This window comes from Camellia sinensis, chromosome 11 (genome assembly GCF_055761805.1).
Source record: "Camellia sinensis isolate YWXY chromosome 11, ASM5576180v1, whole genome shotgun sequence".
Classification (NCBI taxonomy): Eukaryota; Viridiplantae; Streptophyta; class Magnoliopsida; order Ericales; family Theaceae; genus Camellia; species Camellia sinensis.
In genome coordinates this window covers 148137073-148209161 of record NC_138971.1, presented here as the reverse complement: position 1 = coordinate 148209161, position 72089 = coordinate 148137073, and the positions used below count along the sequence as shown (strand labels likewise).

Below are 72089 nucleotides of genomic sequence, written 5' to 3'. Positions count from 1 at the left end.
CTTGGCATGTTTGTTAGGGTTGCTTTGTATTTTGGTTTGAAAGCCTTAAGCATGTTGACCTCTAGCATGCACGGTTGTGATTACCCTCATGATTTAACACCATCTAGGACCACATTTTAGTCCAAGTATCATGTTTGTATGTGTGCATGCATGACCTCTTTGATGCCTTGAGAGTGTACCCTCTTATGCCTAGGAATGAGCCTTAGTGCATGTACCTCTTGGGAGTCACCTTAGCTGCCATTTTAGGAGAGTTTGGAGTCCCATTTTGCATGTAAAAAATTCTGTTTTTACTTGCTTTAATCATGCCATGAGAAGTCATGTTGGTGGGGGTAAGTTGTCCCCTTTTGTGCCTTAATCTTGGGACCATAAGTTTGCTTGTTAACATGAGTTGTTTGTCCATCATTTTGAGCAATTTTGGTGCTGTTTTGAGGTGAATAAAGGTCTGCACCTTTATCACCTTGAGGCCCCTTTGCATGCTTATCTCATGTTGGTTGCATGATTGTCCCATTAATGTGCTATTCCATGCTAACTTTATGACAAATTGCTTCATGTTTGTATCTCAATTACATCTTGCATGATAACATTACATACTTGTCATGTTTTGTTGCATGATATTTGGCATATCTTGCATAATTAGCATCATGTTGTATTTTGAGTCTTGCGAGCATAACATACATTGCATCATTTGGCTTGGGGTGTCAAGCCAAATATGAGGGTCAAGGGACATTCATACTCCAAGTGATGTAATGTACCTTGATTCTCGGTCACCGGGGCCTTTGATTTCGACATGAAAAGGCTTCGGGTTTCATTTTGTTTGTTGCATGCATCCTTACATTGAGTGGCGAATTTGATCCCTTGGGTCGTCATGCTCCATTGATGGCTCAAAGATCGAGGGCTGTGCTTCATTGAGTTCAAAACATGATAAGAAGCACAACCATGCCCACATGTGCCTGAGAACCCCATGCCATGCACTGTCTGTTCTCTGTTTGCTGTCAAATTGTCTTCTGCAGGAAGTTTCTGCCGACCGGCAGAATTTAGTGCCGACCGACAATATCTAGAGTGCCGAGGAATCCAACAAACGCCGATGGGAATTGTGAAGTGCCGGTGGGAATTCTGTCCGGCTGGTGGTGCTCTGCAGGATGCAAGGAACTTGCTCCAGTACTTTGGCAATTTTCAGAAAGACAAGGCAGTACAAACAGAGGCGGCAGGAGTACAGTACGGGTTTTTCGGGCGAGACGGATTCGAGCATGCATCATTCGCGCATCCCGAGGCAGAGGCTGCGGCTACCCTCTCTTTTCCTTTGCCATCTTTTCTTTTAAATTAAATTAGAAATTTTGTAATAATCTTATTTGTTTATTATTTGGGACTGTAATATTTATTTGGGCCCACCGAGTGGGGCCAAATCTGTAATAAGTGTGTGTGGGTGGTGTGTATGTCTTCCAATCCCCATTTCTTTCTTCCCTTTTATTTACCTGCTTATGATGGTAGATTAGGGCATTTTTTGAAGTTAGCATACCTTATGCTATGCATGCGTGCATCCATGCATTTGTATTGCATACATTAGGTTCGGTACATCACGCTAACCGCATTTATATTTCAAATTCTAAACCGAATATGTGATAATTGTGCATTTTCACATACCATGTTTAGGGCTAGCCGAGCCTGCTTAGATCGCATTTTGCATGTGATGCATTAGCCACTTTTAACATGAACTAGGACATGCATGTTTGCTAACTAGTTTACTGTTTTGGCACGGAGTACGATGTAAGTATTTTTGCTTTAGCATCCAGCATGCGTGTGAGTGTTGCCATGATAGTATGCTTGCCATGCGGCTAAGTGCTTACATGAGATAAACTGCTTGAATGCCTGTGGGTGGAGGTCAAATTGCTTAAATTGGGATAATGCGTTAAAACTGTGAATTTTAAGCCCACTGGATAGTGGCAAAACCATCTTTTTCAAAACGAACATAAAATGTTTTGTTCCAATTTGGGCGATTTGGTCTATACTTATTTGCTGTGCGCATCACATAGTAACCTAGGCTAACAATTGGTTTAAGAATACATAAAGTTTTCAAAAACGGATATCACGGTTAATAGAGGTCGGTCTTCGGACCGGGCGAAAGGGGGTGCTCATAGCTGACCTTCCCCGATCGTACCCAAGCTCCCGAGCCGAGACAACTCCGGTGATGACGGACATGTGGCCTTCGGCACCGAGTCAGGGTTTCCTAAATTCTCCCATAAAAAATATTTAGGTGGCGACTCTGTATCTGGCAAAGTAGTCCATGTTTGGCACTACTTTTTCAAAAATCTGTTTCTCAAAACGATTTGCCAGATTTGGACTCTTTGGTTCAGATTAAGAACCGTGACACAAATCGAGTCCGAACTGTAGTAGCGAGGTCCCCCTCCGCGGGCGCATCTACACTAATGTTTTAGTTATTTCTCATATTTGGTTTGGCATATCTTTACTGGGCTTTGGCTCACCCTACTTGGGACACCATTTTTCAGGTACAGGCGATATACAACCTCCAAGGGTATTGCTTGGGAGGTTTTGGAGCTGAAGGCTTCATTTTGTTGTTTTGCCAATATTTGTACTTAACTGAATATCTAAACCGAGGGTTTTACTTGTAAAAGAGTTAGAACTCTTCTTTTGTGTAACCAAGTAATACTTGGAAAGATGTAAACCTTAGGGCGTTCTATTATTTTTATAAACATTTGGGAATATATATGAAATACCCTTTTGTAATATTAACTCTGATGTACGTATGGAAATGTGATTATCTATCATGAATATAAAACTGTTAAATGATGGGATTATGTAGTATTTTGAGGGCATTACAACTTGGTATCAGAGCTAGTCCGCATGTGCGGAGAATGAGGCCGCACGTGCAGAAAACAGTGCAGAGGGGGCTGATGCACACTGCTAAAAAGGCAGGTGCAGCTGGAGGTGCGGGAAGTTAAGTAGATCCGGAATTTTTTCCTTTTCTTCTTTCTTTGGGCTTATTGAATGTCACTTTTTGGTATATCTCTCTCTCTCTAAAAATGTTTCCTCTCTCTTCTCTCTATGTTTCCTACCAAAAACCTCACAAGATCTTTGATTTCTCCAAATCCATTGGGATTTAGATCCAAGCCCTTCATCAAAGTTGGTTATCTAGGCGAGGGCTACTGTGACAACCCTCACCACTGATTAGTGCTAATCTATGATTAAGCATGTTAAATGACTGATTGACTGAATCCTGAACTGATTGATTGAGTGTATAGCTTAAGTGCATTTCTATCTGTTGACTGTTAAATGGTCTGTTCATGTATTACGTTTTAAACTGCAAATTGAAGGCCTTATCGGCGGCCGAACCCAAAATTGATTGGTGATATGTGCTAATTAGAATTTATGTGATTTTATAGCATGTTTAATTGAAATGTGATTTGGTATGATTAAATTAGATTAATAAAGCTAAATTAGTTAAGTTAGACTTATCTACCATTTTGCCACTTAGTGGACAATTCTAAGACTTGTTTAATCACACAGCATACACTTTTGTCACAACACTTCTTCAGCCATTTTGAGAGCTTGAACCGACTAAGAGATAGAGAGAGAGAGAGAGAGAGAGAAATTGAGTTCAACTTGAAGGTTTTGCTTGGAAATTAAAGGAATTGAATGAGTCTTGCATAATTGAGCTTCTACACTTGTAATTGGAGACCTAAGGTAGGACATTTACCTTCTTGTTCATATTTTGGGTTGATTCTTGCATGTTTTAGAGGATTGTTGGAGTTTAGAGCCAAGTTATGGCTTAAATTGTTGAATTGAAGCTTGTATCGTGCATGCATGTCCATATTGTTGAGTTTTGAAGTTGTTTCATGAGGATTTCTTCATGCATGTTCATATTTTTGGTCTTGACCCATGAACTCACCATGTTTTGAAGCTAAACATTGCATTTGATCTTGCTTTGTAGCATTGGAGTTCCTAGGAACCCATGCATGTGTTGAATTTGCATTGTTCTTCATGTTCATGAAAACTTCTTTGAAATTGTGTTTAATTGAACTACCTTTAGGCTTTGATTTCTCAAATTGATGTTTGAAACATGTCATATTATGAGTTTTAAAATGTTTTCTAGAAAATTAGCCCAAAAGGATCGGATTTGATGCTTTAAAAGTCAATTTTGAGCTTGAGGTTCAAATCTGGAATTTTCAGAATTTGGACTCACGCTTGATCGAGGAACTCCACGCTAGAGCGTACACTCTGAGATCATGCAGTCCGCTTGAGCGAGAAAAGTGACGCTTGAGCGTGAAATGCATGTATCCAGTACTTTGCATGTGTTTACAGTCCGCTCGAGCGAGGACTTGTGTCTCACGCTCGAGCGTAGGTCGAGCGCCCATCGAGCGTGAATTTCATGCATCCAGCACTTTTGTCATGTTTTACAGTCCGCTCAAGCGTAGGAAGTCATGCTCGAGCGGAGCCTCTTTGTCTGCATGTCCGCTCGAGTGTAGAAATCCACGCTCGAGCCTGGATCCCTATTTCAGCAAAATTTGAAAAGTGTTTTTAAGTACATCTTTGCTTCCTCTTTCCATCCTAGGCATTCCTAAGGCATGTTTAAGGCATCTTAATGAGGATATTGATGTAGAACCACACCGAGGCAAATTAGGGATTAAGTTATTATTTCCCAACTGTGTAGCTTAGTGTGTGTTTGTTTTGTAACTGTGTAGGGTTGGCATCCGAGGACGCTCTAGCCGCTTAGAGCCCAGTGCTTTGTGAGTAACAATGTTGTAAAGATGTGTTCAATCATGAATATTTTCTGAATGAACAACTGTACTGCTTTTTGAAATGATATTTCTTACTGAATGAATGTTTGTCCTATTTGTGAATTGTATTCGTGGCATCCATAGCAATTTACTGTTACTGTACTGTACTGCTACTGTCACAAAGATTTTTGTCGGTTCCCATGCTGAAACCACTACTGTTTACTGATATGATGGCCATCAACTGACTGCTTGGTCTGTTAAGACCTACTATACTGTTTTGCTATTGGATGTACCACATACGACTACTATAGTTTCTGAATGATTGTTATGGCATGAGATATGAGCCACAAACTGAATTACTGATATACTGATAAATGATTGTTTTTCATACTGAAAGGACATTCATTCTTAACCTCTTTACGCATATGTCATTCACTGGGCTTTAACTCATTGCTCATATATATATGTAGGTGTACAGGCATCGGACCGCTGCTAGGAGCATTAGGCTAAGCTCTTGTTTTGTCAAGCCAACCTTTGTGCCTCACTACGAGGTTCCAGATCTGTTCAAGCCTGTTTTGGGGTGTTTTAGATTTCCCCCTTTTTGTCTCTGTTTTGTATTACTGTATAGACTGACTGTACCTGTACTGTACTCTGAATAGGGATTAGGTCCCTGCCCTGGATGATTGTATATGTGATGTATGTACATACTATTTTTGTTTCCAATGTGAATATGTTATGAAAAGTCTTTTTGCATACAGACTGTCACAGCTCATTGGACATCTTTTAATTACTATTTTGGCTTCCGTCAGCCCCTGTACTCTGTCTTACTGTTTTACTGTTAAGTAGGCCTTCGGTAATCTCGGATTACTGGCCGGTTACGGTGCTAAACCCATAGGGGCGGGTTTGGGTCGTGACAACTACGTTGTGTGCGGTGGAGATCGAGTTTAGGCATCGTTGATTTTTGGGTTTCAACTCGTTTCTTCTTCAAACTTGAGGTAGGGATTTTCTACACTCTAATATGGTTTTTAAGCTTAGTTATTTGCTATTGTCTATAGATAATGAGATTTGGTTGTGGTTTGGACCAATCTAGGATTTGGGCGTGAAATGAAAAAGGGGTTTTGATGAATTTGAGGTAAACAAGTATGAGGCTTGAATATAAGATCATGTTATGCCAAAATAGTTGATTTTGGTGTTTGGGTTGATATTTGGTGAAATGAGGGATTTTTCCCTAATTTTGATTAAATTATTATTTTGCATAAATAATTGGGATTAACATTGAAAACGTGAGATTGGAGTTGTAATTATAAATGGGGATGCTGGATATGTATTATCTCACCTATGGAAGTTTTGAATAAACTATTTATCTTGAGATTGAATATCTGTTTAGCAATAATTGCATTGGGCTATCGGTGGAGGATAGCTATGATTGTTGTAGAAATTACATGAGGATTAGGCGATTTAATACAAATCCATTGTTGGTGTCATTGAATATGACCATGTTATAGATACATTGTATATATATGTTTATTGGGAGGAGAAAGGGGATGTACTCCATATGTGATTATATTTATAAATACATTGTATATGTATATTTGTTTGGGACGAGAAAGGGGATGGACTCCATTTAAAGCAAGTTGGCCGGAGTGTCCTGGGTGAAAGACCTGAAATTTTATATATAAATGGGTGCCAATTCCTTTGGACGAAATATCCGTAAAATGGCAGGTTTGAAGTGTTTATGTGAGTTTTGCATAATTGGAAAATCATTGAGTTGTAGTCTCATTTTGATTGTTGAAAGATAACGAATTTAACTCATGAATTGAGTAGCATACATGAACTGGAAATGAAATTAAAGGAAAATGGAATAAGGTTAGTCTTAGTGGCATATGGATATGCAGGTCTTGTGGATGTTTCAGGATCGGTATTGTTTATGTACGTGGTATTTATACCTTTGTTAAATCTCATAAATTGTGTTAGATTATTTTTACTGGGCTGTTGGCTCACCATATATGGGAATACCATTTTTCAGATACAGGTGAGATGCTTCCTCCAAGGCAATAGCGTAGATGGAGTTTTAGGAAGCAAGAGCTTCTTAACTATGCCTTATGTGTGTCTGTTTATTATTTGTAAAGCCAAGGGCTTAAGATGTAATAAGCGAGACTCAATTTGTGTAACCAAGCAATGACTTGGAAACATATAAGCCTACATGGCATTTAACTGGTTGTGAAAGAGTGAACTCTGATATATGAAAGTATGTTGTTTCTCATATTTATTCCGCATATGAGTTATCTTTATTGTATTATTTTGGGGGGGGGGGCTACATACTCCACTATTTGGGATGAGATAGGGGATAGACTCCATTGATAATTACGTTAGTCAGAGTGTCCATGGTAAAAGTCCCGAAACCTTATATACATCTGAATGATGTTGATAAGTTGAAGTGTTGATATTATGAGTTGTAGTCTCCTTTTGAATTGTTGATGAATTGAAGTGTTCTCTTTATGAGTTATAGTCTCATTTGAATTACTTGGATAAATGAACCATGTCAATAAAGTGAATTGGAAATAGAAATGAAACTGGGTTGAAAAATGAATATCAATGTTGATGGGTTATAGAAACGGTGTAAAGCGATGTACATGTGGTGAACATTTATTAGATGCTAATGTTTTAATTATTTCTCATATTTGGTTTAGCATATCTCTACTGGGCTTTGGCTCACCCTACTTGGGACACCATTTTTCAGGTACAGGCGATATACCACTCCAAGGGTATAACTTGGAAGGTTTTGGAGCGGAAGGCTTCATTTTGTTGTTTTGCTATATTTGTACCTAAATGTATATCTAAGCCGAGGGCTTTACTTGTAAAAGAGTTAGAACTCTTTTTTTGTGTAACCAGGTAATACTTGTAAGCCTCAGGGCATTCTATTATTTTTATAAACATTTGGGAATATATATGAAATACCCTTTTGTAATATTAACTCTGATGTACGTATGGAAATGTGATTATCTATCATGAATATAGAACTGTTAAATGATGGGATTATGTAGTATTTTGAGGGTGTTACACACTCGATGCATCAGGAACATATGATAGTTAATAAATAATGTGTTAATCATATTCGAATTTTATTATACATATGTACATATATGTTGTGTGAAAATTTAACTATTAAACAATTTAATTTATATTAAACCTGTCTGTTGGGATCCACACTTGCCCCCTGTGACACAAAGGCCATCATCTCAGCTCTCATCTACTGTAAATGTGTAGAGAACTCTTCTCGCATCTCCTTCCTCAGCTCCTCCCTCAATTCATCTCTTAGCTCCGCACGAACCTGCTGGGTGATCTGAACAATAGTCGATGGCTGGGGTGTTGACTGTGATGGCCCAGCACCATCTTTATAGACCGCTCTCCGAGGCACAGTTCTCCTGTATGTGCGACAATATCCATGTCCGTCATGACCTATCAACTCATGGAAAATGGCATTCCTAGCCTCCAAAGTCTGACAATCCTCAGGTAGCATGGAGATTTGATGATTAAACTCATCCTGTATTGAATAAGACGCACAAGTATATGTCAAATTAAGATGGTTGACACACAAAAAATAAAAAATAAACTTTAATTACAATGTTAGGTGTTTGGAAACTACCAAGGTCTGGATAACCTCAAGGTCATCTGCTCTACGTGTCATAAGCCAAACATTCATCTTATCAGTAGACTCCCCTTTATTGGTGATCTAGATTTTTTTAGAAATATGAAAATTAGAATCCAAATAATTTGAAAATATACAATGTTTATTTATATACAAAAATAAAACAATAAAATATAAACCTCATGCCGTATCTGAGTGAAAGTAATACGCCCTGTGGTATGAGCTATGCCGTGAGCTCGCTGATTTTTAGCGTTCCTAGTTGCAATTTTCTATAATAGGTTCAACAAATGTAAGTATATAAATATGATTTGTATGTTTAAATATCATACATATAACTTATTTGTATACCTCAGCTTTAGAAGTACGCCAATGCTCCTCAAGTTCTTCCCACTGGCTTGGCACAATGTGCAAAGGAACATCATCCTTCAGATTAGGATCAGAAGTTCTAGGCTTGAAATACTTGGTCTTAATCTTATTTTTGTGATCCTTCCATATGCTGTTGCAGGTTTTCATGCAGATTGGCTTATACTTGTCTGGATATATATTCAAATTGTCCTATAAAACACAATTTCAAAGTTTAAATAATAATAACACAATTTTGGAATTTGAATTTTTGGACAAAAATATACTTTTACCTTCACATCCTTCCAGATAGCATCAAGAATATCATCAGGCACAGTGTTCCAATCAAGAAAAGTAAGAGGAATAATGTTACCATTCCGCACAATAATGCCAAGTTGAGTAGTTAACTTAAATACGTTATCCCCTATTGGGCAATAATTTTCATCAAATTGTATGTCCAATTTTGTACTAGTACCCCACTCCCTAATGCCCTTTGCACATCCTCTACCACGCCTAGTCGAGGTTGATGAAGAACTAACATGACCTGCAAGATACAATAACAATAAACAATATGCAATGATACTAAACAAAAGCAAATTTAAATAATGTCAATACAAATCGAATTCTTAAACTTGAGGTGGGCTGTGAAGAAGTCGAAGGGTCTGGAAAATACAATGAGAATAAACAAGTTATATATAATGAGAATAAATAAATATATATTTAAATAGTTTTCATACAAATCAAAACAAATTTATATACCTGCGGATGGCTCATAAGATGATGACTCTAGTCGGGATGATAGCTGCTGTGGTGCCACTGATGGTGGACGCACCGATGGTAGGCATGGAGGCTTAGTACATAATAGCTGCTGTGGTGCCACTGATGGTGGTCGATGCGGTGGCACTAATGGCCCCTCTGATGGTGGTCACTGGGATGCCTCCTCTAATGGTGGTACCAGTAATAGTGGTCGCTACGATGGCTGGTCAAATGGTGGTGGCACTAATAGCCCCTCCGATGGTGGTCGATGTGATGCCTCCTCTGATGGTGGTGCTACTGATGTCCTGTTATGTACCACATCGGACATCATGCGCAGGGGATGATTAGGCTTCCTCTTCCTTCCCATAATAATCTACAAGCAATATAACATTAATTGACATTAGAAACATAGAAAATGGTTTTGAATCAACTATAATATGACATTAATTGAACTAATACAATTACAAAGACAAAGCAAATTAAGAAATTGATGATTAACTACAACCTTGGCCTTAATTCAATTACTGATGTTGATTAAATATTAGTCTATTTGAACATCAACTGTTTTCTCTTCTGCGACTTCCCTTGCCCAACCAACTTCTTCATCACGAAGCATTATATTTTCTTCAAATTGTTGGCTCATATATGGCTCGATTTGTGGATCAGTTGAACTCATATCAAATAAACCTCTTTGAGACATCTTCACCACCACTTGCTAGTCTGGTTCTAACAGGTCTGCAACATACCAAACTTGCTCTTCTTGGGACGCCAAGATGAAAGGTTCATTGGTAATTCGATCATCTCAGTACAACAAATGATTGAAGTTGACCAACGTGAAATTGAAGACATCTTCTTTCTTTCTGTGAATGTTGTCAATCCAATCACACTTAAACAACACATGTTTCTTCTCATTGGAATATCAAATCTCAACAATATCTGTCAATTGTCCATAATAGTACACAGACCCCACACGAGGATTCTTGTCTTTCCGACTAGCATAACTTATGGTATCTACCTTCAAAGCTACAACACAATTTTGTGTGGCTCGACGGTCATCCATGGCCTTTACTCGATACCGAAACCCATTCATTATATACCCATTGAACCTCCTTGCCAGGTTATGAGGACCATTTGCCAATAGAATAATCTCCTTAGAAAATGTGACATTCGTAGTCCTTCGCAAAGTTTGAACCTATTTAAAACAAAAATGTAAAATTTAAAATGTAGTTCAACTTAGGTAACTAGAATCTGTAGACTTAAATACATACATGTTCCTTGAACCAAATGTGAATAGTTTCAAAATGTTCATGCCGAAACTGATGATCGTCGACACGAGGCATTTTGAGCTTAAGTACTTCAAGGTGTTTGCTATGTAGATTGAAAATTTGTCATTACAAAAAATTTGGTTCAAAATTCAATAAAACATAATAAAATATTGAGTGAATGACATAACCTACTTTATGAATGGTTGAACCGCGCTTGTATTGAATAAGATATACCGACGAGCTTGTACCCAAGAAGTATTATCAAGATAAAAGCTTGTGTTTTCACCAACAGCATGACCCAGATTATCATCACCACTATAGTTCCTCACAGATCGACTAGATTTGGTTTCCACATCATAGAGATATTGTGCACAAAAATTCATGCATTCTTCCATAAGATATCCTTTAGCAATTGAACCTTCAGGATGAGCTTTATTACGCACATATTGCTTCAAAGTAAGAAGATACCTCTCAATTGGATACATCGAAACTGAATCACTCTAGCCAATAATGCTTCGTCAGCTAGATGTATAGACAAGTGCTCCATTATATCAAAAAAAGTCGGAGGAAATATTTTCTCTAGATGACAAAGTGTTACGGCGATACGATCTTGAATATATTGCAAATCCGTCGCACAATTCACTTTGGAACACAATTGCCTAAAGAAATTGCTTAATTCAATCAAGGGTTCAATTACATCTTCGGTAACGATCTTTGAATAACCAATGGAATAAGTTGCTGCATCAGAATATGATGATCTTGGCCCTTAAGACCCCCAATACTTTTATCATGTGAGCGCACACGACGTGATATATTGGATGAATACCCGTCAGGAACTCTTACTTCCTTCAACACTTTCAAGAACAAATGTTTCTCATCCTTGGCCATCGTGAATTGTGCTGGTGGTAAATAAGCTTTATTCGACCCTCTTAACTGCAAATGTAGGGGTTTTCTAATATTCATATCTTGTAAATCACGCCGAGCATCAACAACATCCTTCGATTTTCCTGCAACCCCTAATATTGTCCACAACACATTGTCACAAACATTGTTCTCTATACGCATCACATCGAGGTTGTCTTTTTAGATTGTGCTCCCAATATGGCAATTCATAAAAGATACTCTTTTTCTTCCAGCTATGGGTGAGATGTCTAGCTTTCTCCTTATCTACTTGTCTCCTATGCCTCTCTTTAAGGTCATCCCTCTTGTATTGGGTTAAATACCCTCATATTCTAATTATAGCAGCATCTCAGTTCCAGACAACAATTTTGGTTTGAGTCTAACTTCCCGACTACCATCAAATGATACTTTATCCTTCTGGAATTTATGGCCACTGGGTAAAAATTTGCGATGACCCAAGTATGATTGTTTCCTACTATGCTTCAACCAACACGATGTAGTTTCCTTATTGCAACAAGGACATGCATATTCACCTTTAGTGCTCCATCCTAACAAGTTTACATATGCAGGAAAATCACTAATTGTCCACAGTAAAGCTGCATGCATTTGAAACATTTGATTTGTTGATGCATCAAATGTGGAGACACCGTCATTCCATAGTTCTTTCAATTCCTCAATCAACGGTTGCATATACACATCCATCTTGTCACCAGGTCCTTTCGGGCCGTCAATAAGCACGGATAAAATTAGAAATGGTTGCTTCAGGTACATCCATGGCGGCAAGTTGTATGGAATGAGCACAACAGGCCAAGTGCTATGAACTATGTTCATCGTCCTGAATGGGTTAAAACCATCAGATGCTAAGCCAAGCCTTACACTTTGGCAATCATTACTAACGTTAATATTCCGACGGTCAAAATCTTTCCATGCAAGGGAGTCGGCAGGATGCCTAAAGACACCGTCATCAGTTCGTTCCTCTGCATGCCATCTCATTAACTTGGCCGTCTTGGATGACATAAACAACCTCTGCAACCTTGGCTTTAAAGGAAAATACCTCATTTGTTTTGCAGCTATTCATTTGCCACCTTTGTTAGGACCATTTGAACCACAATCACCATTTGGTTTCCATCTAGAACTATCGCATATGACACTTTATCAAGATTGGCGTCCTTGTTTCGAAACAACATGCAACTGTTGGGACATGCATCCCACGTCTCGTACGTGAAGCCCAAATCTATTGTGACCTTTTGAGCTTTATAATATGAGTCCGGGAGTTTCACACCCAACGGGAATGCCTCATTCAATAACTCAAGCAACATGTCAACGGACTTGTCTGTCCACTGATTAAGCACCTTCAAATGTAGAAGTAGAACAATGAATGACAAAAATGTGAACTTCTGACAACCCGGATACAATTCACTTTGTGCATTTTAAAGAAGTTTGAAATACTTTGCAGTCTCTGCATTTGGACCGAGCTGGGTTCAGATGCATGGGGATCAGGCCCCTGTGGTTCATTACCCTCAACACTTGTACCGGTATGTGGATTTCCCATAGCTCCTTGTATCATTTCAACCATATCATCCCCAATGTCTAAATTAGCCAATGTTTCATTCTCTCGATTACCATGCAGAGATATGTAAGATTCTCCATGATTAATCCAATGTTTGTACTTTTTAAAAAAACCATTCAAAATTAGATGCTCCCGTACACCCTCTCATACAAGATGGTATCGATTCTCACACTTCCTACATGGACAACTGATCATCGAACCTTCAACCCTATTGGTGTAGGCAAACACAAGGAATTCATCAATCCCATTAATGTATTCCCTCGACATCCTATTTGGCAAATCAATCCAACTCTTATCCATCATCTATTTCCCTCAAATATCGCTTCTGCACACATCCACAAAAATATCTCATCAAAGTAACTTTAAATATAATATCTACGGGTATTCATGCACCATGATACCTATCAGTCCTATTTCTCTCAAATAGGTAGGTGGTCTTATCCCAATTAGTTATTTACCAATTTGATGGGAGAACATAAAAAATGAAATACTTATACAACAACACGTGGGACATAAAAATGCTGCAAAACACCTAGTATTCCATCACTAATTCAACATGTCTAGAACATCAAGAGGTGCACAGAACATCATAGGCTTTAAGAGCCAGGAAAAAAAAAATGCAGACGAAAATAATTACACCCTCATCTCTCAAAACAAGTAGTACACTTCCATTCCATAGCAATGAATTTAGCTATCCATTAAATTTTAAGGATCTAAAATGAATTGATTTGAGACGGAATATGAAGATCATATTCGTTCAGACTCCTTAAGTTTAAAAAATTTTGAGTAAGACACTTAGTTCTAAAAAATACGACAAGTTTTGACATGAATAAGACACCTAGTTCTAAATGTTTGTGCTTGTTAATGCATTAATGGTATCCATTAGTCAATGACCTTCACAATTGTCTTTTCTCTAATTTTCCTATTAATGTCAACTTCTTTGTCACACCATCGTTTTTTTTTTTATTTTCGGTTGCTTTAATAAGAGATCTAGCACCAAATCTTACATATTAAGTAAGATGATTACATGTTAAGTCATAAATCTTGCACTAAGAAAGTATGTATCACCAGTTAATGTCAGAGTTTGGATGTGATTGATACCTTTCAATACTCCAATCAATTAGTGGTTTCATGATCTTTAAAAAAGATCATAATACATTGGAACACCAATCTCATCAAAAGTAGGTGAAATACTGAAAATTTGTCTCTCTCCTTTTGATTAGAAAGAAACCCTAACCCAGTGATCAGAAGGCCATCATACTGAAAATCTTGCACTAAGAAAGTATATATACACTACATATTCTTAGGCATTGTTTGGTATTAATTTTTTAAAAAGTCAAGCAATTTAAAAAGTGATCAAAAGGCCATCACACAATAATTCAAAGCGTTGATCTCACTATCTCACACCATTGATCTCACTTTCACATAATTCACTAGAAGGCCATCACACAATATATCCTTAAAAAAAATATCACTATATCCCAACATCAAGCCTCCTCTCTTTCCGTCACAACTTTTATCTCAGATGATCCCCATCCCCTCACACCCATCCCCCTCTCTTCCACTCTTTCAGCTCTTCACGTGTGACATCTAACAGCTTCTCTAGTGACTCTGCTGCTCTCTTGAAAGCCTTGAGCAGATCACATAATAGCCACATTAATTGCATAAAACTGCGAAACAAATATATTTAAACAAAAGAAACAGCATATTGCCAAAGGAATGGCCAATTTGAATAGCCTCAGCTTCAATTTCTCCCAAATTTCAAATACAATTGATTAGTGATATGGTTAAAGAAAACTAGGATATAGTAGAGGCAGAAATTAAAGGTTACAAACCAGTAAAGTTGATATTGCACAGAAATTGCTACCTGTAAAACTAAGCAAACTCATTGAGTCTTCCAGTATTCATTTTCTTAAATTAAACACACACACAGAGGCGGAGAGAGAGAGAGAGAGAGAGAGAGAGAGAGAGAGAGTACTGTGCAAGCAATGACATTGAGGACTAGGATGTGACGTTGAGTGAGGTTCGAGTGAATCGAAGGGGACAGAGATCCGATGGTGGAAGTGAAATGAGAGGGAATGGAGGAGTGAGATGAAGCATGATTGGTGGATTGAAGAGAGAGAGAAGCCAAACGGCATTCGAGTAAGCGGAGAATGAGAGAGCTGCGAGAGGGGAAGTTTGCAGCAAAGGTTTGATCGGAGTTTGATTTCATTGCAGGACTCGATGATGATACATATATAATACATATATATATATATATATAGAGAGAGAGAGAGAGTATACAGGCATAAACTGTCGTTGCCACACCACCGCTAGCCGTAAACTGCTGTCGCCACACCACTGCTCGCCGTCGTCGCTTGTTTGGGGATTTTGGGGGAAAAAGATGTTGTTTCAAAGATTTAGGCATTTTAGATCAAAATGATCGAGCGCCAAACAATGGGAGAAGCGGGACAAAAAAATTTTGTTACTTTTTGTGACGGTATATTTTAATCGTCACAAAAGATAAATAAAAATAGGTAAAACGATGCCGTTGTACTAATGTTTTTTTGCGACGGACATTTGTCGTTGCAAATTGTTCACTATTTGCGACAACAAATTTCTACCGTCTCAAAAAAATTATTTTTGCAACGGTACACAAAGGCATCGCAAATACTTCCGTATTTATCAACCTTTTCGTGTATGTTTATTAGCGATGGGATAACTACCGTCGCAAAAGCTATTTATTTGCGACAGTTTAAACTGCTGTCGTAAAAGATCATTTTTTGCGACGAGAAACGCGCCGTCGCAAAAAGTTCCGTGTTTTATAGGACCTTTTCTTGTAGTGTTTGGAATGGTTTGAAAAATCCCACTTCCTTTGAAATGATTTGAAGAATCACATATCTTTTTTTTTGAAGTATTACATTGGAGTGTTACATTTAGAAAAAGTAAATATTTTTTTTTGTGTTACATTGAAGTGTTACACCAAGGAGTTTTTTTTTTTTTTTTGAACTGTTACATTTAGACAAAGTACACTAAGGAATTTTTTTGAAGTGTTATATTAGAGTGTTACAGTTTGAAATTATACATTTGCTCAAAGCTTAGTAAGGAGTTTTTGTATTCCTTTTAATGTTTGAAAAATCCCACGTCCTTTTAGAATGTTTTAAAAATCTCATATTTTCAACTCATTTTCGTACTTCTTTTGAAATGTTTTCCAAATAAAAAATGATTCTCATATGAAAATTCATCCCAAATTTGATATTCATAAATTGTATATCTTATCTTTCTAGCGCGTGCGCGCGTACACACACACACAAAAGAAACATAATTGAAATAAAGGTATAACCGTAAATCCAATTTCTAAATAATATAAATTGGTCTATAAGAAAATTCTTGAGACTAAACGGATCTCCATTCTCAAGATGGGATTTATAGGTAAATTTTCCAAAAAATTGCTAAAAATGTAAATAAAAAATTGAACACAAAAAAAATTATTTTTAACAATTTGCAATGATTCATTATAATTAAAACTATTTTTAAAATTTTGCAATGATTCATTACAATTATTATTTTTGTGAGTAAAAAAGTTAATGTAACATTTAATTTTTTTAAGGGTAAATTAGAAATACACCCCTGAATTTTTTTTAAAATACGAATTGCTCCCTATAATTTTAAAAATTACATCCCGCCCATTAAAGTTTTTAGTTTCATACCAAGTACCCCATTTTGTTAATAAATCATCAAGCCAATTAATAATTTTTAATGATATTAAAAATTTATTTCGATTAATAATTTCGATAATTTTATTATTGTATAAGAGACTAGTTAAGAATTTTATTTTTTCAATTAATTCGATTAAATAAAAAATTATGACAATGGAGTATTTATAATTTTTCAAATCACAATAGATAATTGAGGGGATTATTTGTAATATATATATTTTTTTAAAACAACACAGCAACATAAATATATATTTAACTATAATAAAAGATTACAAAACTTAGCTGCTTTGTCTACTTTGCAGCTTTTGCCCTGGCATGGGCTACACCAACTACATGCCTAGTAACCTTCGTAACACAAATAAAATCAAAAAATTAATAATAGTTTAATATCCAGAATTATCGACCACCAATCCCATGCTATTTCCGAAGATTTGCAATGTCACTGAGCAGTAATTGAGAATCTGTGTAGATATAAGCAACATACACACCACTTAACTGCTCCCCAGCAAGCCTTCGCCTCCGCTGCAGTAGCCGATAATGCAAAAAAACGAAAAAAACAGATGTAGACCGTGCTGCAATATGATTTTGAAACTGATCCATCGTGACCCATGCTGCTCCTGCTCGCAAGGATGCATCTAAGGTGGTACGGGTGGCCGCGGCCATACCTCCAAAATTTTTAAAAATATCATATATTATACTAAATAGTTTTAGGGCAAATTACACTAATGATTCCTATAATTTGAATCTTGTGTCACTTTAGTCCATAACTTTTCAATTGTGATACATTTGATCATGAATTTTAAATTTTATTGCAAATAAATACAATTGAAGATATCATTACTCAATTTCAAGGACACAGTCATTAATTTGATAAAATATAAATTAATTTAATAAAAATATTTTTGAATTTTTAAAAATTATTTCAACCCACTAAATGTAAAATTAGGTAAAATTAATAAATTTTTTTAGACATTTATTTATTTATTTATTTTACTAAATTAATTTTTATTATGTGTTTGGATGATGATCATGTAATAGATGGTTGTTTTTATTTTCATTGAATTAGTTTCTATTTTTCCAAAAGTCGACAACTTTGATATCATTATTAAACCAATTCATTAAATCAAAAAAATTCAAAACTAAAAACATCTAATATATTAAATATGAATAATGTTTGGTAGCTCGAGACTCTCCCCCCCCCCTCGAATCACCCTAATGCCCAAAACGACGTCGTTTTGGGCACTAGGTTTTTTTTCTTTTCTTTTCTTTTTCTTTTTTTCCCTCAATTTTCAGTCTGAAACTAAAACGCAGGGGGAAGAGGGAGAGGGAGAGGGAGAGAAAAAGAGAAGAAGAAGGAAGAAGAGGGCTGCGAGCCTCGCCGGCCCGCCGTCGTCGCCTCATCGCTAGCTCGTCGCAGCAGCAGCAGCTCCAGCTCCGACCGCCGTCTCCGCCTCCCCCTCCCCCGAATATTATGCCCCCTCCAGTCCCTCCTTCTCCTCCTCCTCCTCCTCCCTCTTCCTCCTTCTTCTTCCTGGTTCTGATTTGCAAAAAAAAAAAAAAAAAAAACGAACAAAAAACGGCGTCATTTTTGGTTCGGGGGATTCGGGGGGAGGGGTTTCGAGCTACGTAGCATCACTGATTAAATATATCGATTATACATTAAAAGTCTAACAACCACCTATTACATGATCATTATCCAAACACATAATAAAAATTAATTTGGTAAAAAAAATAATAAATGTCTAAAATATTTATTAATTTTACATAATTTTATCTTTAGTGGGTAGAAATCATTTTTAAAAAAATATTTTTTTGACATTTATTTTTATCAAATTAGATTATATTTTGTTAAATTGACTACTTTGCCTTTAAAATTGAGCAATGGTATTTTCAATTGTCCCTATTTCGAACAAGATTCAAAATTCAGGGTCAAATGTGTTACAATTGAAAAGTCATGGACCAAAGTGATACAAGTCCCAAATTATAGGGATTGTTAGTATAATTTGACTATTTTTTAAAATAATTTAAAATTATAAGAATTTATACCCCTAAACATACTTTTGCTTCTCCATAATAATAATTTTGGATCTGTTCATGCCTGCTCGTAATGGTTCTTTGAACCATCAATGAAGACCATATGAATATTTCCAGACAATTAGGAGAATTAGTAACAGTAAAGGACTTTGGATTATTTAGAAAGTCTGCATGTTTATAGTTATTAGCTACAAACACCGAGTCATCCAACTCCTTTAATACAGAGTTTCACCCAAGGTGCAAAGCGATCAGGTGTTGAATAGATTTCGAGAGGATTTGGCTGGGTCAAATCCTAACACAGATCCTCACCAAACCAATTTCGGAAAAGGACATTCAAAACACAAATGTCCTATCGTCTCCTCAAGATTACATCTCGCACAAATCTGATCCAATTGGAAATCTCTACGACCCAATACGGCTTTAACAAGTAATATATTATGGAACATTTCCCAAATGAAAAGAATCCATTTAGGAGGGATTATCCAAAGTTTCTTCCAAACAAAGGAGTCTTGATTTCTATTCAAACTCTAGGTGTAACATTAGGATTCTGCGCCAAAAAATATCCAGATTTAACCGAGTAAGACCCAGAAGGAGAATGACACCAAACACACTTGTCAGGTGAGGGCTTTTCCGGAATATGAACAGCCAATATATGATCCACCGATTCCAGCGGGAAATAAAGTTTTAATAAGAGGTGCCTTCCACATCCTAGTCAAAGGATCAAAAAGTTAGGAGCCTTGAAATTTTGGAAAAGAACTTAGAACAAAGCAATTGGGTAAACAGAGTGAACTTCATTTTTTCCAATAGCACACACATTTCCTCTTCCATTCTGCCAAAGAAACCTGGAAGCTACACTTCTAATCTGCTTAATAAAATAAGATGGGGCTCGAACTCCTAAGACGATGCTTGTATCTCAAATTTGTTTAGGTAATAGGAAAAAAATTGAAAATGAAATGAGGAAATTGATTCATACTTTGATTTTATTTATTTATTTATTTTGGGTCAATCTGTAGGAAATTAATTATAAATATAAAAATAATTGTATCAAACTAGACAATTACAGTCTAACAATAAACAACTAAATGTAACTCCATATTTCGTAAAAATTGACCACAACTCCAGAATAAGAATTCCATATACTTGTTTGGACTATGTCAAGTTTTATTCTTTGACTCATTTTTTTATTTTTCTCTCTTCAATTTTTTTTAGCTTTGCACCAATAATAATCACATAAAAAAATTTAAAAATCTATCCACAATATTTGCATTCAAACTTTAGCATATGGTCCAACAAGAATAGGTTAATAATATCCTTCTGAACAACAACAGAGACCTAATTAAAATTAAAATAAATAAACAAGAACTTAATTAAGGTCAAGTAAATAATATAAATTCTTCATAATGGCCCCAACACTCCACAAATTGTTGTTTGGAACATAATTCAGATTAAGATAAATAAATAGGAATGTAATTAGACAAGTCAAATATGTAACATAATTATTCATTATGTAACATAATTAATAAGAGTGATAATGAGACAAAAAAAAATGTCGCATATGTTTAAGCTAACAAGTTCTGTTAATTTTGTTAACGGCAGATGGATGAAAATGCAATATTACAACTTGACCAAAAATATAAAGAATTAACTGTTACAATTGAAAGTGTAGGAGTGCTAAATGCAAGGTTTTAAAAAACGGCCGCAACCGTTACGTAACGGTTTTGGCGGTTACCGCCACCCGTTACGGCCGCTTTTGCAGTGTGATTGAGATTCACAGGTGTGTCGGTCATAATGGCTGCCGTAGCGGTCATAACGGCGCTGTAACGGCCTGTTACGCAACGTTACGTAACGGTTCCAAACAGTTTCTTTCGAAAAAACACAAAAAAAAAGAGCTGAAAATGAAGAAAGAGGGATAGAGAGAAGAGGAAAGATAAAGAGAGAAAATGAAGGAGCAAGAGATAGAGAGAGAAGAGGGAAGATGAACATGTTATTGATTTGTTAAAACTGTAAAACCTATGCTATTCTATTTAGCTGCTATCACTAAACCATTTTGTTTGTGTGTGTCTATCTATATATTGATTGAAAATAATAATAATAATAAGTGTGGTCATTATCTATTTGGCTTGGTTAAAATATGTATATATATATATTTAGGCTCTTATTTATTCTTACTTTTGTCATTGTTTATCTTATATATAATAGTTAGTGATTGATTTTTTGTATAATATAAAGCCATTAATTATTAAAATAAAATGTAAAAAACTCAATTTATAGTGATTTAAAAATATGAAATATATTGGATCATACTTAAAAATTTATAAAAATTGATCAATATTTATTTTTAACCCAATAAATATGATCATGGGAAAAAAATATGCGTATCGGTAAGTTTTTTCAAATTGTGCGAAAAATAAAAAAATTCACGGTTCCGGTTACCGCAACCGTTACATTATGGCCTTTACACCCCGCAACCGCAACCGCAACCGCTTTTCAGAACCTTGGCTAAATGTAATTTTTTTTTTTAGATTCATATGAAAAGAACAAGAGTTCAAGAGGAAATAGCTACAACAAAATAGAGGGCTAGTCCATTCATGTCATCTATAACTAAGGCTGCAACATCGTCTGGAGGATTTTCAAGGATCACAACATGCTCATCCTGTAACACTAAATGTAATTTACCCTTACTATAGATTGGAACTTCTCAAAAAATGGCAAACTTTAGGTGGGCACCACCCAAGTGGCGATAAGCTTCACAAAGCCTTGTAAATATTTGGTATATTTGTATATATAATATTGATAATTGACTAAACGGGTATAATTATAAATCAGTTACAAAGATTGCAATTAATGTATGAAATTATATAAAAAGATTAGATTATTATTTACATTGACAAAATATGATTTGTATAAAGAAAATGCTTTTAAAACCAAAACTGAGAAAGTCTGACCTAAGGAGAACTAAAAATACTTGAATAAATCATAATATCAATTGAAAATGAAGGTGCCAAAAAATTTGAATACCAAAACTTAGTAATTTTATATCTCAAGAAGCAAGAAAAAATCAGTTTTAAATAAAACATTTAGAACATAAAAAAGATGAGTTGTTTTGTTTATACCATTCTTAGTTTTAAATTTGAATCTGCACTCTACATGTACTATATTTTTGGGTTACTCTTTAAAATACTTTTTCCAAATACATAATTTTTGTTAATTTCCATATAAAAATTATATTACGAAATAAACAAAAATTTCACTCCGGTGCAAGTTCTTCTTGATAGAGCAGATGTCAATTTCCTCCATTCATTAGCCAGAAAGTAAGAGCAATTAAGATATTCTTAGAACTCGTTTAGGAACTTAGTTTTTTTTAGTGGGTTTTTAATTTTTTAACTTTTTTATGTGGTAAAAAAAAAATGTATTTAGGAAAAAAATTTTACTTGAATAAATAGTTGTGAGAAAAAAAAAAAAAAAAAGGAATTAATTGATGTGTATGATGTGACCCTTTGTTATTGGAGTTGAATTTATGGATTTTGGCGACGACCCCTTAATAACACAATAAACTATGAACAAAAAAATTAAAAAATAATTTAGGACAAATTACATCGATAGTCCCTACATTTTGACCTTTCTATTATTTTGGTTTTTGTTATTTTAATTAGCTTGATTTTGACCTATAATCTTAAATTTTGTGCCAATTTGATCTAATTGATAATGTCAATTAAAGTTTTTGAAAGAAAATGATCATTGAATTTGTTCAGGTTAGCTCACGAAGTTGAACAATTTACAATTTTTCTACAAAAGCATGACATATGATGTTTATGTGCTCATTTTAAAATAAAAAAAAATAAAGAATAAAAAATAAAAAAAATAAAAAAGAAGAAGAAGAAGAAGAAGAAGAAGAAGAAAAATTAAAATTAATTGAACCAAATTGAGACAAAATAAAAAATACTATAGTTTCATTATTATTACTTTGTGGTGAGCTAAAAACTAATTACGAGATTTTATAGAAGTCTTATTTCGGAGATAACTATCTTTGACTATTTTTTATTATTTGTTTAGCTACCACAACAACTTATATCAACCCTTATCCTACACCTATGGTTTCCAAACATAGATATTAACCCTTGACATAATTTAATTTTTTTGAAACGCCGAAGCAGTTTTTTTTTTTTTTTTCACCTAAAGACATACAATTTACCTGTTCAACATTCACACCAAAATTAAAAATTTTCGGCACTTTTTTCACTATTTCATATTGCAAAGTATGGTATGGCTGAGGAGGTATCATATCAACACAAGGTGATATATACAGTTATGAAGTGCTACTACTGGAAATGTTCACAGGAAAAAGACCAACTAATAATATGTTTACGGGCAATGTAAACCTCCGTAGTTACATACAAATGTGTCTTCCGGAGCATGTAATGAAGATCGTTGATCCTCAAATCATATTGGAAATGGAAGAGGAGCCAAGTAGCAGCAGGCAAAGTAGTACAACCAATATTTCTAAACTGGAGGCCTGCCTAGTACCAGTCTACCAAATTGGAGTTTCATGCTCTACTGAAATGCCGAGTGAAAGAATGAGTGTGAAAGATATTATCAAGGAACTACACAAGATTAGAAATGTATTCCTTGGGGTTAGGGAACAAAGGCATTAGGATGGAAGAAGAAATGATTCTTAACTAAAGCTACATCTGTAGGTTATTTTGATGTTGTAGAATTTTCTTTCCCTCACTTTTCTTCTCTCCCCTCCTTTTCTTTTCTGAATTTGTAATTGTTAAGCTAGGAAAGGCATAAAAGTGATTGTACTTGTGCTACTGTCATCAAATATTTATATCTAGTTAAAGTTTATATATCTATCTATCTATCTACACTACCCTTTATAGTGTCCTGAAGTTTGGTTTCTTTTGCAGCCACGTGTTCATTTTTTTTATTTAAAATAAAAAATAAAAAATAAAAATAGATTGTTGAAAGTAGGTAACTTGAACCTTGACTCATATCAAATGAAAAATAGTCTTATCGCTTGATTAGACCATAATATATAATAAATATTTTATTTTATTTTTACTTTTTTAAATTGTACGCCATTATTTTTACTTATTTTATTTTATTTAAATATTTTATTTTATTTTTACTTATTTATATATATGCCATTATGTATTTTGGTTTATGTTCTCAATCATCAAAAACTCAACAAAATCCACAAATCACACAAGCACAAATTTACACAAATATGTATGCATACATGTAGATTTGATTTGAGACACAAAATTGGCAATGACATTGAGGGAAAATCAAAGCGGTAGAAAAATAGGGGGTTGGGGATTCTTACTTGATCGGGATTGACTCGGTGGACTCTGATGCCTTGAGCATAAAAATTGGAAGAAACGCGATGAACCACAGTATTCAATAAACCAATCTACCAGATTCTTAGTGAGATACGCGATGAACCCTTCGTTCGGCGGCCAACCAAGTTGGGAGAGATGCAGAGGGGCTACGATGAGAGGTACCGCTACACCTTCCACGATGAAAAGGGGCACCGAACTGAAAATCGTACGCCATTACGGCAACATTTGGAGAAGCTAGTGTCCGCAGGCCACTTGGACCAGTATATTGAAGGGGGAACACAGCCAGCCCCCCAGGATCACAATAGACCGGATGGGATGCCAATCGACGGCCCGCCCTAAGGCATAATCAATGTAATACATGGGATTGTCGAACTTGAGCGGGTATGTGAACTCAGAGGGATGATAAAAAAGGCTAAGCACATGAGAGAGGTACTAAGTGCACAACCTACCATCAAAAGGGGAAAAACGGAGGCAACGAACGTCATCTCCTTTCTGACAAGGAACGTCATCTCCTTTTTTGACAAGGACTTAGCAAGGTTACAATGCCCTCACAACAACGCACTGGTGGTTATTTTGTGCGTCAAGAACTTTGATATCAAACGAATCCTAATCGACCAAGGGAGCTCCTGCGAGATAATGTACTACGATACCTTCAAGCAACTAAAATTGGAGGACAGAGACTTGGCACCCGCAACATCCCCCTTAGTCAGCTTCAACTCAATGCCAGAATGGACGGTGGGCAAGATAATTCTGCCAGTTAAGGCAGGAACGATGACGAAGCAGGTGGAGTTTTGGGTATTGAAAGTCCCTTCCACTTACAACATAATCTGGAAAAGAGCATGGTTGCACGCCATGCGATTAGTGGCATCAACCTACCATCAGCTGTTATGGTTCCCCAACAAAACCGAAGTGATTGAGGAGGTCTTAGGAGACCAAATCATGTCGAAATAGTGCTTTATCACAGTAAACGGCAGCTGGGCTACAAAAGGGTTTGTACAAATGGTAGAAGAGCTAGAAAGTAACGAGTTGTTTGTAGACATTGGCAAGGCAGGCGAACATACGATGGTAGAAGACTTGGTAGAGGTAGAAGACTTGGCGAAAAGGACCCAAAAAAGTTCTTTTTGCTCGGCTCGTTTCTGTCCAGCATCGAGAGAATAGAGATCATGGAATTTTTGTCCTTTAACATCGAAGTATTCACTTGGACACCGTATGACATGCCTGGCATTGTACCTAACTTCATCTGCCATCAACTTAATGCCCACCCAACTGCCAGACCAGTGATACAGCGAACTCGCTAATCTACACTCCACCACGCAGAGATAATGGTGGAGGAAGTGGGAAACCTACTAGAGGCAGGAGCAATCAAAGAAGTACACTATTCCAGGTGGATTTCCAACACTGTAGTGGTACTGAAAAAGAACGGCAAATGCCGCGTTTGCATGGACTACAAAACAGTCAACAAAGCATGCCCAAAGGATAGCTTCCCCCTACCACGAATTGACCAACTGGTGGACCTTGTAACGCCTTCAAAATAATGCATATAAACCAATCATTCTTGACATCCATAGACATAAGAGAAATAAACATATATTCATTTATCAGAGTATTCATTACAAAAGTATTACATGTTGACGACAAAAGTAAATGCCCAACGGGCTTACAATTTTCCAAGCCAACACTTGGTTACAGAAATGAGAGTTCTAACTCTAAACACATTAAGCTCTTGGCTTGAATTTACATGTAACACCAAAAATAACAAAATAACCAAAAGAGTCTTCAACTCCCCAAAACCTTCTAAGCTAAGACCTTGGAGGTGGCATATCACCTGTACCTGAAAATGATGTCCCATATAGGGTAAGCCAAAGCCCAGTAGAGATACGCTAAACCAAATATGAGCAATAACTAAAATATTAGCATTTGAAAAATGTTTAACTCATATAAACAACGTACATCTCTTTTATAACCAGTCCATATTCACAAATATATTTCAATCCCTTTCCGTTTCATTTACCAAACCAATTCATAGTTATGGTTCTCTGTTTATCCGAATAGTTTCAAATGAGACCACAACTCATATTAACAATACTTCGATCATGATCAATTAATATGAGGCTACGACTCACATTATTAACACTTCAACACTTCAAATTCAAATGAGACTACAACTCATTTTATTAACACTTCAACACTTCAATCATATACGTTATACAAACGTAATTAAGATTTTGGGACTTTCATCCTGGACACTCCAGCCAACTTAATTATCACTGGAGTCCATCCCCTATCTCCTCCCAAACCATGGAGTACATCCCCTATCTCGTCCCAAATAAGATACATATAATGTATTTAAACAAGTCGTCACATACAATGACCAATTCGCTAACATATTCAATGTTATAATTCAACCGTCATATTCAATGACATACTCAATTGGTTAGTTCTAATTCACCTAATCATAATGCCGTGTCTACAACAATCAAGACTATCCTCCACCAATAGCCCAAAGCAGTTATTTCTAAACAGATAATAAATTATCAAATAGATAAATTATCTACAATTTCAAAGGTGAGTGATTAATCAATCCAACTCCACCATTCAATCTCATAATTTCCCAATTTCATGATTTTTAACTCGATTTCATATTTCCTTATTTCCTAAATTAATTATACAAATTAATCAATCACATTAAATTAGGGCTTTTTCCCCATTTTCTCAAATATTGCTCCTAAGGCCAAATTTCATCAATCATACACAATAACTTAATTTTAGGGACCACTCATACACTTGGAACCCCAAAAATAGAAAACCCCTCTTCTATAATTTCAAGTTCAAACCCTAACATTTCCAAAACTCCCAAACAACACCATCTATACAAAATACATAACATTTATGTTAAAACTCATGGAAAGGAGTAGGTTATCCCTACCTCAAGTGAAGAGACCCAAAGGAGATGATGAAAAAACTCGAAAGTGCTCTAAACCCATAACTTTTCTGATCTAAATGGAGCCCACACGAAGCTCAAGCTTTTTATCAAAGGGAAGAGGGTGAGGAGATCACTAGATCTAGCTTAAAATGTAGAGAGAGAGTATTCTAGAGAGAGAAGCTCTCAAATGAAGGTTTTGGAAAGTTAGAGAGAGAACGAGAGAAAGTTGAAAAAGTGATTCAAAATGGCTTCACCATGGACTGAAATACATTACAGTCCGCTCGAGCATGGGACGCCCCATTCGAACGTCAGACACAGACTCCCGATCGAGCGTGAAAAGCGTCGCTCGAGCGTGGAAGGCACACTTCCAGAAGTTCTGCAAACGAAGGTCCCCGCTCGAGCGTAAAAGTGGACGCTCGAGCGTCCGATGTCCTGCAGGAAAAATACTGAAGACTGAATAATCCCGCTCAAGCGTCAGATTACCCGCTCGAGTGGAGGAGCAAATGCAAAAGGGCCCGCTCGAGCGTGAAAAGCCCCACTCGAGCATGAAGGCCAAAATCTGGGCATTAACTATTTGTTTCTAAATACAACCAACTTGTTTTAAACCTGCCCAACACATCCTAAAACTCAAATCCAAAGAATTAAAGGACGAAAACGCGATACAGATAATAACAATCATCCACGGAACCGAGTCCGGAATACAATAAACAATGGAGGGAAAATTGGGATCGCTATAGACCTAACAGCAGGGCATAACTAACTTAGCTTTCTTGATGCGTATCACGGTTACCATCAGATCACTATGTATGAACCGGATCAGGAGGTCACGTCATTTACAACACCCAGAGGACTATACTGTTACAAGGTCATGCCTTGTGGCCTAAAGAACGCAAGGGCTACATTCCAACGGATGGTCACCAAAATGTTTGAACCATTGTTAGGCAAAACAATGAAGACTTACATAGATGACATGGTGGTCAAAAGCAGAGATGAGAAGGACCATTTCAGGGACCTAGATGAAATGTTTCAAATTTTGAAGTCCCACAAGTTGCGTCTAAACGCATCTAAGTGTGCATTCGGTGTAGGGTCAGGCAAATTCCTAGGCTTTCTAGTTACCAACCGGGGTATAGAAGCTGATCCCTCTCAGATCAAAGCCATCCAAGATCTTGAGAGCCTAACACAGTCAAAGAAGTACAGCATCTCACTGGCTTATTAGCTGCGCTCAATCGGTTCATAAGTTGGTCATCAGATAGGTGTCGACCATTCTTCCAGGCACTAAAGACCAAATTTGAGTGGGATGATGAATGCGACTGCGCCTTGGAAAGCTTGAAAGACTACATGACCTCTCCTCCATTGTTTGTAACCCTAGTATTAGGAGAAGAGCTCTTTTTGTACTTAGCAATTTCACAGCACGCAGTTAGTGCAGTATTGGTCAAAGCGGAGGGAATACAACACCTGCATATCTTTTATGTTAACAAGACAATGATGGGCGCTGAAACAAGGTACTTGCCGTTGGAAAATTTGGCCTTAGCTTTGATGATGGCTTTAAGAAAGTTGTCATACTATTTCCATGCCCACACCGTGATTCTCTTAACGGCTTTCTCCTTAAAAGCCTTGTTTGAGATGGCGAATTTTTCTGGACGAATCTTGAAATGGGCAGTGGAGTTGGGGCAGTTCGATATTAAGTTTTAACCAAGAAGCGCAATAAAAGCCCAAGCTTTGGCAGACTTTGTGGCCGAGTTCATGCTAGGAAGTCATCCTATTTGCCCGATCGACTTGACCGAGGCAATTGAAAGAAAGGGGGAAAGTGTCGTAAGAATTGCGCAGCCTCAAAAGCAGGACACCCAACTGCATAGCAAGCCATTCAAGCTTGAGGAAAGGGAAAAAGGAACAAACCACAACACTGTCGGCCAAGACTCACCAGAAAGTAAAGACTTGAAAGAGTCAGACAGTGAAGATCACAGCCCAACGGCAGACATTAACCTGGAAGAAGACATCAGCAACACCACTGATCCAAAGACATCATCCGATCCCTCCACGTGTTGGAAGCTATTCGTCGGAGAGATGTGGAAACTTTTCATGGATGGAACATCCAACAGGCACGGTGCAAGACTTGGCATTGTCTTCATCTCACCGGACGGCCTAACAATTAAACATGCAGTCAACCTTGGCTTCCCAGCATCCAACAACGAGGCGGAGTATGAATCATGGTTAGTAGGTTTAAAATCAGCACTTCACATGAAGGCCATCGAGCTGATGGTGTACAGTAACTCCCAGCTGGTAGTCAACCAGATCTCAGGCGACTATGAGGCAAAGGATGATAGGATGGCTAAGTACCAAGAGTTGGTCAGAAAGGAGATTATGAAGTTTGAAGTAGTCCAGATAAAGCAAATCGGCCGAGAGGAAAATAGTAGAGCGGACGAGCTGGTCAGTTTTGCGTCAATGGATGATACATCTATCCCACACCCGTTGCTGATTGACTTCCTACCCAGACCAAATATTGAAGAACCCGAAGCAGCCGAAGCATGTTGTGCCGAGCTAGGCCCTTCCTGGATAGACCCCATCATAGTATATTTAAAAGATGGCATCTTCCCTGAAGCAAAAAAAGTAGCCGACAAAATTAGAGCAGAATCACAACGATTTTGGCTCTCTCCATCACTAGCATTGTACAAAAAACCCTTTACAGGACCTTACTTGAAGTGTGTCTATCCTAATAAGGTCGAGGCATTTTTGTTCGAAATACATGAAGACGTCTGCGGAAGCCACCAAGGGGGAAGATCATTGGCCTACAGAGCAATTTCACAAGGGTATTGGTGGCTATACATGCAAGCAGATTCAGAGAAATATGTCAAGAAGTGCGAGAAATGTTAGAAGTTTGCACACCAAATACATTAACCAGCCAAAGAGCTTCTACCATGGACCAGCCCATAGCCTTTTGCAATATGGGGCCTAGATATAGTAGGACCACTCCCAACTGCGCCCAGCAACAGAAAGTTCTTTCTCATAACAACGGACTATTTCATAAAATAGGTGAAGGCAAAAGCACTCGTATCTATAAAAGAAAAGGACGTCAAGAAGTTCGTCTGGCAGAATATCATAACTCAGTTTGGCATACCCAAGCCTCTAATATCCGACAACGACACTCAGTTTGATGGCAAAATCTTCAGGGGCTTTTGCGAAGAATACAAAATAGAATTCTACAACTCTACACAGGCATACCCTCAAGCTAATGGCCAGGCTGAAGCCTCCAACAAAGTCGTCTTAGACTATCTAAAGAAGAGGTTGGAAAGAGAAAAAGGCAAGTGGGCTGAGGAGCTTCCTCATGTTTTATGGGCTTACCGTACTACACCTTGGCGATCAACTGGAGAAACGCATTTTTCCTTAGCCTATGGCATGGAGGAGGTAATCCCATTGGAAGTAGGCTTCCCCACTATTAGAAGTGAAAATTTTGACCCAAACTTGAATGGTGAGGCCATAACCTTGGAACTCGACCTTGCAGAAGAAAGAAGAGAAAGGGCATTAGTTCAAATTGCCTCATACCAGCAAGAGTTATCCAGAAAATATAACAAAACAATGCACCTAAGGCAATTCAAGATTGGAGATTGGGTACTGCGCAAAGTAATAGGCAACACTTTGGTACCAGGAGATGGCAAGTTAGGACCTAGCTGGGGAGGACTATACAAAGTGATTGGTTTAGCAGGAAAAGGGACATATCACTTGGAAGATATGGACAACAAAGCTATTCCCAGGCCATGGAACACGGCCAATCTCAAACTATTTTATTTCTAGCTTTTTCTTAAAACACTTGTAATTTTCTTTTTTAATAAAGCAAGTAGACTTTTTTCTGGTAAAATTCTTTCTTCTGTTTGTAAAAGTTGTTCATATTTATTGCTGACTGAGGGCAATTAAGAAGGTTGATAGGTTTGACTAACACTTTTTCTTTCTTCAGCCGAGGTAAGGATCTAGGTTGAAGGAAAGTTGGCAGGTTTGACCAACATTTAGTTCTCTTCTTCAGCTGAGATAAGGATCTAGGCTGAAGGAAGTTTGGTAGGTTTGACTAGACATCTTTTGTTCTTCAGCTCAAATAAGGATCTAGGCTGAAGAAGGTTGGCAGGTTTGACCAACACTTTTTCTTTCTTCAGTCGAGGTAAGGATCTAGGCTGAAGGAAAGTTGGCAGGTTTAACCAACACTTTTTCTTTCTTCAACTGAGATAAGGATCTAGGCTAAAGGAAGTTTGGCAGGTTTGACCAAACATCTTTTGTTCTTCAGCCGAGATAAGGATCTAGGCTGAAGAAGGTTGGCAGGTTTGACCAACACTTATCTCGGCCCAAAAAGGTAGGCAGGATAAGGGAAGGCCGAGGCAAATTAGGCTAGCTAGGCTTGTAGAAAATTAGTACACTAAGGGAAAAGGTACATTAATTGAACAAAAAGTTGGGCAAAATAAGAAATTTCCTTCATTAGAAATTCAGTACAAAGGAAGGGCTTGTAGCCTGGTTATATTTTTTAAAAAGAAAAACATGAAAAAATACAATAAGAGAAAAATCAGGCAAACAGGTCGTCTAGGTCGGCGTCCAACTCAACACGGGCGTCACCACTTGGTAGGCCGATCTTAGGGGTGGCCTCTTGAACTAGGTTGGTTATGTTTGCCCCCTCAACTACACTTGGCATCAATTGGCTGGGCGGATCCACCCGAGCTGGCAGAAGAGATTGGAGACCGGGGTTAGTGTTCGTAGGTGAGGCATTATGCGGGTCAGGGCTTCCTTCCTCTTTCCCCTCTTGAAGAAATTTCTGTTGGACCGCGTTGGCGTAGTCCGACATATAGCTTGGAATAAAGTGAGGGGGAGGGTTCTGAAAGATCTAGGTGTCTAGCCCCTGAACAAGCTTAATGGCAACAGTCTTCCACCCGCATTTGAAGAAGATATCTTTGGTAGCTACACACTACAAGATGTAGGTTGCCTCCCATTCTTTGAAGCCTCAGTCTTCAGCGTCTTCTATCTTCTTCTGCAGCTCAGTGATCTCGGCACTCTTCTTTCTTTCTAGCTTGGTCAGTTCACGCAGGTAGCGGTCTTTCTTTTCGGCCAGTGCCTTTTGCTTGTTGGCTTCCGCCACGTTGACCAATTTGGTGAGTCGTGCGTTTTCAGATTCTAGCTCGGCCATTCTTTGTGTTAGACTTATTTATTTTGATGAGTTATTTAATTATGTTTTAATTTATTTGGAAGAGAAAAATAGAATAAAAATTTATTTTACCTCATTATTTCTTACCTAAATTTTTATCCTAAATGTTGTAAGAATGTATTTAATATTTAACTTAATCAGGAGTTCATTTCAAACCAAAAACAGAGGTTCAAATAGCCCAAAACAAACACTACAACAAGTTGGGCCTTGAGTGACGAAATTTTTTTGTCTTTAAAGAGCTAATTTCGTCACTATAGATATTTGTGAGGAAATATTTTCGTCACCGGTTTCGTCATTGAATGTTTGTCACTAAAAACCAACGTGACGAAAAATAATTTCGTCACTAATGAAATTACTTCAGCGACGAAATTTTTTGTCACCAATAAAACAACATTTTGTCGCCAAAAATTCTCATTTTCGTCACCAAATAGTTTTTCAATACCATATTTATAACTTTAGTTGACGAATAAATTTGTCACGCATGTTGATCATTGATGAGGAAATAATTTCGTCACAATAAGATGTAAAGATGACGAAATTTTTCGTCTTCAAAAGTCATAATTTTGTCACCAATAAAACAATATTTTGTCGCCAAAAATTCTCATTTTCGTCACCAAATAGTTATTCAGTACCATATTTATAACTTTAGTTGACGAATAAATTTGTCACGCATGTTGATCATTGATGAGGAAATAATTTCGTCACAATAAGATGTAAAGGTGATGAAATTTTTCGTCTTCAAAAGTCATACATGTGTGACGAAAAATATTTCGTCACAAATATATATATATATATATACGTAACGAAATTTTTAGTCACCAACAACAAAATAAATAAAAACTTTCATATATAAACTGCAGTAAATTTTGTCACAAGAAAAGTTTATTGGCGACGAATAATCACTTTGTCATAATAACAAGTACAAATGACGAAACAAATTCATCACTAAACTTGTTCCATATTTTATAGTCAATTTAAATTATCATTTCACAAATATCCCTGCTCATATCCCAATTGCCTTTTAATTGTACTAAGAAATCCAGTAGCTATTATACAGCACTCCACAAAAAAATTCACTAAACAATTTATTTTATAAATCAAAATATATCCATCAAACAACCTTAATAATAATCCATTAAGTATCACAAAAAAACCATCAAAGTAAATCCCAAAATAAACTAACGTGGAGTCCACCAAAAAAAATCAACACTCAATCTTAATTTGCAACTACAACTAACCATCAGTTTAGGAAAAAAATTCAACAGTTGATCTTCATTTGCAAGTATGCTTCCGAACGTCATCAAAACCAATCTACAAAAAAAATAAACAAGGCAAACATTAGCATAGAATGTATATATATAAAGTTTATTATAATAGCAAAGTTTTATTATAAACTTAAAGCCAAATATCATAAACTTAACAAATATACAGAACTGTTCTCAAGATCACAAGCTTGAAGTTATTTGAATAGAAATTAACAGAGATTAACTAAAAAGATGAATACCATGCTCATTCCCACCCACGGGCTTTGCAATGATCACCTTAACATGGCAATTCACTGTATCCCCAGAATTATGCTCGGATCAAAAACTGGCTGTGACCCACGGACAGCAGCCAAACCAGTTATAACACTACAACATCTCATGGTAAGAACCAAAGCATGCAGTCAATGAGAATGGGAAGGAACAAATATTGTGGCTGCTGCACAAATGGGATTTAAAAAATTTTTGAAGAGAGAGAGAGAGAGAGCAACAACCTACAATGCAAAAAATGGAAAACTGGACCATTAGCTTGGTGAGTTGTGACAGCAATAACCAAAATGGATGTAGATAATAAGCTTATTATTTTTAACATTAGCATTAAAAGGCCACGCACAAAACCTAAAAACAGCTCCCTTCTAAATTTAGAAAATAATACACACTGCTATACGTATTATTTTGTTTTAACATTGATTACTTCCTTTTTTTTTTTTTTTTGATCAACAAAAACTTTATTGATGAAAGAACCTTACAAGAAAGAGAAAATACATCAATAAAGGGGACAAGAAAGGACAGGGGAGAGGGGGATGATGCACAGCACCAAAACCAAACTGTTGGTGACGGACCAACAAGAACACAAAAAACACAACAGACAGCAGGATAAAACGCACATAGCAAGCTACCCATCCCAGCAAAGGTATATAGAAAATATACATCACCGGGCCTACAATTAGATTCACATCCAAAACTGAAGAAAAATTACCCAGACCAGCTGCCCAGCAGATCTGTCCACTCACACAGCATAGAGATACAACCAGCAAAGCAGAATGATACCAACAGCAGAGCATACAGATACCAACAGCAGAGCATACAGATACTTGTGACTTAGGCTATACAGATACCAACATCCACAGATAGAAACACACCTAACAGCTATTATCTGACTTAGTTTTGTCTCTACTTTGGTTCGTGTGTATTTTAACTAGAGTCATGCTAAGTAAGAATTTTGATAATGAATCTATTTTCATTAAATACATCTTCAAACTTGTTAAATCTTAGTTAATAAGTAGTCAAACTATTGTACTTTAACTAGTATATACTAACCAACATGAGAAAAATAAAATGATAAAGCGAGCGAGACTTACCAAAAAGGCGATGTACGAGTTCATGGGATACCTCATCCTCTAAATTGTCCTTTGAAACCTTGCTTCTTAAGAAACTCCATGATGCTTGATGTGATCTCAAAATGCTCGTCAATCGACCCATTCATCTTCCCTATCTCTTTATTTTGTGCTTGAATTTCCTCTCTTTGTACTTGAATTTCATGTTTCTGTGCTGTAATTTCCACTTTATGTGACTGAATTTCCTCTTTTTGTGACTGAATTTTCTCTTTTTGTGACTGAATTTGCTCCTTTTGCTCTTGTATTTCCATCTCTAGACGCCTCACAGTCACTGTCAGTTGAAGCACTGGTAGTCCTGACAGAGAAGGAACGCCTCAACCCGAGTCCTTTAACATATCCCGACCTTGGCTTTAGCACCTTCACAGATAGCTCCTCCGGAGTAATTGGAACCACACCAGGTCGGGAGCAATGTTCAGCTTGGATCTTTATCATATTATCCTGTCATTTAAAAAAAAAAAATTAGAAAAATGAATAAAGATACAATTAAAATTGCAATCATCCTAATACAAAAGGTAAATATACATACATAATTCTCTTCGCACTCCGGAGAAATCCACTGCTTTGTGACATCATTAAAGTGTGTAGATTTGTAAACACATGGCAACTCTGGCAGTTGGCCCCCATTTGCAATTGTCTGATTTTTTTTGTTCAACTAGTAAGTTAAATAAGAATGATGGTAGTAGAATCATCTTTAAAAAAAAAAAAAACCGAAAAAAAAATTAAAGAAGACCCACCGCCTCGTGTACCCTAACTGGGAGAGATTTTGACCCACACCTATGCTTCGTCTTCAATTGATTTCTATTGTCAATGTTAGCATTTGATTGCTTCTACAAGGAGGAAGTTCCAATAGAAAAATATATATATTAGGAAGACTAGGTAATTGTCAACAATAAATAAACATAAGAAAAGACAAACAACCGTAAATCCAGCGACAAAAAGACAAACAACCGTAAATCCAAGTCCTATAATAATTTCAAATAGAAATTACGGAATATACAATAAGACACCTACTATTTACTAAAACAATTAGCATCTATATCAATTTTTGGGTGTTTGAAGAGGCATGGTGTCACTAATTAGTAATTTCCCATGAAATAAACTTGCCAGTGTCACCCCAGAAAGTAATTGAGATGTAATGACACATCAAAAAGTTTCTACATAATTGAGATGGAAAGTGAGGTTTTGAATAACTGACCATATTCTGCCACTTGTGATATATGCCCGTAATATCTTTCTTTTTCCACTCCTCGAGATCAAAAAAGTTCATCCCATATGCCCACCCACAAGCGTTTGGATCAAAGTTTCTTGCAATATGTGGGTTTGAAAAGTTAAGATACTTGTCGAAACGGTGAAAGCTCTCACCACAGGTTTCCACTGCACCGTTCACTTTTCCACGGAGATCCACCGACCACAATCCTGTCAAGTCCTTCTGGACAACGATATCATCATCAAGAAACAGGATTTTATCCAACTTGGGATAAACCTGTGGGAGATAAAACCTGAGGTGGTTGAGCATTGAAAGATATTTTGGGTTCCTGTACTTCAGATTAGAAGAGCCAGCAGTGGAATGATCTGCCTTGAAATAGTACTCCATGGCAGAAGACTCTAGCTGCCTCAGAACTGGGCAGTACGAGGAGTTGAGCCACTTAAACTCATCAACATTTTCAACATGGATGGTAGCTTTTCCAGGCGGGTTCAACAGAAACCACATGTTCATAGCTCCAAAGTTCAGTTTATCAGTAACAAGATGAAACACATGTTTCTCTGGCTCCTGCAACACAGCCAAATGGCATATTTAGGTTAGAGAAGGAAAACAAGAAGCAAAATTTGCATCAGAACCTGAATCCTAAATCATGAGTTTCAATCACTATATCAAGACATATGGACCATATTTAATGGTGAAAGATCAACCAAAAGGGGGCACCCACTCCAAGAATGTCAACGCCAACAAAATCTATGATCTGAAGCAACTTCAAAGAAAATGATTAAAAAATGTTCCCCATCATTTTTTAAAAAAATTCAACGACAGTGCAAATAATCCAAACCATTGCAACTCTTTTTTGCATGCATATATCTGTATAAGACCAATTTATTGTCAAGAGTTTATTAAGTTTACCAGAATACGCTATAGCTCGAATGCTTCAGGTGCAAATTTCATCATACAAAGAAGTTAATATGCAAAAAAGCTTCAAAGTACGTCACTGCTTGTATTTAAAATCAAACAATGAAACCAACTAGAGACGTTGGTACAAAGCTCTCTACCTTCGCATTCGTAATGGTTGAATTGACAACAACTGATGCAGCCAAGACATTGTCAGAGAAAAGTGCATAATGGTATAGCTTTCGATTTTCCAGATTCTCACTCTTGGGGAACTTTCTTTTATCTGGTGGGAGGAGATAGTAATCAATGGTTAAGCGCATGGATAAGCAGTGCACTCCATTTGGAATAGTCTTGGCTGCTAACTGGCTCAGGAATGTACTCTGCTTCTTTGAGCTCCTAACTTGTTCATCTGCTGACTGAAGCATTGCTCTCAGCTTTCCAGTGACTACTTTGCAATCAAACAGTTGCCCTCTAATTTTTGAGAGCAGTAGGCCCATAGTTTTGATTTTCTCGGGTGCACTGTATGACATTTTTTGTTCACAATAAAATGAAAAGTGCCACAACCATAAACATAAGAACAGGATGAAAAGCAAAAGACAACACATATACAATAACATTATACTCATGCTACCTGTGAGGTAGATCAGAATCTGTAGTTACCTCCCCTAAGGCACGCTAACTTTCTTTGAGCCGATTCTGTAGTTCTTGGGCCAAGCCATACTTATTTTTCATATTTGCAATGCTTATGTATACCCTTGCCATAATGATTTGATCTCGCATCAAGCGTACAGTTGAATCAGAGTTCTCGTTCTCATTTTCTTTCCTCCATAAATTATACTTTCCTAGAACTGCAGAGTCAACTGATTTGGAACGTTCAATGGCTGCATTTTCAAGCTTTACATTTACTTCATCGTCTTGCTTTAGTAAGTCAGCTGCACGGCTTTCACGTATATTCTCTCTCAATTGCTACAGAAAAAATTGAAAAGGTGAAAATACAAACTCAAAAAAGGTTGTCACAGTTAAGAGAAGGCAGAGACATACTGATAAAAAAACAGAAGGTACAAGATGTTTTTAATGTTACAAAGGTACTAAAAAACAATGAAAGCACGCAATGTATCCATTAATGATATTTACCCTTCTTGGTAATTTTGCAGGTGTATCAACAAATTGAGAACGATCATCTGCAAGGACAAAAGGTTTATCATTTTAAATAAAAAGTGTTTAATCTAAGCAGTTAAGAGATCAAAGGGAACAAGAAAGATATAACCACCTGTAGAACCATCCTGTTTGCCTCTAGGGGTTACTTGTTTGATGTTTGGAACTATTTTGTTTTGCTTTAAGCAAAAAACCGCAAAGCAAAACACAGCGTGTCAAAAACTGTAAGTTGACAGTTTTTGCATCATAAAAGATCAGGAAAAGCAAAAAGGTAAAATTCAAACAAAGAGCAGACAGTCATTCTGACCTCAACAAAAGTGGCATTATTATCAACTACAGTTTCCACCCCAACAATTTTCCAAGAGGAAGACAAATTGTTTTTTCTCAAAAAATCAAGACTCAGAGGTACCAAATCATCAGTGTTAGCTGTGATGACTTCAATCACCTAAAATATATGATTAATTAGTTTGCCAGGTAAGAGGGAAAGTGTTTAAAGTGAGAAACTACAACTACTTATGAAAAAGTGAGAGTTTCCGCACTATAACTGGATAAACCCCTAACTATATCAGCTTGCCTCTTTTGAGAAGAGAGATTTAACATCTTGCAATGCAAGCCTTTCTCTCCACTCTATGTTCTGCACACTCAAAATTTTTAACTCAGTGAATAAGAGAAGCATCCCAGAAACAAAATCAAAGTATATAAGCAGCAGCAAAAGTATACCTCTTTATGAGGACCAGTTAAAGTAACATTTTGACCTGCAGAATAAGAAAAAACTAGTTTACAAATACGAGTTATCATAACAGAGAGAAAATTTAAGTGAGAGGGAGATAACAGATTAAAACAGCTATCAAAATAATGTGGTGGTACTTGAATGAATCTCCATTCTATGATTTAAGTGATCAGTTAAATTGGCATAAAAAAAACCAAAGGATAAGAACTCAAAATTCAAACATCAAATTTGAGACCATCTTTTCACATTTTTTTGTGCAAAACCATGCGAGGGTTCTTTAAATCATGAAATTAGAAAGAGAAAATGGACTGCCTAAAAAAATTGTTCTTGGTTTTTGCCTTATTTTTTTTAATTACATTATCGCTTCCTCTTATGCATTAATGCTGCAACTCAAGATATATTTACATATAACACAATTATAGTGAGCTAGCTTAAAAATGACAAAAGAAAATATAGTCAACAACTAATTATTCTAATTCAAACACACTAAGAAGGATAGAAAAAGTCAACGCCATAATTGAGTTTAGGAAATTCAACTAAATACCTTTAAGCCCTATTTCCAAATGCAAATACTACTGAACCTATAGCCTTAAAATAACATAAAATTCATACAAGTGTAATCAAATTACAGACCACTAGCGCATCATATAATGGGGCTTCAACCCTTTTACTTAATGAAAACCATTTTTTTTACTTAATGCATAACACTATTTGAACTACATTTCACCAATGCTTTTCTAGAAATGGTATAAATTTTTGATAGAAATCGACTCCTCCTACTTCATTATCACCCATTCTTCTAGTGAACTCAACTGGCCTCACCGCTCGTTGAGGTGGGTGGGCAACAATAGGCAATGCTGTCTGAATCTTGTATGCTTGGACTTACGACTCTTGCAGGTCTCCTTAGGCTGTGGGTGCTTGTTGGTTGGAGCTGCTACTTATTTCCTGTAATGAGCTTCTTTGCAGGTCCTGCTGGCACCTCTTCAGGGATGCCAAAGCAGCAGCCAAAAGCAACACCACAGCAGCCAAACAGCAGGCCAAACCAACCATAGCAGCAGCCAAGCAACCCCACCAAAGACAGGACATCCAAAAATAAGTATAAAGACCAACTGAAGACCTATTTTCCTACATCCAGCAGTTAGCACATCCAGGAAATCAAGGCAAATGGGCAGCAGCAAACAAGCAGCTTGAACTAGCAGTGCCATGGACATGGATTACCTAATAGAAGATGGGCTATGAACATGCCTAACAGAAGCAGAAATTAACAAACTAAATCCATGTGCAGCTCACATGCATTCATGGGTTCTTATATGGTTGGAACTTGAAGCACACAACAATAAAGGTTCAATTATCACTGATATATTATAGTTGATATACTCCCCTCCCCCCCTCCCCTTTTTTTTTCTTTCTTCTTTATTTTCCTAAGAAAATGTTCCACTCCCCCCCCCTCTTTTTTTTTTTTCTTTCTTTCTTTCTTTCTTCTTTATTTTCCTGTGAAAATGTTCTAACACAATCCAAAGTATTGACAAATAAACAGTACATCATTTAGAGTGCTAGCCTAGCATTATCACCTAATAAAGCCATTATATATATATATATATATATATTTATGACCAATGTCCGGACTAGTTTACGCGCACCTCAAATAATATCATGAGAAGTACCTAACTTGAGCTAATCACATTGTGGTTGTAGAATTTGGTTCTTATCAGTTGTGTAGAACATGTTCGGATCCTCTAGAGTCCACACTCAGCAATTTCCGTGGAGTAGTTCAAAACAACATCATTCCACTTCAACGGCAAAAAAGAAAAAAGATGAGACAGAGAAACACCAAGAAGAAAATGAGCAGAGATAAAGACTGGAGAAAGCTCTGCATTCAAACTGAAATGAATCTCTCAAACTTATCCTAAAGAAACATATAAATCATGGAATGGGTACAAAACAACACATTATTCAGTTATTTATTTTTATTTTTAAATTATTCAATCATTCCAAGCATGTACAAGGATCAGGCATGTACAAGGATGATAAATTTAATTTCAATCTATATTTGTTTCAACAGCCAAATAGAACACATTTGAAGATTTTCCTAGTTTACAACACCACAAATATACAGTCTAACTCTACCAACAGAAACCAAAAAATGTCTTGGTGAAGAAGCTTTATACAGTTTAGTTGAAGAAATTTCATGTAATTATTAGAATAAAAACATTAGACAGATCACACAAGCTTTTCTTAAACTCAAGTTAGAAAATATAAGTTCCCAACACAAATTCTTTTAACATTGCTCCATTATGTTATCTGGGAATGAGAAGCAGAAACTTATTGGTCTATAATCAATAATCCTCTTGGGCTCTTTAAATGATGACATGGGACAATTCCACTGAATAACGATGAAATTTCTTTTTGAATGGGTACAGATTTCAATGGTCTAACTCAATAAGCTCAAACCAGAAAGTGTAAACTTATACCTTGTATTTCTTTTATTGAATGCTGTTTGACTGATGAGAAAATTGAAGAAAGGAAGAATTGGTCTTCCATGACTATAAATTAGGCACACGAAGTTACATGGTCTTCCATGGATTATTTACATGGATTAAATACAGCATTAATTCTGAAAATTAATTTCAAAAATTAGGGAAAACATTAATTTTGAAAATTAGGGAAAACAAAGATAAAAAAAATAGAGAAATTAAGTGAGAGAGAGAGAGAGAGGGAGAGAGAGAAAGAGGACCCATACCTGATGGAAGAGAACACAAAGCAGTAAAGGAGATACGACATCTATGGCGACACTGAAGGAGGAGAACAGGGACTTTGGCAGCGGCGTTGGAGAAGAACACACTGAAGGGGCGCCGAAGAAGAACACACTGAAGGGACTTGTGTTTTGAGAGGGAGAGGGAGAGGAGAGGGGGGAGAGATAGAGATTGAAAACTGATTCGTCAATAAACAAAACACTCAGCCCTTGTGTTTTGTTTTGAGAGGGAGAGACAGATAGACATATACGAAAATTGATCAAAAAAAAAAAAAAAGAAAGAAAGAAAGAAAGGAGGGAAAAATAATTTAGGAAAACTGATCCCAAAAAAAAATAAAAAAAGGGAGGGAAAAATAATACACTATTTTTTTTCATTATTGCTTAATATGTCAAAATTCTTCTTTCAAAATTAGTGACAAAACAATTTTCTCACTAAAAGGCCTAAAAATATTAAAAAATATTAGTGATAAAAATACATTTCTCACCAAATGGTCTTAAAATATTTAAAATCAATTTTTTCAAAAAAAAAAAAAATAAACTATTGGTGACGCAAATATATTACTCATTAATAATTTTTTAATTGTTGAAAAAAAAAAATCTCACCAAAAGTTTCAAAATTTTGGCACCATCAAAAAAAATTAGTGGGAAAAATTTAGGTGCCGAAACTTTTTTTTTTTCTCACCTAAAAGTAAGTATTTATTGACGGAAATAAATTTCGTCACCTATTATTTTTATATTTTTATTATAGGTGACAAAATTTATAATTCCTCATGGATTATTCTTATTTAGTGACGAAATTTGTTTTCTTTACTAATTTTCGTCACCATACCAATACAGAGAATAAGAGAAAGAGACACTAGAAAAAGAGCAAAGAGAAATCACGTACCAAATCACCGAATGAAGAAGATGTGGCGGTTACCGACAAGGCTACTAGTGGCGGCGACGATCGGCAAGGCTAATAGAGGCGACAATGGTGATCGGCATGGTGGAGGAGCAAGAGGTAAGACAAATAAATACCCTATTTTGAGAGAGAGAGAGAGAGAGAGAGAGAGAGAGAGAGAGAGAGAGAGATAGAGATGATAAACAGAAAAGGGGTAAAAAAAAATTAATACCCTATGTTTTTTTTAATTGCCCCTCAATATATCAAAAATTTCCCACCAAAATTGGTGACAATATTATTTCCTCACTAAAAGATATCAAAAATATTAAAATGTTTTGGTGACGAAAATATATTCCTCACAAATAATTTTATAATTAGTGACAAATTTTTTTCTCACCAAAAGTCCCAAAATTTTGGCGCCACCAAAAAAAAGTAGCGGGAAAATTTTTGGTGACGAAACTTAATTTTTCCTCACTTAAAATGAAGTATTTATTGACGAAAATAAATTTTGTCACCTATCATTTTTATTTTTTTATTATATGTGACAAAATTTATAAATTCCTCACGAATTATTTTTATTTAGTGACGAATCTAATTTTCTTCACTAGTTTTCGTCACCATAGGTTACTTTTGTTGTAGTGAGAGGTTCAAACAGCCCAGCACAGTAGCAGTCCAAAAGGTTCAAATCTGCAAAGGACCGGATGTCCGGGTGGACATCTGGCCGGTCATCCAACCGAACGACCGGCCAGGTCCTTTTTGCGTAGTTCTGCTTCGTTTCGAACTTTTCTCTCAATGGCTCTGAGCTACAACGGTTATTTTTCAAAATAAAGACGTTCCAGACCAGCCTTGTCTCTTACTGTAGACACCCCATTTTTGACCGTCCTCAAGACTTGGACGTCACCATTGGAACACTTGGTGATTACCCTTGTTTGTGTTCGTTTTGAGTTCCCGGAGGTCTCGGTTGCGCGCCTTGCCTCAGGATCTCTCGACTCGACCGTGTTGTGTCTGGTTTCACACCAAACACTTGTGTTTTGCCTTGGAGGGGTAGGGAATGCCTTGTGAGGCATCCCCACACATCACCGGCCATGGCTTGAGGCCACTGGCCATTGATTTTATGCCATCGGCAATGTATATTGCCGGTCGGCACTCTTTGTTGCCGGTCGGCCATTTATTTTGCCAAAATGGCAATTTTGAATGGCCGATAACTATTCATCTACTTTTAGTAGATATTTTGTACCAGCTGTGATAGCTGGCACCCACTCTGCTCCCCTCCATACACGTGTATGGAGGGATTTCCCTCTTGGATGGCTTGTTTTGAAAGCCTTACAAGAGGGAGTTGCCTATAAGAAGAGGGCTCCTCTCTTGGCATTAGGGTTACAAAAATTTCAGAGGGAGCTCTGGATTAGGGTTAGGGTTGATACATATTTCCTATCTCTATATCTCCCTCTTGTGTGTGTCTAGTGTGTGTTTGTCCATACTATTGCACACAAACACATAGTGTTACACCTTCTCTTGGTTGTTGAGGGACCAGAGGGTTGTTCTTGGTGTTCTTGACTGGATTTGAGCTCAAGGAGGCAACAAGATCATCATTTGTGAAGGAGGACTTCAAGGGTAAGAAACTAGTCCCTTTTTACCCCATTTTTGCACACTACTTTTACCTATCTTGCAACTATTTTTTGGCTTTGTATATAATACATAAAAGTTCTGTTTTTAAGGCCTCTAAATAGTTTGTTAAGAGTGTTTTAAGCTTTGGGGTTGTTTGACCCCTCTTAAGCCTTGTTTGGCCCTTGTTTTGTGCTATTTTGTGTGAGCTCTGGGACTTTGGTGTTTGGGCCTCCTCACCACTGAAATCTTGAGGGATTTCAGTGGTAAGGATGGTGCCTTGAGGTCTTAAGAAGGAGAGGGCCATCCCCTCTCCTTGTTGTCCTTGAAAAGGACCATTTTTGCCTCTTAAGGGAGCACCTAGCTTAGGCTCTTGTTGACCATGCCTTAGCTGTTATTTATGCTTATTTTGCCATGAAATAGCATTGTTTTAAGTTGGTTTTGGTACACCATGCTTGCTTAGCATACATGCCTTGTAATGCCATTTTGTTGCCTTATCATGCCTTAGGTTGTAAACCATTGTTCTAGCATGCTTTAGGCCTAGCTTTGTGAAGCTTTCATGTTTATTTTGCCATGTTTAAGGTCTATCCTTGGCTGTTTTGGTCGACCATAGCTTGCATTGCATGCCCCCTTTGCATTTTGGGCTTGTTGGCCTTAAGTATATAAGTGTATAGCATGCCTTGTTGTATCATTTCAATGGTTTGGAACCTCTTAACATGTTATCTCAGTCCTTGTGACATGCTTATATGCTTGCACTTAATCCTCCTTCAATGTGTTTAAAGGTTGTTACCTTATGCCCCTTGTTTAGGCCTCGAAGTATGCTTGCACTTTTAGACCACTTAGATGCCATCTAAGTGCACCCTTGGCTTTGTTTAAGTATGCATTTGACTTGTTTTAAGTCCCCTTAGCCTTGTGAGGTTTGGTGGACTTGACCTTGGTTTAAGCCTCCTTGGCTTGTCTTAAGCACTTGGGCCATTGTGGCATGTTTTGCTTGTCTTGTTTAAATTGATTTGGCATCATCTTGTAACATGATTTTAGAGCTTAATGCATGCTATATGTCCATGTTTGCATCCTCTTGAGTGTGCTTGAGAATTGCTCTTTAATGCTTGAAGTGTTGGAGATCATTCGCATGAATGTTTGTGTGCCTTTTAGTCCTTCATTTTTGAGCACCTTGGCCACTGTTTTAGGCCTAGTATGGGCTGCCTAAACCGTGCTTAAGTCCATCCTTTGCTTGTTTGCATGCTTACCTTGCATATTTGCTTGCATACTTGTATAAATGCATTGTATGCCCATGTTGCATGCTAGTTCACATGCCTAGGTTGCTCTCCATCTAGCATGCATGCCTTGTTCCTTGATTTAGTGATGGGAGTTGGGCCTTTGTTTGTTGGTTTGCATTGCATTTGAAATCAACATGCATAACTTGGGCTCTTGGGCCATCATGCATTGAAATGAGCGATTGATGGTCCGAGAACCAAGGAGCATGTCCCTTTGAGTCATAAACATGATAAGGGATATGGTCGGTGCATACATTGCTTGAATTGCATTGCCATGCAAAGCCCTGTCCTCTGCTGCTGTCAAACAGATTCTGCAGGAACTTTTTGCCGATCGACTGCACAGAGTGCCGACCGGCAATCCATATGTGGCCGATGGATTCATTTTTGGCTGATCGACACCAAATCACAGCCGATGATGATTCCCTCCAGCCGGTGGCATTCCCCAACATCCAGTGAGCACATCCTGAGACTTTGGCAGTCTTCAGAGAAGCAGAGCAGGGAAAACAGAGGCAGCTTGTGCATGGCAGTGGACTTCCGAGCACGCGTGCATTGAGCCCTCTTCCCGAGGCCCTTTTTCTTGCTTTCTTAAATTAATTAATTTGTTTAATTAATTTAGTTGGTCTGTAATAATTAATTAGCTAGGATAGTTAATTCATTATTCGAATTGTATTATTCTTTTGGTCCCTCCGAGCGAGGGCGAATTTGTAATAAGTGTGGATGAGTGTGTGCATGTCTTCCAACCCCCACTTTTTTCTCCCTTTTACTTACCTACTTTGATGGTTAGTAATTGGTCATGTTTAATTTAGCATACCTTATGCTATGCATGCGTGCATCATTCATCAGTATTGCATGCACCGGGCTCGGCGCATCATGCTAACTGCATTAGTATTTCAAATCTAACTTGAATACATGCTACTTGTGCATTTTCACATGTCATTCATAGACTAGCCGAGCCTACTCTAGTGACATTCCGTATGTGTTGCATTAGACATTTAAACATGGACTTGGATCATGCATTGATTGCTAACGAGTTCTTTGTTTTGGCACGGAGTACGATGTAAGTATTTATGCTTTAGCATCCTTGCATGCGTGTGAGTGTTGCCATGATAGCATGATTACCATGAGGCTAGCTGCTTATGTGATATAACTGCTTGAATGCCTGTGGGTGAAGGTTGGATTGTCTGAGTTGGAATAGCTCATTGAAATTCGTGTTTTAGCCTACTTGCGAGTAGCAAATTCCAAAACATTTTTCCAAAACAAACAGATATGCAATGCTTATTCCCAAATTAGGCAATCTAGTCTATACTTTTGTGCTATGCGCATAACATAGTAATTCTAGGCTAATAATCGGGATAAAAACACATAATGTTTTCAAAAACGGATATCACAGTTAGTAGAGGCCGATCTTCGGATCGGGCGAGAGGGGGTGCTCATAGCTGACCTTCCCCAATCGTACCCTAGCTTCCGAGCCGAGGCAACTTTGGTGATGACGGACACGTAGCCTTTGGCACCGAGTCAGGGTTTCCTAAATTCCCCCTTAAAAAATATTTAGGTGGCGACTCTGTATCTGGCAAAGCAGTCCATGTTTGACACTTCTTTTCAAAAATCTGTTTCTCAAAATGATTTGCCGGATTTGGACTCTTTGGTTCAGATTAAGAATCGTGACACAAATCGAGTCCGAACTGTAGCAGGGTCCCTCGCGGTGGTCTCCTACAATGATCAAATCAGTAATGATGGAATGGATTATATTCAAATGAATGTAATGGGTCTATAATTTTCTCTATATATAACAGAGCCTCTGCTGAACAATAGACTGCAACTACATACAATCCAGAAAACATTCCTTGGTCAAAAATCATTCTCATATATTCTTTGAAAAATTCTCTAAGAAAGGTTCTTCAATTTTTGTTTACATCATTCTCTCAGAAATTATACACTGAGCCTTATAGCATTAAGCTCATCTTTCCTATGTGAGGTTTATAGAAAAACCAGAGCTTTATTTTTATATCTATCTTTGAGAGATAACTATTGTAGCTTTCTTTGAAAACAAAAACAACTTCATTTCAACTTTGTAAGAGTGTAGTACACTCAGTATTTTTGACTCCTTGAGTGTGATTGAAAATCAGGTAAAGAAGGCAAGGGTTTTGGACTTAGAAAGTCTATGAAAAATTCATGGAGGATTACTCCACTTGTGAAAAGGTTGCTAGTACCTCTGTGAAGCTAGAGTATAGTGAAAAATCTCAAGTGAAGCTTGAGGAGTGGACGTAGACCGAGTTGAAGCCGAACCACTATAAATTTATTTGCCTCTCTCTTCCTTATCTCTTTATTTTATTTAAATTGCCATAACTATATTTCACATTTTCACTGTGCTAAAATCATTAACTGACATAGCTGTCAGAACACTTGTTTTAATTATCTTTATTACATTAGCTATATTTATCTATTGTGCTAGTTATAATTTTTATTGGAGTATTATTATAATTAATTATAAAAACCTAATTCACCCCCCTCTTAGGTTGTCTTTTGGGTAACACTTTGCTTGGCCTCATTTAGCTCGGCCGACTTGGCGCTGGCATCGGCCACGGCTGACCGCGCTATCTTGCGAAGTTCAAGCATGCGCTTGTGGGCAACATGGTTTTTTTGCAAAGCCTACAGATAGGAGAGGTAGTGATTATGTTAAACCGAGCAAACAAAAGGTTAAAAGTGAAAAAAAATAGAGGCGAGCAAACTTACAAGCACCATTGACTTGGTTACCGAGTGGATGGCCTTCAGCTCGGTTAGGTGGTCATGGTGCTCCATGTCTGGTGGCAGATAGAGACATTTCGAGAGGTTGAAAGCAAGCATGTGGTCCTTGTCAGCAACCACCGAATCCGTGGTGGTTACAGCATGGTTCTTGTAAGTCATTGATGGTGCCCATTCTAAAAGGCTTGCTCGATCGGAGCGCGCGGCCTCTGGGCTCGATAGCATAGCTTCAAAAAGCATGGTGTCCTCCTCATCGACCAGGCATTGCGGTTCAGTCGATGAGGTACGTGCACGCTTGCTCGGCCGAAATGTGGTGGCCCTGGTAGTTGGAAGGGTGACCCCAATTTCATGATGTTTACCAGATGAATCTAGCCCGGTTTGCGCTTCACCAGAGATTTGCTCGGTGATGAGTGCTCGCACAGCCCTCCTTTTTTCCATTTCTTGTTCTTCTGTAAGTGGAATTAGGTTAATTTGGGGAAGTATGGGATCTGGCTCGGGGGAAGGTTCTAGGAGGAAGTTGGTGACTCTGGTTTTCCTCCTTCCGCTGTACCGATAGGTCGATTCGAAGTTTAATAGCTTGGCCCACTCGCGGTGGCGACATTGAAGTGTGTCTCGAAGGGCCTCCTGATTGGCGTAAGTATAGCGTGATTTGAGCTGGTTTAAATCTGCAAGAAAAAAAGGACAAGGAACGGGTTAGCACGGTGGTTAGTTGGAACAACAAAGAGAAATGGAACCGAAGTGTTCTTACTAGCAGTTCCTTTATTCCAATTTATATTATAGCTCGGTATTTGGGCTTTCTGATCTTCAAAATTACCAGAAACCCAAAGGAAATCATCATCATTCAAGTCTTTGTCTGGTGTGTTCTTTATAATTTTTTCTCGGCCTCTTCTTACTCTAAGGTAGTACACCCAATCGTCGTCATTTTGACTGAGCGAATATTGATGAAATAGCTCGACCAATTTGAGGTTGAGGCTGAACCAGCGATTTAGCTCGGCGATGCCATTTATTATTCTGTAAGTGTTTGTGGAGAGTTGGGTTGGACACACTCTTGTTTGGCAAAGGAATTCGCATATAAGGGGCTGTACGGGGAACTGAAGCCCAGCTTGTATGATTGATATCACTATGAAAGGGATGAAGCCCGCTTTGCCCCAAGGTATGATGTCTAGCTCGGTTAAAGAGAGGTGGACGACATCAAGAATATGGTAGTCTCTTCGAAATTCGGCCATGGCTCCAGGCGAGTCCACTAGGAGCCGGTATTTACCCATTAAACTTAAAGAATGGTTTGGTTAAAATGGACGCGACAGCCAAGCTCAGTGCTGGTGTGACTTCTAATAGTTCGGTTGAGCAAAAATGCCCGGGGCTAAAGTGCAAAGGTGTGCCTGGTTAACCTAGTCGAGTCTGCAAAGTAAAAATAAAGTGTTATGCCCAGATAACTGGACTGGGCTAAATAAATAGGCAATGTAAAGTAAGCCTAGCTCGGCTACGAATGGGTTACAGACCATTTTTTAGTTCAGCCATGTAGCAAGGCCAACTCAAGGTTTTTAGCACGGTTGGTGATCAATGCATCTCTAGTTCGGTCAAGTACAACCTTAAAGGTTGCAAACAAATTCCTAGTTCGGTCATAGCACGATTTTGGTTCAAAAATCATGTTTGACATTGATTCAAAACCTGGTTAGTGAGTTTTTTAGGCGCAGGCATGAGGTTTTGGGTTTGTGGTATTTGCTCAATACTCTGTTACGGATAAGATGCATATATGGTGAATAAATACTGAAAGTACAGAAATTAACAACAGAGGAACTTACAGATTCAGGGCGTGACCAACAACTTTGAATCTACAGGAGGTGCACCAGAAGGCGAATGAAGCAGGTGGTATAGTAGCTTAGTTTGGGACTGGAGCGTAGGAAGAACATGGATGGAGCTCAGGAGGTGAGGATTTGCAAGAGAGAAGGTGAATAATGAGAGTGTTTGATTCAAGGAGTGGGTTTTGTGGAGGCACAAAAACGACGAGACTTTTCAAATGTTTTTTCATATATTTGTGACAGTTGTCACAGTGTGGAGATGCAATGGACAGGTGCCATGTGTCTTAGTAAGGACGTGATGGTAGGTACGTGAAGCGACAAGCTATGCAATCGGCGTGTTTTCTAGAGACCGAGCTACCTACTTATGATAGTGTTTCCTAGCTCGGTGGAGTTGAGTATTCAAACTCAGTTGGGTTGATTATGTTGGTCCAGTTGGTTTGAGAATTTTAGCACGGCTTGAAGATAATAATCCCAATCATGCTTCACAGAAGGGGTAATTGAGAGGGTAATATATAAAGAGAATTTTGGCCGAGCTACGATCCATTAATCTTTGTTTTGGGCTGGGCTAAGGACCGGGGTATGGGCTTTGAATAGCTCGGTCCCAAGTCGTCTGGGAACCAAACTAGGCAGAGACTTCGAGAGGGGTTTGAGCGGGCTATCTATAGCTAGGCCTGGTAGCTGGCCAAGGTATTAGTAAGAAAGAAGGTCGAGCTAGGTATAGCTCGGTCGAACGCCATCTACATCATTGCTTTGTTGAGAGCACGACAGAGATAAGCTAGCTCGGTTAAACCGCACCAATTTAGTCAAGGTGAAAACCATCTCACTTGGTTGGTAGTAAGTAGAGTGTTATCAGGATAGACACTCTTCACTGGGAGTGTGATTCCTAAGAGGACTCTTATAAGGAGAGTTGGAATCCTGCTAGGATTGTGCTAGGCAGAATCTATAAAAGCTCATAGCAGGACCTATGTACAGGTATCATAATTTCTACTCTCAAATACATAGAGCTTTTGTGCCTATTGTTTATTTGGCTAACTTAGGCATCGGAGAGGTTTCCGACACACACCCGCCGGCTAGCTCGTGTTTGTGTTTTCAGGTAGTAATGCGACGATGTTTGGAGCAGTGCAAACTTGATTAACAGGATTATACGAGAAGATTATTTCGTGCTCGTAAAATGGCCAACTAAATTAGGTCTAATTGGTTTCATGTACTGACGTGGTATATTGAATTTTTACTTAGATGCATGCTGACTTAGTTTTGTTTTATTGTTTTGTTGAAAAAAATTACATTTTGATAGAATGTAGGGAAATCAGTGGGAACCTTTGTTCTCAAAGAACCGCATGTTGAGTGCAATTTCTAAAAATTGATAATTAGAAAGTAATTAAAAATATATTTTTTTTTTTACTTCTCAATAGTTAATATTTTTTAAAATTTATTTAAATTATTTCTTGTGGCATTGTCATCAAATAATTAACTAGTTAAATTTTCTATTTATATATACCTTTCTCTATATAGTTTTATGGTACACACCACATGTAAGTTAGGTCATTTGTGAATTTGATTATCACAAATGGCATAACTCAATATTATATGAGTCATAATTAAAATAAAATAAAAAGAAGATAAATTACATTGACACCCCCTCTATTTTCTTAAAATATCACTGCTACCTCCTTTACTTTTTGAAATACCATTGCACTCCCTCACATTTGAAAAAAATATAACAATTCAGTGACATGTCAGTTAATTAAATGGAAAAGGATGACAACTAACTTAAAATGACAATTTTACCCTTATAGTATTTATAAAGGGGGAAATTCTATTTCCACACACCTACCAACCTCTGTGCACACACTTAATGATTTATTTTTTATTACAGTTTTCTCCTAAATAAAAATTACTAAAATGTCCTTATCTTCTCCACCAAAACCCTAATTTCTTTATCCCCTCTAATAGCCAGCTACAGATGCCTTGATGTGATTTTCTTCACTTTGAAATCTTTTTTTGCATTTCTAGCCAGATCACAGTTTAATATCATGGCCTATACTTCTTTTTCCTAATGTTCTATACAAGTCTCTCACACTTAAATGAATGGAAGTTGGAAGTACCAATTGCTTGGGCAATTCATCACTTGGTGACTATTGGTAATCATAGGACATATTTTGATAAATTATTGATAGCATGACTTCTTCTATTAGTTGTAGTCAGCAAAATGGAATTGAAGTCCCATACAAGTATCTTATGTCCTTGGGAAGCATTTTCGTGGGAATAGGCACTAAGTTTAATTAGATTCCTTTTAGTGTCCACATGGTCTCCATACGACGAATCAAAATCTCCAGGCTGATCATAAGATCATGGCAACAGGAAACTCTTTGCCCATAGTTGTCATAGAAGGAAAGAGAAGTTATTGTCCATTAATAAAGATATAACTTTGCTTGTGTGAAAATCCAATTTCTAATGGAAGAGTTGCAATTCAAATGGGTGTTGGTTTAGGGTTTCAATGTTAAAGAGGGATATTTTTGGCAAAAAGGGTTGTGCATTAAGTAAAATTACAAAATTTAAAATTAGTTGGTATGTATTGAGAGAGGATGTGGAATGAGATGTTTTGGTGTGTAGAAATAGAATTACCCTTATAAAGGTTTAAATTGGCATCTTCACCCTCTATGTCAATGACCAAAATGCCCTCAAATGTATTGTATTTCTTTACTACGTTGGGAGCTTCTATATATCTCTCTTTGGACACACAAGCTAAGAAGAAAATATGGCTATGAAAGTTTAGAAATAAAAAAATTAAAAATGAAACCTAATTTTTTCAACTAGACAAAATCTTAAGAAAAACATTTCAGACCATGTTTGGTTTGTCTTTCAAAAAAATTTTTTGAATGTTTTTTTAAAAAGTTAGAAATTAAATTGATAAAAATAAATATCAAAACAATATTTTTAAAAGTTCAAATATTATTTTTGCCTTCCCAAAAAATAAAATTTTATACAATTTTTTTTTTATTTCTTTCACCAAATTAATTGTTAGTTTTTTTAAAAAAAAAAAAAAATTGAAACAAGTTTTTGAAAACATAACCAAACATAATTTTTGCAACTAGATAAAAACATGAAAATTACAATTAAAATAAATTCTAAATTTTATAACTAGACAAAAGGAAGAAAGACTCTAATTTTTAAACTAATAGATTTTTTGAGTAATTTATTCCAGCAAAAAAGCTTGATAAAATGGCAAATTCAGCCATGACAATGTTAAAATAAAAATAAGAAGTAAAGGAAGGCAAATAACCAACCTAGGTGGGGTGAATTATAGTTTTGGAATAAGAAAATAAATGGGTATACTCATTACCTTGAAGATGGCACAATATTATCAATACAAACTATATAATTGAGCATAATACATTAAAATTATATATATATATATATATACACATACATGTAATTGAATACATCCCATTGTATATCTATATACATGTATAATTGGCATTCTTAATAATAGTGTTTCCACCCTTTGCCTCTTCTGTAGCTCTGAATCTGAATCTGCTGTTCATGTCTTGCTCCATTGCTCTTTTTTCTTGGTTGATTTGGTCTTATGTAATTCATGATTGGGGGTTTCATTGGTGCATACAAGACTCAGTCGATGGTCTTCTCAATTGGGGGATGGGTGGAAAATTCAAGAACCTTGAAAAGCTAATTTGGAGAGCTATCTCCCTAGTTGTTCTTTGGTCTCTTTGGAAGCATAGGAATAAATGTTTATTCTCTGAGGCTTAACCCAATTTCTCTAGTTTGAGTGAACTAATCAAAATCAGAGTAGCACTTTGGCTAGAACCATCTATAAAGGATTTCCCCTACTCAGTTGATGATCTAGTTTTCAAGTGGAGACAAATTAGGGGCTATTTTTGACTCTGCAGTTGGGCTTTGTTTAATTGTTTTGGTTTCCCTTTCTTCTTCTTCTTCTTCTCTTTTCTTTGGTTGGTTCCTTATCAACCATGGGGTGTGCTTGCATTTGCTTGAGATTCTCTCTAATGCCAATTTTATTGGGATTAGTTTGAGAGTTCTTTTGCTCTTTGTTCCACCTCCTCTTCATTGATTGCACCTCTGCTCCTTTTTGTTATAATCAATAAAGTTTTCTTTGCCAATCAATATATATATATATGATAGCATTACCCATAATATAATTATATGTGTATATATAGACATAAAACATTATGTTTGTAGATGAAATTTAGTATTATCAAATGTCAACTTATATTCAAAAATCAATCAATAAAAAATACATAATTGAACATAATGTATTATATTATGTTTCGGTTTTATTATTAATAGCAGTCACCCAATTACTATGAACAAAATCAACACTACAATGGAAAAAAAAAAGTATTAGACAATGAAAAAAAAAAAAGAAAAAGGAAGAAGATGATTTTGGAGATGAAATACCTGAAAAGATATAATTTACCTATTTCGTGAGTCATTAATTGTATATGAAGAGGGTAAAAAGTAGAAATAAGGGTACAATGGTTCTTTCACTTTCTAGTCATTTTAGTAAGTTAAACTAAATATACTAATCATGGGCATTATGGTAAATTTACTCTTTTGTAAATGATGCCATCTGATAAGGGTGGCAGTGGTATTATAGAGATTAAGGAGGGTGGCAGTGGTATTCCAAGAAAATGGTGGGGGTGTCAGTATAAGTTGCCCTTAAATAAAAATTGAGTTATAAACATCACATGATATATAACAAAACAATTTTTGGATCATAATCAAAATTTTATCATAACCAATATCACAATGTATCATCACTAACAATATAATAAATCATAATTATTGAATGAAAAGTCATAATCAAATGTGCATATGTATGTACAATAGAATTTCCCATTAGTTAGGTGCAAAACTAAAACTTAATCAATATATATAGCTAGTGAAAAAAATGAATAATCTTATTACGAGGAACACAAAAATTTACTAGTAAAAAGTGTTAAAAAAATAGCATGATGCTATAGCAAACCCGTAATAACATAAGCAGGATATGTTGGAGCAATCTTCTGTGTAAAATAAATTAATTGAAACAAATAAAATAAATTACGTACCGAATTTATTTTACCGAACCGAATAAACAAACAAAAGATCAAGTCGAGTGTGTGACACTCTGTCCTTAAGACAGATTTGCCCCGTTACGGTGCTTACGGATAAAAGGCGTCTATCTCCCAAGATACAATGATCTTCACAAATTGTAGTAGCACTCCAAACAATTTGTTCAGCGAACAAAAACCTGTGTTCTTACCCTCTTAATTTTTCCTAAAATAATATGAAGATTATATCATGCAAGAGAGCAAAACTAAAAGGAACAAAATGAAGAATTTTGGATTGCCAAAATGCTGGAACAGATCTAGTTTATATAGACCCAAACAAGTATGAAAAACAAACTGAACAGGTGGGTTTTTGAATTGAACAGATGTTGTTTGAATTTCAACAGATTTGCTGGACAATTTGATCTGTTTGAACTGTACAGATTCAAATCTGTGTAATTGCTGTAGTACCTGGCAGTTTTAAAACTATAAAATAGTTTGAATCTATTTAGGAATTTTGGACAAAGGTTGGTAAAATATGGACAGAAAATTAATTTCAATTTTGACACAAAATTAGAATTTAATTTCATTAAGAATTTCTGGAAAAAATTCAAATAAATTTTATCCAAAAAATTAACATTACAACCGACCCGACCCGCAACCCACACCTGCGCCCGGCATCGCTTGGCTCGGCCGGTCGGTCGAACAGATGAACGGCGCGCTTGCGTGTGTGTGGTGGTTTGAGCCAAGGTTCCATTTGTCCATAACTCCTCCCTTCTATAAACTGGGGGTGCCCCTTGGGGCCCAGCCCAAGTGTTGCTACCCAGAGTTTATATACATATACAAACTCTCTTAAGGTTTCAATGTGGGACAACCAATTTCAAGGAAACCCACATTTAATTCTTTAAATGTCCAATTCCACTAACCCAAAAACAACGTCAAGTTTCCATTCACTCATTAATGGTTTTGACGAACCGTCTTCACCGTGTGACTTGCCATGCGGCAAGAAACACGTCACCTTTTCGGACCCACCCCAAAAGACGTGTGGACCCCACTCAATTTTAGGTTCAAAGTTGGCCCAACATAACCCTATAAAAACCAATTTTCCAACAATTCCCCACGTGAATGGAATTTGACGGAGAGAAAATGCAACAACATGATCTAATTACAAAGAGTACAAAAATTAGAAATATTCTGCAAAGGATAGGTAGCTTTTGGCTTTGAACCTTCCCTTGTGAAACACTATTGGATTTACTAGCTAACCAGTGAACATGATGTCATGAACTGTTCAGCTATTTATGTAAACCAAGACAATAGAACTCACACAGTATATTACCAGACACAATTTAATTCTCACTATTGTGTTCATTTTGGCCTTGAACAACCTGGTCTTTCATGAGTGCTCTAGAGAATTGTAGCCCTTCACAAATCTCATAGAACCGGCCCAGTTCACACTCACATAGGTGATTCTTATGAAGAGTATCCTGCCATACTCCACTAGGTTTACCTAGATATAAGAATCATTAAAATTTTACTTATCCTAAAACGCTGTAGACATCGTTATTTCATCATAGAAATGGGTAAGAGTTTGACTCCCCAGTGATCCTTCCTAGTCATACACAACTCGGTTATCCCTTTGAACCTAGATCTTGAGATCTCCAGTCAACTAGGTTGGGTTGCCGTTGTGATAACTCTTATTTAATAGGCTTAAGTCCCATTCCCCTCGATGAATTCTCAACTAGCTCTCTTGCTAACCCTTTGGTTAGTGGATCCACTATGTTGTCTTTAGACTTCACATATTCAATGGAAATAATTCCATTAGGGAGTAGTTGTCTCACGGTGTTATGTCGACGACGAATGTATCGGGACTTACCGTTATACATATGACTCTATGCTCTACCAATTGCTGATTGACTATCACAATGTATGTGTAGACACCCCATTTTTGACCGTCCTCAAGACTTGGACGTCATCGTTTGAACACTCGATAATCATCCATGTTTGTGTTCGTTTTGAGTTCTCGGAGGTCTCGGCCGCACGCCATGCCTCAAGATCTCTCAACTTGTTTGTTTTGTGCTTGGTTGTGGAGCAAGCACTTGTGTTTTTGCTTCTAAGGGAAGAGGGTGGCTTGTTTGCTATCCCCTCAACCCATCGGCCAAGGCTTGAAGCCATCGGCCCTGTTTTTTTGCCATCGGCCAAAAGTATTGGCCGACCGGCACTATATTTGGTCGGCTGGCACTTATGTTGGTCGATCGGCCATTTTTAGTGGCCGAACCCTGTTCATCTGCTTTATGCAGATATTTTGTGCCAGCTGGCATCCACAATTCCCCCCTTCATACACGTGTATAGAAGGATTTGCCCCTTGCTTAGCTTCTCTTAGATGCTTTGCAAACTTAATTTCCTATAAGAGGGGAGCCTCCCCTCCCTTTCCAGAGGTTTAGCAAAATAGATATAGAGTTCATATATCCTTCTCTCTCTATATCTCTCTCTATATATATTTGTGTGTGTGTTGGTGCCTTAAAAGTGCCTTTTGTTCATACTTTTGCACTTTAGCACCTAGTAGAACACTTTCCTTGGGTTGCTGAGGCACTAGGAAGTTGGTTTCAGAGTTCTTGGACTGGTTTTGATCCAAGGGAGGTGCTGGTGTTGTGTTCTTGAAGGTGTTCTTCAAGGGTGAGCATTCTTGCTTTAGATACCCCTTTCTTGCTTAGGCTTTTAACCCTTCTTGGTTATTGTTTTCAGCTTAGCTATTAACTGATAAAAGTTTTGTTTTTACTTTCTTTTGAACTTTGTTTAAGGTCATTTTGAGGTTTGGGGTTGTTTAACCCCTCCAAGGCCTTGTTAGGCCTTGTTTTAGGCCATCCCTTTTGGCCCCTTTCTTTGAGCTTTGCATGGCCTCTCTACCACTGAAATCCAGAGGATTTTCAGTGTTGAAGAGGTGGTTTTGGTGTCCTAAATAGGAGAGGGTCATCTCCTCTCCTTGTTGTCTTGAATACAAGCATAAATGGCTTATGTTGGTGGCTTGTATGCCTAGCTTATTTTAGCTTCATTTCAGCAAGTATTTAGTGTTGTTTTTCCATGATTTACCTCTGTTTAAAGTTGGTTTAGTAGTCTCTTGCATGCACCATATACTTGCCTTGTAATCCCCTCATTTGCCTTAACATGTATCTAGCATTTAGACTACCATGCTTGCATGTTTTGGCTTAACTCCATGAATCTTTTAGCCTTGTTTTACCATGCTAAAGCTCTGTTTTTCATTGTTTTGGTCATGCTTGCACTGTTTTGTATAGCTACCATGCAATCTAGCTTGTTAGCTTTAAGTGTCCAAGTCACTAGTATGCTTTACTTGGCTCATTTCAGTGATTTGGCATCACTTGTTATGTTATTTCAGTCCATGTTTCATGCTTGTTTACTTGCATTTGTCATCCTTTCAATGCTTTGAAGGGTTTGTGTTTTATGCCTCATGAATGTGTCATTGTGTATGCCACCATGCTTAGGTCTTTGGGATGCCATCTAAGTGAGTTTTTGGGCTTACTTTGACATGCCATAACTTTGTTTTTCATTTCTTAAATCATGCCATGTTTGGTTTTGATAGGGGTAGTGTAACACCCTCTTTGGTAGCCTTGCATGCCTCATGTTTTGGCGTTGTGTTCTAGCTTGTGTTGGCTAGTTTCGAGCTTGCTTTCGGTCTTGTTTGGACCTACTTTAGGACTGTTTTAGGTCCTCTTGGCCCTTTGGGGCTTGCTTTGTATAGCCTTGGTTTGAACCCTTTGGCTAGTTTCAAGCTTTAAGCTTTCTTGCATGCTTTGCTTGTGTACTTTGGTCGGTTTGGCACCTCTCCTAACATGATTTCAGAGCTTAACATGTTTGTCACATGTCCATGTTTATCCTCTCCTAAGTGTGCTTAAGAGTTGTTCTACTACGCTTAAGTGTTAGGCCAATTGGCATGCATGTTTGTATGTGTTTTTGTCCTCATTTTCATTGCATTTTGGCCACTGATTTGGACCTATTTGAGAGCTGTCCATTTTGGTTTAAGACCATTATCACATGTTGTTGCATGCTTGCCTTGCATGTTGTTGCATACTTGGCCTATTGCACGTTGTTGCATGCTTGAGTTATATCGCATTTGGCATGCCCCTTTTGTTAAGTTGCTTTGCATGTTTGCATGTATTGTCCCTTGCATGTTGTTGCGTGCTCACCCCACCTATTGTTACATGCTTTCCTATCCTTGAATGTTGTCACATGCCTTGCATGTTTGCATGCTTATTTAGGTTGCATTGCATTTGACATGCTTATTACCATTCACCTTGTATGGCATTGTCCATAACATGCTCATGTTGCATTAGTTTTGCTTGCTTGATTGCATCCCTTGCCTCTTGATCAATCATGATAGAGGTTGGGGCCCTTTATGTGTTGTGTGCATTTCATTTTATATAAATTGCACACTTGGCTTCTTTGGCCATCATGCATTGAAATGCGTGATTGGTGGTCCAAGGGTCGAGGACTATACTCCCTTGAGCTCATGACATGATAGGGAGGGTGGTTGTGCATACATAGTCTTGCAAATGTATTGCCATGCTCTGTTTGTCCTCTGCTGTAGCAACAGGAGCATCTCACAAGAAGAGATGGCCAATCGGCTATCTTCAGTGCCGGTCGGTTAAACATTGTTGGCCGAGAGCTTTACATATGGTCGATGACCAATTTCCCATGGCCGATGGCCCTATCTCTTGGCCGATGGACTCTCAGAGAGTCCCTAAGGTGGTTCAAAAGTGTCACAAAAGTTGGCACAGTTTTCAGAGGTACAGAGCAGTGTAAACAGAGGCAACATGTGACATGGCGATGGATTTCTGAGCGAAGCCATCCGAGCACGCATGCATCCCTCTTCCCGAGGCTATTTTTACTGTTTTCATAGCTTAATTGATTTGCTTAATTATTTAAGTGTTGTGTAATAATTAATTAGCTTGTTAGTTAGTTAATTATGTAATTTGTACAATTTATTCAGACCCTCCGTCGAGCGGGCGAATTTTGTGATAAGTGTGCGTGAGTGTGTGAATGTCTTCCAACCCCACGTCTTTCTCCCTTTTACTTACCTGTTTTCAATGGTTAGTTTTACGTCATGTTTCAATTAGCATCCTTATGCTATGCATGTTTGCATAATTTATCTGTATTGCATGCACCGGGCTCGGCGCATCATACTAACTGCATTGCACTTCAATTCTAAGTTGAATACATGTATCGAATTGCCGTATCTCACATGCCATTTTAGACTAGCCGAGCCTATTCTAGTTGCATTTTGTATGTGATGCATTAGCCATCTTAACATAGACTTGGATCATACATTGATTACTAACATGTTCTTTGTTTTGGCTCGGAGTACACTGTGAGTGTTTATGCTTTAGCATCTTGCATGTATGTGAGTGTTAACATGACAGCATGCTTGCCATGAGGCTAAGTGCTTATATGATATAACTGCCTGAATGTCTGTAGGTGAAGGTTGGATTATTTGAATTGGGATAATTCATTGAAATCGGCATTTTAGCCTATTTGCGAGTAGCAAACTTCAAACCATTTCCAAACAAATGGATATGCGATGCTTTGTTCCAAATTAGGTGATCTAGTCTATACTTGTGTGTTGTGCGCATCACATAGTAAATTTTAGCTAATTAACTGGAATAAGAATGCATGTGTTTTCAAAAACAAGATATCATGTTTAGTACAAGTCGATCTTCGGATCGGGCGAGCGGGGGTCCTCATAAATGACCTTCTCCAATCATACCTAAGTTCCTAAACCGAGGCAACTGTGGTGATGATGGACACGTGGCCTTAGGCAACGAGTCAGGGTTTCCTAAATTCCCCCAAAACAAAATATTTCGGTGGCAACTTTGTATCTTGGCGAAACAGTCCATGTTTGGCACTTCTTTCTTAAAAATTAGTTTTCCAAAATGATTTGCCGGATTTGACTCTTTGGTGATTTATCATTCTTGCATTACACTTTGCGAGATCAGATTAAAAACCGTGACATTGAGTCCAAACTGTAGCACAGCATAAAGCCCTCGGGGCGCGTCTACAATATGCATATAGCAGGCACCGATTTTGGCCATATTGGAATATCTTCAAGGAAGTGGCAAAGCCATTCTGCTTTTTCCCCAGCATTATCTAAAGCTATGAATTTTGATTCCATAGTAGACCTGGCAATGCAAGTTTGTTTGTAAGATTTCCAAGATACAGCTGCACCACCAAGAGTAAAGACATACCCACCGGTGGACTTTGAGTCTCTAGTATTTGATATTCAGTTTGCATCACAGTAACCTTCAAGTACTGCTGGATATCTAGTATAATTCAGCCCAATGTTACGTGTAGATCTGAGGTATCGTAGAACCCTTATAATTTCTTTCCAGTGTTCTACTTTGGGATTACTCGTATATCTATTTAATTTACTTACTACATAAGCTATATTCGGGCGAGTGTAGTTCATCAAGTACATTAAGCTTCCAATAATTTGGGCATACTCTAATTGATAAATACTTTCCTGTGCATTCTTAGAAAGAAACAAATTAACATCCACGGGTGTTCTAACAAGATGATCATCATCTTTGCTTAATTTGTCAAGTATTTTCTCAATGTAATGAGATTGTGACAAAGTATAACCTTCTGATGTTTTGGTTATTTTCATACCAAGTATTACATCAGTAATCCCCATGTCTTTCATGTCAAAATGTTTATTCAACATTTTCGTGGTAGTTTTAATAATGTCATTATTACTACCTATGATGAGCATATCATCCACATAAAGACATACAATGACATAACTTTGGTCTGTGTTTTTAATATAAACATATTTGTCACACTCATTAATTTTAAATCCATTTGACATCATTGCCTAGTCAAATTTTTTATGCCATTGCTTTGGCGCTTGTTTTAAACCATATAATGATTTAACCAATTTATACACTTTCTTTTCTTTTCCTGGAACAAAAAATCCTTCTGGTTGTTCCATGTAAATTTCTTCATCTAATTCACCATTTAAGAAATCGGTTTTCACATTCATTTGATGAATTTCTAGATTGTACAAAGATGCAATAGCAATTAGCATTCTAATGGATGTTATTCTAGTAACCAGTGAGTATGTGTCAAAGTAATCAAGACCTTCTTTTTGTCTATACCCTTTGATCACTAGTCTTGCCTTGTATTTGTCAATTGATCCATTCGCTTTCATTTTTCTTTTGAAAATCCACTTGTACCCAAGAGGTTTACAACTTGGTGGCAGATTCACCAATTTCCAAGTGTGATTTTGCAGGATGGATTTAACTTCGCTATTTGCAGCCTCTGTCCATAAAGGAGCTTCAGGACTGGACATGACCTCTTAAAAGTTATAGGCTCATTTTCTAACAAAAATGTTAAAAAATCTGGACCAAAAGATTTTGAGGTTCTAGCACGTTTACTATGCCTAGGTTCCTCTTCCTCATTTTGATCTATCTCTTGCTCTTGTTCTTAATCATGTTCTTGATCCAAACTAGTAATAGCGTCATGAGATCTTTTATTAGTACTAGTCCATTGTCCAATCTTATTTTCAAATATATTTTCAAACAATGATGCATTCCGAGATTCAATAATAGTATTTATATGCATTTCAGTATGGTTTGATTTATGAATCAAAAACCGATATGCACTACTATTCTTGGCATAACCAATGAAATGCAATCAATTGTTTTAGCACCTATCTTAGTCTTTTTAGGACTAGGAACAACCACTTTAGCCAAATACCCCCACACTTTTAAGTATTTGTAGGATGGTACTCTCCCATGCCACCTTTCATAAGGTATTTGATTCACTTTCTTTCGGGATACTTTATTAAGTATATAATTAGCAAAAAGTATTGCTTCCCCCCACAAGTTCTGAGGTAATCCAGAACATATTAACACGGCATTCATCATTTCTTTTAAAGTCTTATTTTTCCTTTCGGCAATTCCATCTTGCTGAGGTGAGTAAGGAGCGATGGTTTGATGAATCATTCCATGTTCTTTACAAAATTCACCAAAAGGTGATTCATATTCACCACCTTTATCACTTCTACGTTTCTTAATTTTCTTACCAAGTTGATTTTCAACTTCATTCTTATATTGAATGAAAGTTTCCAAAGCTTCATCATTGGTTCGAATTAAATAAACATAACTGTATCTAGTATAGTCATCTATAAAAGTGATAAAATACTTTTTCCCACCTCTAGTTTGAATTGATTTAAAATCACAAATGTCACTATGAATTAATTCAAGTGGTTCGGTACTTCTTTCAATTGAATGAAAAGAAGTTTTGGATAGTTTGGCCTCAACGCAAATTTCACATTTATAATTTGAATCAATGTCAAATTTAGGTAAATATTCCAAAGTAATTAATCTACACAAAGATCCATAATTAACATGTCCAAGTCTACCATGTCATAAATTTGAAGACTCAAGCAAGTAAGAACAAGATGTATTTTTATTAATAATTGAGGGTACAACAGTCATTACATTCATTTTGAAAAGGCCATCAGACATGTAACATTTCCCTACATACATCATATTTTTGGTAAGTACAAACTTATCACTTTCAAAAACTAGCCTAAACCCATTTTTACTCAACAAAGATTCGGAAACAAGGTTCTTCCGAATGTCCGGTACATGCAGCACATTGTTGAGAGTGAGTTCCTTTCCAGATGTCATTTTTAAAATAATCTTTCCTTGTCCTTCAACTTTGGAAGTTGAGGAGTTGCCCATTAAAAGTTGTTCACTGTTGTCCACTTCAGAATAAAATGTGAACATCTTTTTGTCCGCACAGATATGGTGAGTAGCACCAGTATCCACCCATCATTCTTTAGGATTTTCGGCATGGTTTATGTAGCACTTGTGTCCTTCAAAGCTTTTGAGAAGTGTATTTGAATATTTATTTTATTTTGGGAATCTTTAGTGTTGTTGTATCTTAGTTTTGGAGGAGTACAAATTCATTTAAATTTGTTGGGAATGCTCGTTCATGCTTGGTTACATAGAAAACTTGTTTAAGAACTTAAAAATCTTATTCTGGGGTTGACACCGGTCTTGGTGGTGTCGACACCTTCCCTTTGTTATTGGCCTTAAGGGTCGACCCCAGTCTGGGAAGGGTCGACCTCTTTGTTTTTGAAATTGCTTGCTGGAATTTGGAGTCGACCCCAATCTAGGGGGAGGGGGTCGACCCCCTTTTATGTTGTCAAACATAAGTATTCCAGCTTTTCTTCATAGGGTCGACCACTGTGTTGCAAGGGTCGACCCCTGCAGACCTTTTTTCCAGATTTCAGTCGGGTTTTGGGCCTACTTTTTGGGAATTTTGACTTGATCTTTTGGGTTGACTTTGGGACTTCATTTTACTTTGACCTAGCACTGTAAATAGGTCCATCACTTAACATTTTCTTTACTTTTTCTTCTCTTTTTCCCTCTCCAAGCTGTGAGTCACTCTCTACCTCTCCAAAATCACTTTTTGCTCAAAGATCTTTAGATCTACTCACTTGGAAGCATCTCCTTGCCTTGCTCCTTCGAGATTAAGTGTAGAGCTTATCAAAAGCTTTGTTTTGATCCAAGTAGAAGTTGGTTTCGACATCTTTGGATTTTGAACCTTGTTTTGCTTGTCTTCTCTTCTAAGCTTGAGGTATGGATTTTCTACACTCTAATATACTTTTTAGCTTAGTTATTTGCTATTGTGTATAGATGATGAGATTTGGTTGTGGTTTGGACAAATCTAAGATTTGGGTGTTATATGGAAAAGAGGGGTTTTTGGTGAATATGATATAAATGTGTATGGGGTTTAAATATGAGGTCTTGTTGTGCCAAAATAGTTGATTTTGGTGTTTGGGTTGATATTTTGAAAAATGGGGGATTTTTCCCTAATTTTGATTAAATCATTATTTTGTATAAATAATTAAGATTAACATGGAAAATGTGAAATTGAATGGTTGTGGATGTAGATGGTGAAATTAGATATGTATTATCTTACACCTTTGGAAGTTTTGAATAAACTATTTATTCTTGAGATTGAATATCTATTTAGAGATAAATGTATTGGGCTATCGGTAGAGGATAGCCATGATTGTTGTAGAAATTGTATAAGGATTAGGCGATTTAATGCTAATCTGTTGTTAGTTGTCATTGAATATGACCATGTTATAAATACGTTGTATATATATATATATATATATTTGTTGGGAGGAGAAAGGAGATGTACTCCATATGTAATTATATTTATAAATACATTGCATATGTATGTTCATTTGGGAGGAGAAAGGGGATGGACTCCATTAAAAACAAGTTGGCCGGAGTGTCCTGGGTGAAAGACCCGAAATCTTATATATAAATGGATGTCGATTCCCTCGGATGAAATATCCGTAAAATGGCAAGTATGAAGTGTTTAAGTATGTCTTGTATAATTGGAAAATCATTGAGTTGTAGTCTCAGTTTGGTTGTTGAAAGATAATGAATTTAACTCCTGAATTGACTAGCATATACGAAGTGGAAAAGAATTGAAAGAAAATGAATTAAGGTTTGGTCTTAGTATCATATGGATATGCAAATCTTGTGGATGTTTTGGTACCGGCATTGTTTATGAACATGGTACTTATACCTTTGCTAAACCTCATATATTGTGTTAGATTATTTCTACTGGGCTGTAGCTCACCCTATATGGGAACATCATTTCAGGTACAGGTCATATGCTTCCGCCAAGGCAATAGCGTGGACGGACTTTGCGATGCAAGAGCTTCTTATTTATATTTTGTTATATGTATAGCCAAGGGCTTATTTGTAATGAGTTGTGCTCACTTTTGTGTCACCAAGCAATCGCTTGTGAAGATGTAAGCTTGCATGGCATTTAACTGTTTGTTAAACTTTTATAAGTAAACTCTGATGAATGAATGTATTGTAATTCTGTTATATTTTCCGCATGATAGTTGTGTTTATTCTATTATTTTGGGGGCGTTACAGTTTACCTTCGAAACAACTGCAGAAAGATTTATGTCATCTGCACCATTGGAAATATTGTCCAATTCGGTCATGTGGGCTTGAGCAGGCTTATTGTTTGTTCTTCTTTTGCTTTTGCCTTTGCTACGGCAATCTTTAACCCGATGTCCCTCTTTGTCACAGATGTAACATTTGCCATTAAACTTGTACTTTTTATTTTCCCCTCTTTTAGAGCCTTGTGCAGAACTTTGTCCAGAAAACTTCTGTTTCTTTGCTTTTGGAGCATGTTCCACCACATTTTCCTTAGACTCCATTGAATGCTTACCAACCCGCTTTTCAGAATTGTGGTTGTCCTTTTCAATCCTCAAACGCACAATCAATTCTTCTAAAGACATTTCTTTGCGATTGTGTTTGAGGTAGTTCTTGAATTCCTTCCAGCCTTGTGGTAATTTCTCAATTAAGGCAGCAACTTGAAAGGATTCACCGAGAGACATGCCTTCTATGTGAATGTCATGCAGAATGAGTTGGAGATCTTGAACTTGGCTGATCACAGTTTTAGAATCAACCATCACAAAATCCAGGAATTTGACAACTATAAATTTCTTTGAGCCAGCATCTTCAATTTTATACTTTTTCTCCAAAGACTCCCAAAGTTCCTTTGTTGTGTTGATAGGGCTATAGACGTTGTATAATGTGTTGTCAAGTCCATTCGAGATGTAGTTCTGGCAAAGGAAATCAGCATGTTTCCAAGCATCAACTGCAACAACCACTTGCCGGTCAGTTTCATCCTCTTTCAGAATAGGAGCATCCTCACGGAGAAAGCGTGCCAGGTTTAGAGTTGTAGGATAGAACAACATTTTCTGTTGTCATCTTTTAAAATCACTTCTTGAGAACTTCTCTGGCTTCTCACCGTGATTGACTGGCACAGTCACAACAGGAGGGGTTGGAACAATTGCAGCCACCAGACTAGTACTTGTTTAAATATTAGTTTCAGTAGCCATGAATTCTAAATTATAAAACAAAATAATAATTAGAATTTTATACTGAACAGAAAATTTAAACCATAAACACAGAATTTTAAATTTTGTAAAATAAAAGAAATAATAATTGTAACTTTTATTTTCAATTAATTTGCAAATAAAAAATAAAATTTTATTTAACCAAATTAATTATACACAGAAAATTAAATTTCTGTAACACTTCAATAATTAAAATACTGAAACAGAATTTTAATTAATGAACACTCAGAAATAATTTCTAAAAACCAAAATAAATTTCTGACAAAATTTCACAAATAAATATTCTGAATTGGTAATGACACCTGTATATTATTGCTAGTTATCAAAGAAAATAGACAGTATATTACTACTATCTGTCAAACAGTATATTACTACTATTTGTTTTCCAACCAGAATGTTATTTTGTAAAATCACAAAAAATAATTTCTGTAAGAAGAAGAAAGAAGAAAGGAAACAAATGAAAAATTCTGTATAAACAGAATAATTCGAATCTGTCTTAAAATTATTGGAATAATCTTCTGTTTAAAATAAATTAATTGAAACAAATCAAACAAATAAAATAAATTACGTACCAAATTTATTTTACCGAACCGAATAAATAAACAAAAGATCAAGTCGAGTGTCTGACACTCTGTCTTTAAGACAGATTCACCCCGCTATGGTGCTTACGAATAAATGGTGTCTATCTCCTAGGATACAATGATCTTCACAAATTGTAGTAGACAATTTATTCGGCAAACAAAAACTTGTGTTCTTATTCTCTGAATTTTTCCTAAAATAATATGAAGATTATATCATGCAAGAGAGCAAAACTAAAAGGAAAAATGAAGAATTTTGGATTGCCAAAATGCTATAACAGATCTAGTTTATATAGACCCGAACAGGTATAAACAAACTGAACAGGTGGGTTTTTGAATTGAACAGATCCTGTTTGAATTTCAATATATCTGCTGAACAGTTTGATTTGTTTGAACTGTACAGATTCAAATCTGTGTAATTGCTGCAGTACCTAGCAGTTTCAAAACTGTAAAACAATTTGAATCTGTTTAGAAATTTCAGACAGAAGTTGGTAAAATATGGACAGAAAATTAATTTCAATTTTGGCATAAAATTGGAATTTAATTTTATTAAGAATTTCTAGAAAATATTCATATAAATTTTATCCAAAAAATTAACATTATAACCAACCCGACCCACAACCCGCGCCCGGCACGGCCAGTAACGGCGCGAGCGCGCGCGTGTGGTGGCTTGAGCCAAGGTTCCATTTGTCCATAACTCCTCCCTTCTACAAACTTGGGGTGCCCCTCGGGGCCCAACCCAAGTGTTGCCACCTAGAGTTTATATACATACACAGACTCTTTTAAGGTATCAATGTGGGACAACCCATTTCAAGGAAACCCACATTTAATTCTTTAAATGTCCAATTCCACGAACCCGAAAACGACGCCAAGTTTCCATTCACTCATAAATGGTTTTGATGAATCGTCTTCACTGTGTGACTTGCCATGCGGCAAGGAACACGCCACCTCTTCGGACCCACCCCAAAAGACATATGGACCCCACTCAATTTTAGGCTCAAAGTTGGCCCAAAATAAGTCTATAAAAACCAATTTCCCAACAGAATAATGGTTTAAGATCCATTGATTCGAAGATGAATATTGAAAGGAGCATTGCAATTAACTCAATTTCTTCTTAGAATCTCTATCTCATCTATTTTTTTTTATTCTAATTTTGTCCGAATCTAAAATTTTATTTTTACCCTCATTCCTAATCTTCTAACCCTAATTTTCTAAACTCTAACCCTAATCCTAATCACCACTGGCGTCACCACCATCTCCGACCTCCCCTCATCGCCGCAACCACCACTCTCTCCAACCACCCCTTACCGCCACAACCACCACCATCTCCAACCACCCATCATCCGTCAGAGAGAGAGATTGAGCAAGAAGGAGAGAGCAAGATCAAGTGAGATTGAGAGAGAGAGAGAGAGGGAAGATCGATCTCCATCGCGTCACCATTATCTCGCTGCAAAACCCTAGCCTAGCCGTCGTATCGCCATCATCTCCATTGCGTCACAAAACCACCAATCTTCATCTCCTTCTCTTGCGAATCACTTATTCCCTCCTCTGTCTCTTTCTCATTTTCGAAGAAGAATCTGGGTCATGGCGATGGCAGAGGCATCTAGGTTGCTGGAAGAAGAATTCAGGTTTTAAAAACCAGATCTGGGTTTAGAGGAAGAAGAAACTAGGGTACGGTTGGGTTGGGTTGGGTTGGGTTATGGTTTGGAAATGGAGAGGGTGGAGGTTGCTGGTTAAGGTTTGTCGGCCGTGGAAGCATTGCCCGAAGAAGAAGAGTTGGGAGTCCAAAGAATAAGGATATAGTTGGTATTAATGTGATGGTTCACAGAGAAGATGTAAGGGTTTCAATTATGTGGGTGGGGGTTCAAAGAAGTGGGGAGATGGAGTAACAAGGTGGGGGCAAATAGCAACCCTCTATTAAAAGTAACATCATTCTCTAAACTTGTTGACTAATAAATAATATCGAGAATAAAAATTCAACAAATCATTGATTTGAAATGGATATGCAAAATTAGAAGAAGAGTAAAAACGTAAAGAAAAATATTTTATCCACACAATTTCTTCTCCCACAATCCCCACAAATGAGGTAGTAAGACATAATACAAGTTCTATACCAATTGGAGTGTGAGTCAAGTTTTGAAATTTTACTTGCCATCTCATTTGTAGGGATTGTGAGGGAGAAAATTGTGTGAATGTAGTACTGTTGAAACTCAAAATTGTATTAAAATCCTCAAATATTGTTTTCCAAAAATTTACAATTATTATTTGTATGGAAATTACGCTGATGGTCTATGTATTTTAGTCTGTGTTATTTTGGTCTCTATAATTTCAATTGGCTCAATTTTAACTATGAATTTTTGACTTTGTCTCAATTTAATCCAATTGGTTACAATTGTTAGCATTTTTTGATAAAAAAAATATGTACATAAGTGGCATATGTCATTCAAAATAACAAACTTGTTCAACTCACTGAGTTAATTTCAACTAATTTAGTGATAATTTTCCATCATAAAGACTAATGGTATTATCAATTAGATCAAATTGACACAAAATCTAAAATTAAAGATTAAAATTGAGCTAATTGAAAGTACAAAAACCAAAAAGACGGAAGAGGAAAAATATAGGATTATTGGTATAATTTATCCATTATTTATAATAAATTTAATTTTTATACAATAAGAAACTAATAAAATAAGAAATAAAATAAAAAATTAGTGTTGTTAGAACCTAAAAAGGATAAACACGAACATTATAGTCTTTCTTCATCTTGACAATTCTGATATATTCTACAAGCCATAAAATCAATTTTTGACTGTTATAATAAAAACCAGAAACTTTCTCTGTCATTTATTAGATTAATTTTATTTTTATTTGCTCTGATAATATATGTCAAGTATTTTATTTTGCTGATACTATATTTAAAAGTGACAGTAAAATTTTACTCTAATTTGCTATAATAATATGTAATCTGTCATTTATTTATTAATGCTCTGTTTTAAATTAACTATAAAATTTACTCTATTAAAGTTATTATTTCATTTTACTCTATTAAAGGTATTATTTCGTTTTAGTTTGTTAAAGTTATGTTTTGTAATTATTTATTAATAATTATAGTGACTATGGCGTTTAGTGATGATGATGGTATTTTAATATTCAAAAATTAAAATTTTATTGTAAACTTTATTTTTATTCAGAATAAAATTTTACTATTTACGCTTATTTCGACGGTAAAATTTTTACAATTTTTTAAAAAGAATTCCATAGTCAAACTAAATTTTACTTAAATCTTGATGAGAAAATTATAAAAATATCAATTTTTTTAAAAAGTGACATTTAGATCAAAAGTTCTATCTTTTTAAAGTTGAAAATATCAAATTAATCACTAAGGATATTTTAGTAGCAGTGGTGTGTGTTGGACCTTTCAATTTTTTTTTTTAATGCTTGCTCTTAATGTATTACAATTTTATTATGAATGAGTTTTGATCAAATTCTCCAAAATTAATCTATATTTTAAGTAAAATTTAAAAATATATTTATAATTTACCCTACTTTAAAAGTACTTAATAAATGTTCCATAAATTGATGATGAATCCCACTTATCCGCCAATTACGCCATACCATATGACGAGCAATGGCAATGGCACTAAAATTATGTGGATTTAATAATTTTTCATGAATTGATGATGAATTCCACTTATCCACCAATTATGCCATACCATATGATGAGTAATGGCACTAAATATTAGGGGTGCAACTTGGGCGGGTTCGGACAAGTTGAGAGATTGTCCAAAACTAACCCAAGTTATGCTGAGACTTGCCCAGACCCACCCAGACACAAATTGTAACCCGAAAATGCCTGCCCAAGCCCGACCCAAATTAAACTAGAATTGTAAATGATTTTTTTTTTCCAACTACATTATTAAAATTTGACTCTATTTATATATATATATATATATATATATTTATAGAAAATGTCACGCCCCACTTTTTATTACTCGAAATCATTACCAAATTCATTACTTTAATTCAAGTTCAGAGATCACATGCAGAAATAAACACAAATGTTCGACTAGTAGAAATGAATAACCATTCTCTCATTCGTATGCAAATTAAATACAACATGAGCATACGAAATAAATTGCCCATGGGCTTGCATCATTAAAGAGTCAAGAAGAAGGGTATAAACCTTTTCCATAAATGGCATTCCGCTAACACAAAAGCGGCCTGGTGGCCAACAAATATGAAGATCCAAAATCTTGTAGCACATCCTGATTATCACCTGAAAAAGATTCAACAACGTGGGATGAACATATAGTCCAGTAGGGATCTCAACATGGTCCTCAACAATAACAACTTACAGATAGCTATGATCATGAATGCTCAATC

The 72089-nt window shown here is 36.7% G+C and overlaps 2 long non-coding RNA genes and 1 pseudogene across 3 annotated transcripts; all 3 read right to left on the bottom strand.

Moving 5' to 3' along the window:
• Positions 1-33460: 33460 nt before the first annotated feature.
• LOC114260471 (uncharacterized) lies at positions 33461-35206 on the bottom strand. The gene is made up of 2 exons (XR_014345402.1): positions 35012-35206; positions 33461-33699 (listed from the first exon to the last, which is right to left on the bottom strand). It is a non-coding gene; the product is annotated as an uncharacterized LOC114260471 (long non-coding RNA).
• Positions 35207-35333: 127 nt separating this feature from the next.
• Positions 35334-35888, bottom strand: LOC145803290 (uncharacterized). The gene is made up of 3 exons (XR_014345401.1): positions 35782-35888; positions 35574-35681; positions 35334-35485 (listed from the first exon to the last, which is right to left on the bottom strand). It is a non-coding gene; the product is annotated as an uncharacterized LOC145803290 (long non-coding RNA).
• Positions 35889-36085: 197 nt separating this feature from the next.
• On the bottom strand, positions 36086-49548 carry LOC114289381 (polygalacturonate 4-alpha-galacturonosyltransferase-like; annotated as a pseudogene). The gene is made up of 11 exons (XR_014344632.1): positions 49032-49548; positions 48275-48948; positions 39972-40158; positions 39024-39058; positions 38878-38937; positions 38611-38748; positions 38419-38482; positions 38283-38329; positions 37780-38114; positions 37310-37667; positions 36086-36818 (listed from the first exon to the last, which is right to left on the bottom strand). The product of XR_014344632.1 is annotated as a polygalacturonate 4-alpha-galacturonosyltransferase-like (transcript).
• Between the last annotated feature and the right edge of the window lie 22541 nt (positions 49549-72089).